This window comes from Schistocerca nitens, chromosome 9, assembly GCF_023898315.1.
Source record: "Schistocerca nitens isolate TAMUIC-IGC-003100 chromosome 9, iqSchNite1.1, whole genome shotgun sequence".
Taxonomy (NCBI): domain Eukaryota; kingdom Metazoa; phylum Arthropoda; class Insecta; order Orthoptera; family Acrididae; genus Schistocerca; species Schistocerca nitens.
Window position 1 is genome coordinate 455675529 of NC_064622.1, and position 72089 is coordinate 455747617.

Here is a 72089-nt window from a genome sequence, read left to right on the forward strand (position 1 = left end):
TTGAAGGTCCAAGGGATACAGTAACCCTGATGTGAAGGATCGGACAAATAATTGGTCTCACAGGAAAGGCTCAAAACATAGACAGTAAGAAGAGTCAGACTTCTTGTACTTAAGTCGGCACTGTGCCATTTGCTTTTAATTCCGATGCCATTTCTGTGTTTCATCGTGAATGTGAAGGTCCAAGGGATACAGTAAACCGGAAGTGAAGCATCGGAATCTAAAACTGGTCTCACTGGAAAGGCTCAAATCATTGACACTAAGGAGAGTAAGTCTTCTTATACTTAAGTCGGCACTGTGCCATTTGAATTTAATTCCGATGCTATTTCTGTGTTTCATCGTCAATGTGAAGGTGCAAGGGATACAGTAAACCTGATGTGAAGCATCGGAATCTAAAACTGGTCTAACAGGAAAGGATCGAAACATAGACAGGAAGAAGAGTCAGACTTCTTGTACTTAAGTCGGCACTGTGCCATTTGCATATAATGTCGATGCCATTTCTGTGTTTCATCGGGAATGTGAAGGTCCAAGGGATACAGTAAACCTGAAGTGAAGCATCGGAATCTAAAACTGGTCTCACAGGAAAGGCACAAATCATTGACACTAAGGAGAGTAAGTCTTCTTATACTGAAGTCGGCATTGTGCATTTTGAATTTCATTCCCATGCAATTTCTGTGTTTCATCGTCAATTTGAAGGTCCAAGGGATAAAGTAAACCTGATGTGAAGGATCGGACCTATAATTGGTCTCATAGGAAAGGCTCAAAACATAGATAGTAAGAAGAGTCAGACTTCTTGTACTTAAGTCGGCACAGTGCCATTTGCATTTAATTCCGATGCCATTTCTGTGTTTCATCGTGAATGTAAAGGTCCAAGGGATACAGTAAACGTGAAGTAAAGCATCGAAATCTAAAACTGGTCTCACAGGAAAGGCTCAAATCATTGACACTAAGGAGAGTAAGTCTTCTTTTATTTAAGTCGGCACTGTGCCATTTGCATTTAATTCCGATGCCATTTCTGTGTTTCATCGTGAATGTGAAGGTCCAAGGGATACAGTAAACCTGAAGTGAAGCATCGGAATCTAAAACTGGTGTCACAGGAAAGGCTCAATCATTGACACTAAGGAGAGTCAGACTTCTTGTACTTAAGTCGGCACTGTGCCATTTGCATTTAATTCCGATGCTATTTCTGTGTTTCATCGTCAATGTGAAGGTCCAAGGGATACAGTAAACCTGAAGTGAAGCATCGGAATCTAAAGCTGGTGTCACAGGAAAGGATCAAAACATAGACGGTAAGAAGAGTCAGACTTCTTGTACTTAAGTCTGCACTGTGCCATTTGCATTTAATTCCGATGCCATTTCTGTGTTTGATCGTGAATGTGAAGGTCCAAGGGATACAGTAAACCTGAAGTGAAGCATCGGAATCTAAAACTGGTCTCACAGGAAAGGCTCAAATCATTGACACTAAGGAGAGTAAGTCTTCTTATACTTAAGTCGGCACTGTGCCATTTGAATTTAATTCCGATGCTATTTCTGTGTTTCATCGTCAATGTGAAGGTGCAAGGGATACAGTAAACCTGATGTGAAGCATCGGAATCTAAAACTGGTCTCACAGGAAAGGATCAAAACATAGACAGTAAGAAGAGTCAGACTTCTTGTACTTAAGTCTGCACTGTGCCATTTGCATTTAATTCCGATGCCATTTCTGTGTTTCATCGTCAATGTGAAGGTCCAAGGGATACAGTAAACCTGAAGTGAAGCATCGGAATCTAAAACTGGTCTCACAGGAAAGGCTCAAATCATTGACACTAGCGAGAGTAAGTCTTCTTATACTTAAGTCGGCACTGTGCCATTTGCATTTAATTCCGATGCTATTTCTGTGTTTCAAAATCAATGTGAAGGTCCAAGGGATACAGTAAACCGGAAGTGAAGCATCGGAATCTAAAACTGGTCTAACAGGAAAAGATCAAACCATAGACAGTAAGAAGAGTCAGACTTCTTGTACTTAAGTCGGCACTGTGCCATTTGCGTTTAATTCCGATGCCATTTCTGTGTTTCATCGTGAATGTGAAGGTCCAAGGGATACAGTAAACCTGAAGATAAGCATCGGAATCTAAAACTGGTCTCACAGGAAAGGCTCAAATCATTGACACTAAGGAGAGTAAGTCTTCTTATACTTAAGTCGGCACTGTGCCATTTGCATTTAATTCCCATGCTATTTCTGTGTTTCATCGTCAATGTGAAGGTCCAAGAGATACAGTAAACCTGAAGTGAAGCATCGGAATCTAAAACTGGTCTCACAGGAAAGGATCAAAACATAGACAGTAAGAAGAGTCAGACTTCTTGTACTGAAGTCGGCACTGTGCCATTTGCATTTAATTCCGATGCGATTTCTGTGTTTCATCGTGAATGTGAAGGTCAAGGGATACAGTAAACCTGAAGTGAAGCATCGGAATCTAAAACTGGTGTCACAGGAAAGGATGAAAACATAGACAGTAAGAAGAGTCAGACTTCTTGTACTGAAGTCGGCACTGTGCCATTTGCATTTAATTCCGATGCCATTTCTGTGTTTCATCGTCAATGTGAAAGTCCAAGGAATACAGTAAACCTGAAGTGAAGTATCGGAATCTAAAACTGGTCTCACAGGAAAGGCTCAAATCATTGACACTAAGGAGAGTAAGTCTTCTTAAACTTAAGTCGGCACTGTGCCATTTGCATTTAATTCCGATGCTATTTCTGTGTTTCATCGTCAATGTGAAGGTCCAAGGGATACAGTAAACCTGAAGTGAAGCATCGGAATCTAAAACTGGTGACACAGGAAAAGGATCAAAACATAGACAGTAAGAAGAGTCAGACTTCTTGTACTTAAGTCGGCACTGTGCCATTTGCATTTAATTCCGATGCCATTTCTGTGTTTCATCGTGAATGTGAAGGTCCAAGGGATACAGTAAACCTGACGTGAAGCATCGGAATCTAAAACTGGTCTCACAGGAAAGGCTCAAATCATTGATACTAAGGAGAGTAAGTCTTCTTATACTTAAGTCGGCATTGTGCATTTTGAATTTCATTCCCATGCAATTTCTGTGTTTCATCGTCAATTTGAAGGTCCAAGGGATACAGTAACCCTGATGTGAAGGATCGGACCTATAATTGGTCTCACAGGAAAGGCTCAAAACATAAAGAGTAAGAAGAGTCAGACTTCTTGTACTTAAGTCGGCACTGTGCCATTTGCATTTAATTCCGATGCCATTTCTGTGTTTCATCGTCAATGTGAAAGTCCAAGGAATACAGTAAACCTGAAGTGAAGCATCGGAATCTAAAACTGGTGTCACAGGAAAGGATCAAAACATAGACAGTAAGAAGAGTCAGACTTCTTGTACTTAAGTCGGCACTGTGCCATTTGCATTTAATTCCGATGCCATTTCTGTGTTTCATCGTGAATGTGAAGGTCCAAGGGATACAGTAAACCTGAAGTGAAGCATCGGAATCTAAAACTGGTCTCACAGCAAAGGCTCAAATCATTGACAATAGCGAGAGTAAGTCTTCTTATACTTAAGTCGGCACTGTGCCATTTGCATTTAATTCCGATGCTGTTTCTGTGTTTCAAAGTCAGTGTGAAGGTCCAAGGGATACACTAAACCTGAAGTGAAGCATCGGAATATAAAACTGGTCTCACAGGAAAGGATCAAAACATAGACAGTAAGAAGAGTCAGACTTCTTGTACTTAAGTCGGCACAGTGCCATTTGCATTTAATTCCAATGCCATTTCTGTGTTTCATCGTGAATGTGAAGGTCCAAGGGATACAGTAAACCTGAAGTGAAGCATCGGAATCTAAAACTGGTGTCACAGGAAAGGCTCAAATCATTGACACTAAGGAGAGTAAGTCTTCTTAAACATAAGTCGGCACTGTGCCATTTGCATTTAATTCCGATGCTATATCTGTGTTTCATCGTGAATGTGAAGGTCCAAGGGATACAGTAAACCTGAAGTGAAGCATCGGAATCTAAAACTGGTGTCACAGGAAAGAATCAAAACATAGACAGTAAGAAGAGTCAGACTTCTTGTACTTAAGTCGGCACTGTGTCATTTGCATTTAATTCCGGTGCCATTTCTGTGTTTCATCGTGAATGTGAAGGTCCAAGGGATACAGTAAACCTGAAGTGAAGCATCGGAATCTGAAACTGGTCTCACAGGAAAGGCTCAAAACATTGACACTAAGGAGAGTAAGTCTTCTTATACTAAAGTCGGCACTGTGCCATTTGCATTTAATTCCGATGCTATTTCTGTGTTTCATCGTCAATGTGAAGGTCCAAGTGATACAGTAAACCTGAAGTGAAGCATGGGATTCTAAAACTGGTCTCACAGGAAAGGCTCAAATCATTGACACTAAGGAGAAAAGTCTTCTAATCCTTAAGTCGGCACTGTGCCATTTGCATTTAATTCCGATGCTATTTCTGTGTTTCATCGTCAATGTGAAGGTCCAAGTGATACAGTAAACCTGAAGTGAAGCATCGGAATCTAAAACTGGTCTCACAGGAAAGGCTCAAATCATTGACACTAAGGAGAGTAAGTCTTCTTATACTTAAGTCGGCACTGTGCCATTTGAATTTAATTCCGATGCTATTTCTGTGTTTCATCGTCAATGTGAAGGTGCAAGGGATACAGTAAACCTGATGTGAAGCATCGGAATCTAAAACTGGTCTCACAGGAAAGGATCAAAACATAGACAGTAAGAAGAGTCAGACTTCTTGTACTTAAGTCGGCACTGTGCTATTAGCATATAATGTCGATGCCATTTCTGTGTTTCATCGTGAATGTGAAGGTCAAGGGATACAGTAAACCTGAAGTGAAGCATCGCAATCTAAAACTGGTCTCACAGGAAAGGCTCAAATCATTGACAATAACGAGAGTAAGTCTTCTTATACTTAAGTCGGCACTGTGCCATTTGCATTTAATTCCGATGCTATTTCTGTGTTTCATCGTCAATGTGAAAGTCCAAGGAATACAGTAAACCTGAAGTGAAGTATCGGAATCTAAAACTGGTCTCACAGGAAAGGCTCAAATCATTGACACTAAGGAGAGTAAGTCTTCTTAAACTTAAGTCGGCACTGTGCCATTTGCATTTAATTCCGATGCTATTTCTGTGTTTCATCGTCAATGTGAAGGTCCAAGGGATACAGTAAACCTGAAGTGAAGCATCGGAATCTAAAACTGGTGACACAGGAAAAGGATCAAAACATAGACAGTAAGAAGAGTCAGACTTCTTGTACTTAAGTCGGCACTGTGCCATTTGCATTTAATTCCGATGCCATTTCTGTGTTTCATCGTGAATGTGAAGGTCCAAGGGATACAGTAAACCTGACGTGAAGCATCGGAATCTAAAACTGGTCTCACAGGAAAGGCTCAAATCATTGATACTAAGGAGAGTAAGTCTTCTTATACTTAAGTCGGCATTGTGCATTTTGAATTTCATTCCCATGCAATTTCTGTGTTTCATCGTCAATTTGAAGGTCCAAGGGATACAGTAACCCTGATGTGAAGGATCGGACCTATAATTGGTCTCACAGGAAAGGCTCAAAACATAAAGAGTAAGAAGAGTCAGACTTCTTGTACTTAAGTCGGCACTGTGCCATTTGCATTTAATTCCGATGCCATTTCTGTGTTTCATCGTCAATGTGAAAGTCCAAGGAATACAGTAAACCTGAAGTGAAGCATCGGAATCTAAAACTGGTGTCACAGGAAAGGATCAAAACATAGACAGTAAGAAGAGTCAGACTTCTTGTACTTAAGTCGGCACTGTGCCATTTGCATTTAATTCCGATGCCATTTCTGTGTTTCATCGTGAATGTGAAGGTCCAAGGGATACAGTAAACCTGAAGTGAAGCATCGGAATCTAAAACTGGTCTCACAGCAAAGGCTCAAATCATTGACAATAGCGAGAGTAAGTCTTCTTATACTTAAGTCGGCACTGTGCCATTTGCATTTAATTCCGATGCTGTTTCTGTGTTTCAAAGTCAGTGTGAAGGTCCAAGGGATACACTAAACCTGAAGTGAAGCATCGGAATATAAAACTGGTCTCACAGGAAAGGATCAAAACATAGACAGTAAGAAGAGTCAGACTTCTTGTACTTAAGTCGGCACAGTGCCATTTGCATTTAATTCCAATGCCATTTCTGTGTTTCATCGTGAATGTGAAGGTCCAAGGGATACAGTAAACCTGAAGTGAAGCATCGGAATCTAAAACTGGTGTCACAGGAAAGGCTCAAATCATTGACACTAAGGAGAGTAAGTCTTCTTAAACATAAGTCGGCACTGTGCCATTTGCATTTAATTCCGATGCTATATCTGTGTTTCATCGTGAATGTGAAGGTCCAAGGGATACAGTAAACCTGAAGTGAAGCATCGGAATCTAAAACTGGTGTCACAGGAAAGAATCAAAACATAGACAGTAAGAAGAGTCAGACTTCTTGTACTTAAGTCGGCACTGTGTCATTTGCATTTAATTCCGGTGCCATTTCTGTGTTTCATCGTGAATGTGAAGGTCCAAGGGATACAGTAAACCTGAAGTGAAGCATCGGAATCTGAAACTGGTCTCACAGGAAAGGCTCAAAACATTGACACTAAGGAGAGTAAGTCTTCTTATACTAAAGTCGGCACTGTGCCATTTGCATTTAATTCCGATGCTATTTCTGTGTTTCATCGTCAATGTGAAGGTCCAAGTGATACAGTAAACCTGAAGTGAAGCATGGGATTCTAAAACTGGTCTCACAGGAAAGGCTCAAATCATTGACACTAAGGAGAAAAGTCTTCTAATCCTTAAGTCGGCACTGTGCCATTTGCATTTAATTCCGATGCTATTTCTGTGTTTCATCGTCAATGTGAAGGTCCAAGTGATACAGTAAACCTGAAGTGAAGCATCGGAATCTAAAACTGGTCTCACAGGAAAGGCTCAAATCATTGACACTAAGGAGAGTAAGTCTTCTTATACTTAAGTCGGCACTGTGCCATTTGAATTTAATTCCGATGCTATTTCTGTGTTTCATCGTCAATGTGAAGGTGCAAGGGATACAGTAAACCTGATGTGAAGCATCGGAATCTAAAACTGGTCTCACAGGAAAGGATCAAAACATAGACAGTAAGAAGAGTCAGACTTCTTGTACTTAAGTCGGCACTGTGCTATTAGCATATAATGTCGATGCCATTTCTGTGTTTCATCGTGAATGTGAAGGTCAAGGGATACAGTAAACCTGAAGTGAAGCATCGCAATCTAAAACTGGTCTCACAGGAAAGGCTCAAATCATTGACAATAGCGAGAGTAAGTCTTCTTATACTTAAGTCGGCACTGTGCCATTTGCATTTAATTCCGATGCTATTTCTGTGTTTCAAAATCAATGTGAAGGTCGAAGGGATACAGTAAACCTGAAGTTAAGCATCGGAATATAAATCTGGTGTCACAGGAAAAGATCAAACCATAGACAGTAAGAAGAGTCAGACTTCTTGTACTTAAGTCGGCACTGTGCCATTTGCGTTTAATTCCGATGCCATTTCTGTGTTTCATCGTGAATGTGAAGGTCCAAGGGATACAGTAAACCCGAAGTGAAGCATCGGAATCTAAAACTGGTCTCACAGGAAAGGCTCAAATCATTGACACTAAGGAGAGTAAGTCTTCTTATACTTAAGTCGGCACTGTGCCATTTGCATTTAATTCCCATGCTATTTCTGTGTTTCATCGTCAATGTGAAGGTCCAAGAGATACAGTAAACCTGAAGTGAAGCATCGGAATCTAAAACTGGTCTCACAGGAAAGGATCAAAACATAGACAGTAAGAAGAGTCAGACGACTTGTACTGAAGTCGGCACTGTGCCATTTGCATTTAATTCCGATGCGATTTCTGTGTTTCATCGTGAATGTGAAGGTCAAGGGATACAGTAAACCTGAAGTGAAGCATCGGAATCTAAAACTGGTGTCACAGGAAAGGATCAAAACATAGACAGTAAGAAGAGTCAGACTTCTTGTACTGAAGTCGGCACTGTGCCATTTGCATTTAATTCCGATGCCATTTCTGTGTTTCATCGTGAATGTGAAGGTCAAGGGATACAGTAAACCTGAAGTGAAGTATCGGAATCTAAAACTGGTCTCACAGGAAAGGCTCAAATCATTGACACTAAGGAGAGTAAGTCTTCTTAAACTTAAGTCGGCACTGTGCCATTTGCATTTAATTCCGATTCTATTTCTGTGTTTCATCGTCAATGTGAAGGTCCAAGGGATACAGTAAACCTGAAGTGAAGCATCGGAATCTAAAACTGGTGACACAGGAAAAGGATCAAAACATAGACAGTAAGAAGAGTCAGACTTCTTGTACTTAAGTCGGCACTGTGCCATTTGCATTTAATTCCGATGCCATTTCTGTGTTTCATCGTGAATGTGAAGGTCCAAGGGATACAGTAAACCTGACGTGAAGCATCGGAATCTAAAACTGGTCTCACAGGAAAGGCTCAAATCATTGATACTAAGGAGAGTAAGTCTTCTTATACTTAAGTCGGCATTGTGCATTTTGAATTTCATTCCCATGCAATTTCTGTGTTTCATCGTCAATTTGAAGGTCCAAGGGATACAGTAACCCTGATGTGAAGGATCGGACCTATAATTGGTCTCACAGGAAAGGCTCAAAACATAGAGAGTAAGAAGAGTCAGACTTCTTGTACTTAAGTCGGCAGTGTGCCATTTGCATTTAATTCCGATGCCATTTCTGTGTTTCATCGTCAATGTGAAAGTCCAAGGAATACAGTAAACCTGAAGTGAAGCATCGGAATCTAAAACTGGTGTCACAGGAAAGGATCAAAACATAGACAGTAAGAAGAGGCAGACTTCTTGTACTTAAGTCGGCACTGTGCCATTTGCATTTAATTCCGATGCCATTTCTGTGTTTCATCGTGAATGTGAAGGTCCAAGGGATACAGTAAACCTGAAGTGAAGCATCGGAATCTAAAACTGGTCTCACAGCAAAGGCTCAAATCATTGACAATAGCGAGAGTAAGTCTTCTTATACTTAAGTCGGCACTGTGCCATTTGCATTTAATTCCGATGCTGTTTCTGTGTTTCAAAGTCAGTGTGAAGGTCCAAGGGATACACTAAACCTGAAGTGAAGCATCGGAATATAAAACTGGTCTCACAGGAAAGGATCAAAACATAGACAGTAAGAAGAGTCAGACTTCTTGTACTTAAGTCGGCACTGTGCCATTTGCGTTTAATTCCAATGCCATTTCTGTGTTTCATCGTGAATGTGAAGGTCCAAGGGATACAGTAAACCTGAAGTGAAGCATCGGAATCTAAAACTGGTGTCACAGGAAAGGCTCAAATCATTGACACTAAGGAGAGTAAGTCTTCTTAAACATAAGTCGGCACTGTGCCATTTGCATTTAATTCCAATGCTATATCTGTGTTTGATCGTGAATGTGAAGGTCCAAGGGATACAGTAAACCTGAAGTGAAGCATCGGAATCTAAAACTGGTGTCTCAGGAAAGAATCAAAACATAGACAGTAAGAAGAGTCAGACTTCTTGTACTTAAGTCGGCACTGTGTCATTTGCATTTAATTCCGGTGCCATTTCTGTGTTTCATCGTGAATGTGAAGGTCCAAGGGATACAGTAAACCTGAAGTGAAGCATCGGAATCTGAAACTGGTCTCACAGGAAAGGCTCAAAACATTGACACTAAGGAGAGTAAGTCTTCTTATACTAAAGTCTGCACTGTGCCATTTGCATTTAATTCCGATGCTATTTCTGTGTTTCATCGTCAATGTGAAGGTCCAAGTGATACAGTAAACCTGAAGTGAAGCATGGGATTCTAAAACTGGTCTCACAGGAAAGGATCAAAACATAGAGAGTAAGAAGAGTCAGACGTCTTGTACTTAGGTCGGCATTGTGCCATTTGCATTTAATTCCGATGCCATTTCTGTGTTTCATCGTGAATGTGAAGGTCCAAGGGATACAGTAAACCTGAAGTGAAGCATCGGAATCTAAAACAGGTGTCACAGGAAAGGCTCAAATCATTGACACTAAGGAGAGGAAATCTTCTTAAACTTAAGTCGGCACTGTGCCATTTGCATTTAATTCCGATGCTATTTCTGTGTTTCATCGTCAATGTGAAGGTCCAAGGGATACAGTAAACCTGAAGTGAAGCATCGGAATATAAAACTGGTGTCACAGGAAAGGATCAAACATAGACAGTAAGAAGAGTCAGACTTCTTGTACTTAAGTCGGCACTGTGCCATTTGCATTTAATTCCGATGCCATTTCTGTGTTTCATCGTGAATGTCAGGGTCCAAGGGATACAGTAAACCTGAAGTGAAGCATAGGAATCTAAAACTGGTCTCACAGGAAAGGCTCAAATCATTGACACTAAGGAGAGTAAGTCATCTAATCCTTAAGTCGGCACTGTGCCATTTGCATTTAATTCCGATGCTATTTCTGTGTTTCATCGTCAATGTGAAGGTCCAAGTGATACAGTAAACCTGAAGTGAAGCATCGGAATCTAAAACTGGTCTCACAGGAAAAGATCAAAACATAGAGAGTAAGAAGAGGCAGACGTCTTGTACTTAAGTCGGCACTGTGCTATCTGCATTTAATTCCGATGCCATTTCTGTGTTTCATCGTGAATGTGAAGGTCCAAGGGATACAGTAAACCTGAAGTGAAGCATCGGAATCTAAAACTGGTGTCACAGGAAAGGCTCAAATCACTGACACTAAGGAGAGTAAGTCTTCTTAAACTTAAGTCGGCACTGTGCCATTTGCATTTAATTCCGATGCCATTTCTGTGTTTGATCGTGAATGTGAAGGTCCAAGGGATACAGTAAACCTGAAGTGAAGCATCGGAATCTAAAACTGGTCTCACAGGAAAGGCTCAAATCATTGACACTAAGGAGAGTAAGTCTTCTTATACTTAAGTCGGCACTGTGCCACTTGCATTTAATTCCGATGCTATTTCTGTGTTTCATCGTCAATGTGAAGGTCCAAGTGATACAGTAAACCTGAAGTGAAGCATGGGAATCTAAAACTGGTCTCACTGGAAAGGATCAAAACATAGAGAGTAAGAAGAGTCAGACGTCTTGTACTTAAGTCGGGATTGTGCCATTTGTCATTTAATTCCGTTGCCATTTCTGTGTTTCATCGTGAATGTGAAGGTGCAAGGGATACAGTAAACCTGATGTGAAGCATCGGAATCTAAAACTGGTCTCACAGGAAAGGATCAAAACATAGACAGTAAGAAGAGTCAGACTTCTTGTACTTAAGTCGGCACTGTGCTATTTGCATATAATGTCGATGCTATTTCTGTGTTTCATCGTGAATGTGAAGGTCAAGGGATACAGTAAACCTGAAGTGAAGCATCGCAATCTAAAACTGGTCTCACAGGAAAGGCTCAAATCATTGACACTAGCGAGAGAAAGTCTTCTTATACTTAAGTCGGCACTGTGCCATTTGCATTTAATTCCGATGCTATTTCTGTGTTTCAAAATCAATGTGAAGGTCCAAGGGATACAGTAAACCTGAAGTGAAGCATCGGAATATAAATCTGGTGTCACAGGAAAAGATCAAAACATAGACAGTAAGAAGAGTCAGACTTCTTGTACTTAAGTCGGCACTGTGCCATTTGTGTTTAATTCCGATGCCATTTCTGTGTTTCATCGTGAATGTGAAGGTCCAAGGGATACAGTAAACCTGAAGTGAAGCATCGGAATCTAAAACTGGTCTCACAGGAAAGGCTCAAATCATTGACACTAAGGAGAGTAAGTCTTCTTATACTTAAGTCTGCACTGTGCCATTTGCATTTAATTCCCATGCTATTTCTGTGTTTCATCGTCAATGTGAAGGTCCAAGAGATACAGAAAACCTGAAGTGAAGCATCGGAATCTAAAACTGGTCTCACAGGAAAGGATCAAAACATAGACAGTAAGAAGAGTCAGACTTCTTGTACTGAAGTCGGCACTGTGCCATTTGCATTTAATTCCGATGCCATTTCGGTGTTTCATCGTGAATGTGAAGGTCAAGGGATACAGTAAACCTGAAGTGAAGTATCGGAATCTAAAACTGGTCTCACAGGAAAGGCTCAAATCATTGACACTAAGGAGAGTAAGTCTTCTTAAACTTAAGTCGGCACTGTGCCATTTGCATTTAATTCCGATGCTATTTCTGTGTTTCATCGTCAATGTGAAGGTCCAAGGGATACAGTAAACCTGAAGTGAAGCATCGGAATCTAAAACTGGTGACACAGGAAAAGGATCAAAACATAGACAGTAAGAAGAGTCAGACTTCTTGTACTTAAATCGGCACTGTGCCATTTGCATTTAATTCCGATGCCATTTCTGTGTTTCATCGTGAATGTGAAGGTCCAAGAGATACAGTAAACCTGACGTGAAGCATCGGAATCTAAAACTGGTCTCACAGGAAAGGCTCAAATCATTGACACTAAGGAGAGTAAGTCTTCTTATACTTAAGTCGGCATTGTGCATTTTGAATTTCATTCCCATGCAATTTCTGTGTTTCATCGTCAATTTGAAGGTCCAAGGGATACAGTAACCCTGATGTGAAGGATCGGACCTATAATTGGTCTCACAGGAAAGGCTCAAAACATAGAGAGTAAGAAGAGTCAGACTTCTTGTACTTAAGTCGGCACTGTGCCATTTGCATTTTATTCCGATGCCATTTCTGTGTTTCATCGACAATGTGAAAGTCCAAGGAATACAGTAAACCTGAAGTGAAGCATCGGAATCTAAAACTGGTGTCACAGGAAAGGATCAAAACATAGACAGTAAGAAGAGTCAGACTTCTTGTACTTAAGTCGGCACTGTGCCATTTGCATTTAATTCCGATGCCATTTCTGTGTTTCATCGTGAATGTGAAGGTCCAAGGGATACAGTAAACCTGAAGTGAAGCATCGGAATCTAAAACTGGTGTCACAGGAAAGGCTCAAATTATTGACACTAAGGAGAGTAAGTCTTCTTAAACATAAGTCGGCACTGTGCCATTTGCATTTAATTCCGATGCTATATCTGTGTTTCATCGTGAATGTGAAGGTCCAAGGGATACAGTAAACCTGAAGTGAAGCATCGGAATCTAAAACTGGTGTCACAGGAAAGAATCAAAACATAGACAGTAAGAAGAGTCAGACTTCTTGTACTTAAGTCGGCACTGTGTCATTTGCATTTAATTCCGATGCCATTTCTGTGTTTCATCGTGAATGTGAAGGTCCAAGGGATACAGTAAACCTGAAGTGAAGCATCGGAATCTGAAACTGGTCTCACAGGAAAGGCTCAAAACATTGACACTAAGGAGAGTAAGTCTTCTTATACTAAAGTCGGCAATGTGCCATTTGCATTTAATTCCGATGCCATTTCTGTGTTTCATCGTGAATGTCAGGGTCCAAGGGATACAGTAAACCTGAAGTGAAGCATGGGATTCTAAAACTGGTCTCACAGGAAAGGATCAAAACATAGAGAGTAAGAAGAGTCAGACGTCTTGCACTTAGGTCGGCATTGTGCCATTTGCATTTAATTCCGATGCCATTTCTGTGTTTCATCGTGAATGTGAAGGTCCAAGGGATACAGTAAACCTGAAGTGAAGCATCGGAATCTAAAACTGGTGTCACAGGAAAGGCTCAAATCATTGACACTAAGGAGAGGAAATCTTCTTAAACTTAAGTCGGCACTGTGCCATTTGCATTTAATTCCGATGCTATTTCTGTGTTTCATCGTCAATGTGAAGGTCCAAGGGATACAGTAAACCTGAAGTGAAGCATCGGAATATAAAACTGGTGTCACAGGAAAGGATCAAACATAGACAGTAAGAAGAGTCAGACTTCTTGTACTTAAGTCGGCACTGTGCCATTTGCATTTAATTCCGATGCCATTTCTGTGTTTCATCGTGAATGTCAGGGTCCAAGGGATACAGTAAACCTGAAGTGAAGCATAGGAATCTAAAACTGGTCTCACAGGAAAGGCTCAAATCATTGACACTAAGGAGAGTAAGTCTTCTTATCCTTAAGTCGGCACTGTGCCATTTGCATTTAATTCCGATGCTATTTCTGTGTTTCATCGTCAATGTGAAGGTCCAAGTGATACAGTAAACCTGAAGTGAAGCATCGGAATCTAAAACTGGTCTCACAGGAAAGGATCAAAACATAGAGAGTAAGAAGAGTCAGACGTCTTGTACTTAAGTCGGCACTGTGCTATCTGCATTTAATTCCGATGCCATTTCTGTGTTTGATCGTGAATGTGAAGGTCCAAGGGATACAGTAAACCTGAAGTGAAGCATCGGAATCTAAAACTGGTGTCACAGGAAAGGCTCAAATCATTGACACTAAGGAGAGTAAGTCTTCTTAAACTTAAGTCGGCACTGTGCCATTTGCATTTAATTCCGATGCTATTTCTGTGTTTCATCGTCAATGTGAAGGTCCAAGGGATACAGTAAACCTGAAGTGTAGCATCGGAATCTAAAGCTGGTGTCACAGGAAAGGATCAAAACATAGGCGGTAAGAAGAGTCAGACTTCTTGTACTTAAGTCTGCACTGTGCCATTTGCATTTAATTCCGATGCCATTTCTGTGTTTGATCGTGAATGTGAAGGTCCAAGGGATACAGTAAACCTGAAGTGAAGCATCGGAATCTAAAACTGGTCTCACAGGAAAGGCTCAAATCATTGACACTAAGGAGAGTAAGTCTTCTTATACTTAAGTCGGCACTGTGCCATTTGCATTTAATTCCGATGCTATTTCTGTGTTTCATCGTCAATGTGAAGGTCCAAGTGATACAGTAAACCTGAAGTGAAGCATCGGAATCTAAAACTGGTCTCACAGGAAAGGATCAAAACATAGAGAGTAAGAAGAGTCAGACGTCTTGTACTTAAGTCGGGATTGTGCCATTTGTCATTTAATTACGATGCCATTTCTGTGTTTCATCGTGAATGTGAAGGTGCAAGGGATACAGTAAACCTGATGTGAAGCATCGGAATCTAAATCTGGTCTCACAGGAAAGGATCAAAACATAGACAGTAAGAAGAGTCAGACTTCTTGTACTTAAGTCGGCACTGTGCTATTTGCATATAATGTCGATGCCATTTCTGTGTTTCATCGTGAATGTGAAGGTCAAGGGATACAGTAAACCTGAAGTGAAGCATCGCAATCTAAAACTGGTCTCACAGGAAAGGCTCAAATCATTGACACTAGCGAGAGTAAGTCTTCTTATACTTAAGTCGGCACTGTGCCATTTGCATTTAATTCCGATGCTATTTCTGTGTTTCAAAATCAATGTGAAGGTCCAAGGGATACAGTAAACCTGAAGTGAAGCATCGGAATCTAAATCTGGTGTCACAGGAAAAGATCAAAACATAGACAGTAAGAAGAGTCAGACTTCTTGTACTTAAGTCGGCACTGTGCCATTTGCGTTTAATTCCGATGCCATTTCTGTGTTTCATCGTGAATGTGAAGGTCCAAGGGATACAGTAAACCTGAAGTGAAGCATCGGAATCTAAAACTGGTCTCACAGGAAAGGCTCAAATCATTGACACTAAGGAGAGTAAGTCTTCTTATACTTAAGTCGGCACTGTGCCATTTGCATTTAATTCCCATGCTATTTCTGTGTTTCATCGTCAATGTGAAGGTCCAAGAGATACAGTAAACCTGAAGTGAAGCATCGGAATCTAAAACTGGTCTCACAGGAAAGGATCAAAACATAGACAGTAAGAAGAGTCAGACTTCTTGTACTGAAGTCGGCACTGTGCCATTTGCATTTAATTCCGATGCCATTTCTGTGTTTCATCGTGAATGTGAAGGTCAAGAGATACAGTAAACCTGAAGTGAAGTATCGGAATCTAAAACTGGTCTCACAGGAAAGGCTCAAATCATTGACACTAAGGAGAGTAAGTCTTCTTAAACTTAAGTCGGCACTGTGCCATTTGCATTTAATTCCGATGCTATTTCTGCGTTTCATCGTCAATGTGAAGGTCCAAGGGATACAGTAAACCTGAAGTGAAGCATCGGAATCTAAAACTGGTGACACAGGAAAAGGATCAAAACATAGACAGTAAGAAGAGTCAGACTTCTTGTACTAAAGTCGGCACTGTGCCATTTGCATTTAATTCCGATGCCATTTCTGTGTTTCATCGTGAATGTGAAGGTCCAAGGGATACAGTAAACCTGACGTGAAGCATCGGAATCTAAAACTGGTCTCACAGGAAAGGCTCAAATCATTGACACTAAGGAGAGTAAGTCTTCTTATACTTAAGTCGGCATTGTGCATTTTGAATTTCATTCCCATGCAATTTCTGTGTTTCATCGTCAATTTGAAGGTCCAAGGGATACAGTAACCCTGATGTGAAGGATCGGACCTATAATTGGTCTCACAGGAAAGGCTCAAAACATAGAGAGTAAGAAGAGTCAGACTTCTTGTACTTAAGTCGGCACTGTGCCATTTGCATTTAATTCCGATGCCATTTCTGTGTTTCATCGTCAATGTGAAAGTCCAAGGAATACAGTAAACCTGAAGTGAAGCATCGGAATCTAAAACTGGTGTCACAGGAAAGGATCAAAACATAGACAGTAAGAAGAGTCAGACTTCTTGTACTTAAGTCGGCACTGTGCCATTTGCATTTAATTCCGATGCCATTTCTGTGTTTCATCGTGAATGTGAAGGTCCAAGGGATACAGTAAACCTGAAGTGAAGCATCGGAATCTAAAACTGGTGTCACAGGAAAGGCTCAAATCATTGACACTAAGGAGAGTAAGTCTTCTTAAACATAAGTCGGCACTGTGCCATTTGCATTTAATTCCGATGCTATATCTGTGTTTCATCGTGAATGTGAAGGTCCAAGGGATACAGTAAACCTGAAGTGAAGCATCGGAATCTAAAACTGGTGTCACAGGAAAGAATCAAAACATAGACAGTAAGAAGAGTCAGACTTCTTGTACTTAAGTCGGCACTGTGTCATTTGCATTTAATTCCGATGCCATTTCTGTGTTTCATCGTGAATGTGAAGGTCCAAGGGATACAGTAAACCTGAAGTGAAGCATCGGAATCTGAAACTGGTCTCACAGGATAGGCTCAAAACATTGACACTAAGGAGAGTAAGTCTTCTTATACTAAAGTCTGCACTGTGCCATTTGCATTTAATTCCGATGCTATTTCTGTGTTTCATCGTCAATGTGAAGGTCCAAGTGATACAGTAAACCTGAAGTGAAGCATGGGATTCTAAAACTGGTCTCACAGGAAAGGTTCAAAACATAGAGAGTAAGAAGAGTCAGACGTCTTGTACTTAGGTCGGCATTGTGCCATTTGCATTTAATTCCGATGCCATTTCTGTGTTTCATCGTGAATGTGAAGGTCCAAGGGATACAGTAAACCTGAAGTGAAGCATCGGAATCTAAAACTAGTGTCACAGGAAAGGCTCAAATCATTGACACTAAGGAGAGGAAATCTTCTTAAACTTAAGTCGGCACTGTGCCATTTGCATTTAATTCCGATGCTATTTCTGTGTTTCATCGTCAATGTGAAGGTCCAAGGGATACAGTAAACCTGAAGTGAAGCATCGGAATATAAAACTGGTGTCACAGGAAAGGATCAAACATAGACAGTAAGAAGAGTCAGACTTTTTGTACTTAAGTCGGCACTGTGCCATTTGCATTTAATTCCGATGCCATTTCTGTGTTTCATCGTGAATGTCAGGGTCCAAGGGATACAGTAAACCTGAAGTGAAGCATCGGGATCTAAAACTGGTCTCACAGGAAAGGCTCAAATCACTGACACTAAGGAGAGTAAGTCTTCTTATCCTTAAGTCGGCACTGTGCCATTTGCATTTAATTCCGATGCTATTTCTGTGTTTCATCGTCAATGTGAAGGTCCAAGTGATACAGTAAACCTGAAGTGAAGCATCGGAATCTAAAACTGGTCTCACAGGAAAGGATCAAAACATAGAGAGTAAGAAGAGTCAGACGTCTTGTACTTAAGTCGGCACTGTGCTATCTGCATTTAATTCCGATGCCATTTCTGTGTTTCATCGTGAATGTGAAGGTCCAAGGGATACAGTAAACCTGAAGTGAAGCATCGGAATCTAAAACTGGTGTCACAGGAAAGGCTCAAATCATTGACACTAAGGAGAGTAAGTCTTCTTAAACTTAAGTCGGCACTGTGCCATTTGCATTTAATTCCGATGCTATTTCTGTGTTTCATCGTCAATGTGAAGGTCCAAGGGATACAGTAAACCTGAAGTGAAGCATCGGAATCTAAAGCTGGTGTCACAGGAAAGGATCAAAACATAGGCGGTAAGAAGAGTCAGACTTCTTGTACTTAAGTCTGCACTGTGCCATTTGCATTTAATTCCGATGCCATTTCTGTGTTTGATCGTGAATGTGAAGGTCCAAGGGATACAGTAAACCTGAAGTGAAGCATCGGAATCTAAAACTGGTCTCACAGGAAAGGCTCAAATCATTGACACTAAGGAGAGTAAGTCTTCTTATACTTAAGTCGGCACTGTGCCATTTGCATTTAATTCCGATGCTATTTCTGTGTTTCATCGTCAATGTGAAGGTCCAAGTGATACAGTAAACCCGAAGTGAAGCATGGGAATCTAAAACTGGTCTCACAGGAAAGGATCTAAACATAGAGAGTAAGAAGAGTCAGACGTCTTGTACTTAAGTCGGGATTGTGCCATTTGTCATTTAATTCCGATGCCATTTCTGTGTTTCATCGTGAATGTGAAGGTGCAAGGGATACAGTAAACCTGATGTGAAGCATCGGAATCTAAAACTGGTCTCACAGGAAAGGATCAAAACATAGACAGTAAGAAGAGTCAGACTTCTTGTACTTAAGTCGGCACTGTGCTATTTGCATATAATGTCGATGCCATTTCTGTTTCATCGTGAATGTGAAGGTCAAGGGATACAGTAAACCTGAAGTGAAGCATCGCAATCTAAAACTGGTCTCACAGGAAAGGCTCAAATCATTGACACTAGCGAGAGTAAGTCTTCTTATACTTAAGTTGGCACTGTGCCATTTGCATTTAATTCCGATGCTATTTCTGTGTTTCAAAATCAATGTGAAGGTCCAAGGGATACAGTAAACCTGAAGTGAAGCATCGGAATATAAATCTGGTGTCACAGGGAAAGATCAAAACATAGACAGTAAGAAGAGTCAGACTTCTTGTACTTAAGTCGGCACTGTGCCATTTGCGTTTAATTCCGATGCCATTTCTGTGTTTCATCGTGAATGTGAAGGTCCAAGGGATACAGTAAACCTGAAGTGAAGCATCGGAATCTAAAACTGGTCTCACAGGAAAGGCTCAAATCATTGACACTAAGGAGAGTAAGTCTTCTTATACTTAAGTCGGCACTGTGCCATTTGCATTTAATTCCCATGCTATTTCTGTGTTTCATCGTCAATGTGAAGGTCCAAGAGATACAGTAAACCTGAAGTGAAGCATCGGAATCTAAAACTGGTCTCACAGGAAAGGATCAAAACATAGACAGTAAGAAGAGTCAGACCTCTTGTACTGAAGTCGGCACTGTGCCATTTGCATTTAATTCCGATGCGATTTCTGTGTTTCATCGTGAATGTGAAGGTCAAGGGATACAGTAAACCTGAAGTGAAGCATCGGAATCTAAAACTGGTGTCACAGGAAAGGATCAAAACATAGACAGTAAGAAGAGTCAGACCTCTTGTACTGAAGTCGGCACTGTGCCATTTGCATTTAATTCCGATGCCATTTCTGTGTTTCATCGTGAATGTGAAGGTCAAGGGATACAGTAAACCTGGAGTGAAGTATCGGAATCTAAAACTGGTCTCACAGGAAAGGCTCAAATCATTGACACTAAGGAGAGTAAGTCTTCTTAAACTTAAGTCGGCACTGTGCCATTTGCATTTAATTCCGATGCTATTTCTGTGTTTCATCGTCAATTTGAAGGTCCAAGGGATACAGTAAACCTGAAGTGAAGCATCGGAATCTAAAACTGGTGACACAGGAAAAGGATCAAAACATAGACAGTAAGAAGAGTCAGACTTCTTGTACTTAAGTCGGCACTGTGCCATTTGCATTTAATTCCGATGCCATTTCTGTGTTTCATCGTGAATGTGAAGGTCCAAGGGATACAGTAAACCTGACGTGAAGCATCGGAATCTAAAACTGGTCTCACAGGAAAGGGTCAAATCATTGACACTAAGGAGAGTAAGTCTTCTTATACTGAAGTCGGCATTGTGCATTTTGAATTTCATTCCCATGCAATTTCTGTGTTTCATCGTCAATTTGAAGGTCCAAGGGATACAGTAACCCTGATGTGAAGGATCGGACCTATAATTGGTCTCACAGGAAAGGCTCAAAACATAGAGAGGAAGAAGAGTCAGACTTCTTGTACTTAAGTCGGCACTGTGCCATTTGCATTTAATTCCGATGCCATTTCTGTGTTTCATCGTCAATGTGAAAGTCCAAGGAATACAGTAAACCTGAAGTGAAGCATCGGAATCTAAAACTGGTGTCACAGGAAAGGATCAAAACATAGACAGTAAGAAGAGTCAGACTTCTTGTACTTAAGTCGGCACTGTGCCATTTGCATTTAATTCCGATGCCATTTCTGTGTTTCATCGTGAATGTGAAGGTCCAAGGGATACAGTAAACCTGAAGTGAAGCATCGGAATCTAAAACTGGTCTCACAGCAAAGGCTCAAATCATTGACAATAGCGAGAGTAAGTCTTCTTATACGTAAGTCGGCACTGTGCCATTTGCATTTAATTCCGATGCTGTTTCTGTGTTTCAAAGTCAGTGTGAAGGTCCAAGGGATACACTAAACCTGAAGTGAAGCATCGGAATATAAAACTGGTCTCACAGGAAAGGATCAAAACATAGACAGTAAGAAGAGTCAGACTTCTTGTACTTAAGTCGGCACAGTGCCATTTGCATTTAATTCCGATGCCATTTCTGTGTTTCATCGTGAATGTGAAGGTCCAAGGGATACAGTAAACCTGAAGTGAAGCATCGGAATCTAAAACTGGTTTCACAGGAAAGGCTCAAATCATTGACACTAAGGAGAGTAAGTCTTCTTATACTTAAGTCGGCATTGTGCATTTTGAATTTCATTCCCATGCAATTTCTGTGTTTCATCGTCAATTTGAAGGTCCAAGGGATACAGTAACCCTGATGTGAAGGATCGGACCTATAATTGGTCTCACAGGAAAGGCTCAAAACATAGACAGTAAGAAGAGTCAGACTTCTTGTACTTAAGTCGGCACTGTGCCATTTGCATTTAATTCCGATGCCATTTCTGTGTTTCATCGTCAATGTGAAAGTCCAAGGAATACAGTAAACCTGAAGTGAAGCATCGGAATCTAAAACTAGTCTCACAGGAAAGGCTCAAATCATTGACACTAGCGAGAGTAAGTCTTCTTATACTTAAGTCGGCACTGTGCCATTTGCATTTAATTCCGATGCCATTTCTGTGTTTCATCGTGAATGTGAAGGTCCAAGGGATACAGTAAACCGGAAGTGAAGCATCGGAATCTAAAACTGGTCTCACAGGAAAGGATCGAAACATAGACAGGACGAAGAGTCAGACTTCTTGTACTTAAGTCGGCACTGTGCCATTTGCATATAATGTCGATGCCATTTCTGTGTTTCATCGTGAATGTGAAGATCCAAGGGATACAGTAAACCTCAAGTGAAGCATCGGAATCTAAAACTGGTCTCACAGGAAAGGCTCAAATCATTGACACTAAGGAGAGTAAGTCTTCTTATACTTAAGTCGGCATTGTGCATTTTGAATTTCATTCCCATTCAATTTCTGTGTTTCTTCGTCAATTTGAAGGTCCAAGGGATACAGTAAACCTGATGTGAAGGATCGGACCTATAATTGGTCTCATTGGAAAGGCTCAAAACATAGACAGTAAGAAGAGTCAGACTCCTTGTACTTAAGTCGGCACTGTGCCATTTGCATTTAATTCCGATGCCATTTCTGTGTTTTATCGTGAATGTTAAGGTCCAAGGGATACAGTAAACCTGAAGTGAAGCACCGGAATCTAAAACTGGTCTCACAGGAAAGGCTCAAATCATTGACACTAAGGAGAGTAAGTCTTCCTATATTTAAGTCGGCACTGTGCCATTTGCATTTAATTCCGATGCCATTTCTGTGTTTCATCGTGAATGTGATGGTCCAAGGGATACAGTAAACCTGAAGTGAAGCATCGGAATCTAAAACTGGTCTCAAAGGAAAGGATCAAAACATAGACAGTAAGAAGTGTCAGACTTCTTGTACTTAAGTCGGCACTGTGCCATTCGCATTTAATTCCGATGCCATTTCTGTGTTTCATCGTGAATGTGAAGGTGCAAGGGATACAGTAAATCTGATGTGAAGCATCGGAATCCAAAACTGGTCTCACAGGAAAGCTCAAATCATTGACACTAAGGAGAGTAAGTCTTCTTATACTTAAGTCGGCACTGTGCCATTTGCATTTAATTCCGATGCTATTTCTGTGTTTCATCGTGAATGTGAAGGTCCAAGAGATACAGTAAACCTGAAGTGAAGCATCGGAATCTGAAACTGTTGTCACAGGAAAGGATCAAAACATAGACAGTAAGGAGAGTCAGACTTCTTGTACTTAAGTCGACCCTGTGCCAATTGCATTTAATTCCGATGCCATTTCTGTGTTTCATCGTGAATGTCAAGGTCCAAAGGATACAGTAAAGCTGAAGTGAAGCATCGGAATCTAAAACTGGTCTCACAGGAAAGGATCAAAACATAGACAGTAAGAAGAGTCAGACTTCTTGTACTTAAGTCGGCACTGTGCCATTTGCATTTAATTCCGATGCCATTTCTGTGATTCATCGTGAATGTGAAGGTCCAAGGGATACAGTAAACCTGAAGTGAAGCATCGGAATCTAAAACTGGTCTTAAAGGAAAGGCTCAAATCATTGACACTAAGGAGAGTAAGTCTTCTTATACTTAAGTCGGCACTGTGCCATTTGCATTTAATTCCGATGCCATTTCTGTGTTTCATCGTGAATGTGAAGGTCCAAGGGATACAGTAAACCTGAAGTGAAGCATCGGAATCTAAAACTGGTCTCACAGGAAAGGCTCAAATATTTGACACTAAGGAGAGTAAGTCTTCTTATACTTAAGTCGGCACTGTGCCATTTGCATTTAATTCCGATGCTATTTCTGTGTTTCATCGTGAATGTGATGGTCCAAGGGATACAGTAAACCTGAAGTGAAGCATCGGAATCTAAAACTGGTCTCAAAGGAAAGGATCAAAACATAGACAGTAAGAAGTGTCAGACTTCTTGTACTTAAGTCGGCACTGTGCCATTCGCATTTAATTCCGATGCCATTTCTGTGTTTCATCGTGAATGTGAAGGTGCAAGGGATACAGTAAATCTGATGTGAAGCATCGGAATCCAAAACTGGTCTCACAGGAAAGCTCAAATCATTGACACTAAGGAGAGTAAGTCTTCTTATACTTAAGTCGGCACTGTGCCATTTGCATTTAATTCCGATGCTATTTCTGTGTTTCATCGTGAATGTGAAGGTCCAAGAGATACAGTAAACCTGAAGTGAAGCATCGGAATCTGAAACTGTTGTCACAGGAAAGGATCAAAACATAGACAGTAAGGAGAGTCAGACTTCTTGTACTTAAGTCGACCCTGTGCCAATTGCATTTAATTCCGATGCCATTTCTGTGTTTCATCGTGAATGTCAAGGTCCAAAGGATACAGTAAAGCTGAAGTGAAGCATCGGAATCTAAAACTGGTCTCACAGGAAAGGATCAAAACATAGACAGTAAGAAGAGTCATACTTCTTGTACTTAAGTCGGCACTGTGCCATTTGCATTTAATTCCGATGCCATTTCTGTGATTCATCGTGAATGTGAAGGTCCAAGGGATACAGTAAACCTGAAGTGAAGCATCGGAATCTAAAACTGGTCTTAAAGGAAAGGCTCAAATCATTGACACTAAGGAGAGTAAGTCTTCTTATACTTAAGTCGGCACTGTGCCATTTGCATTTAATTCCGATGCCATTTCTGTGTTTCATCGTGAATGTGAAGGTCCAAGGGATACAGTAAACCTGAAGTGAAGCATCGGAATCTAAAACTGGTCTCACAGGAAAGGCTCAAATATTTGACACTAAGGAGAGTAAGTCTTCTTATACTTAAGTCGGCACTGTGCCATTTGCATTTAATTCCGATGCCATTTCTGTGTTTCATCGTGAATGTGAAGGTCCAAGGGATACAGTAAACCTGAAGTGAAGCATCGGAATCTAAAACTGGTCTCACAGCAAAGGCTCAAATCATTGACAATAGCGAGAGTAAGTCTTCTTATACGTAAGTCGGCACTGTGCCATTTGCATTTAATTCCGATGCTGTTTCTGTGTTTCAAAGTCAGTGTGAAGGTCCAAGGGATACACTAAACCTGAAGTGAAGCATCGGAATATAAAACTGGTCTCACAGGAAAGGATCAAAACATAGACAGTAAGAAGAGTCAGACTTCTTGTACTTAAGTCGGCACAGTGCCATTTGCATTTAATTCCGATGCCATTTCTGTGTTTCATCGTGAATGTGAAGGTCCAAGGGATACAGTAAACCTGAAGTGAAGCATCGGAATCTAAAACTGGTTTCACAGGAAAGGCTCAAATCATTGACACTAAGGAGAGTAAGTCTTCTTATACTTAAGTCGGCATTGTGCATTTTGAATTTCATTCCCATGCAATTTCTGTGTTTCATCGTCAATTTGAAGGTCCAAGGGATACAGTAACCCTGATGTGAAGGATCGGACCTATAATTGGTCTCACAGGAAAGGCTCAAAACATAGACAGTAAGAAGAGTCAGACTTCTTGTACTTAAGTCGGCACTGTGCCATTTGCATTTAATTCCGATGCCATTTCTGTGTTTCATCGTCAATGTGAAAGTCCAAGGAATACAGTAAACCTGAAGTGAAGCATCGGAATCTAAAACTAGTCTCACAGGAAAGGCTCAAATCATTGACACTAGCGAGAGTAAGTCTTCTTATACTTAAGTCGGCACTGTGCCATTTGCATTTAATTCCGATGCCATTTCTGTGTTTCATCGTGAATGTGAAGGTCCAAGGGATACAGTAAACCGGAAGTGAAGCATCGGAATCTAAAACTGGTCTCACAGGAAAGGATCGAAACATAGACAGGACGAAGAGTCAGACTTATTGTACTTAAGTCGGCACTGTGCCATTTGCATATAATGTCGATGCCATTTCTGTGTTTCATCGTGAATGTGAAGATCCAAGGGATACAGTAAACCTCAAGTGAAGCATCGGAATCTAAAACTGGTCTCACAGGAAAGGCTCAAATCATTGACACTAAGGAGAGTAAGTCTTCTTATACTTAAGTCGGCATTGTGCATTTTGAATTTCATTCCCATTCAATTTCTGTGTTTCTTCGTCAATTTGAAGGTCCAAGGGATACAGTAAACCTGATGTGAAGGATCGGACCTATAATTGGTCTCATTGGAAAGGCTCAAAACATAGACAGTAAGAAGAGTCAGACTCCTTGTACTTAAGTCGGCACTGTGCCATTTGCATTTAATTCCGATGCCATTTCTGTGTTTTATCGTGAATGTTAAGGTCCAAGGGATACAGTAAACCTGAAGTGACGCACCGGAATCTAAAACTGGTCTCACAGGAAAGGCTCAAATCATTGACACTAAGGAGAGTAAGTCTTCCTATATTTAAGTCGGCACTGTGCCATTTGCATTTAATTCCGATGCCATTTCTGTGTTTCATCGTGAATGTGATGGTCCAAGGGATACAGTAAACCTGAAGTGAAGCATCGGAATCTAAAACTGGTCTCAAAGGAAAGGATCAAAACATAGACAGTAAGAAGTGTCAGACTTCTTGTACTTAAGTCGGCACTGTGCCATTCGCATTTAATTCCGATGCCATTTCTGTGTTTCATCGTGAATGTGAAGGTGCAAGGGATACAGTAAATCTGATGTGAAGCATCGGAATCCAAAACTGGTCTCACAGGAAAGCTCAAATCATTGACACTAAGGAGAGTAAGTCTTCTTATACTTAAGTCGGCACTGTGCCATTTGCATTTAATTCCGATGCTATTTCTGTGTTTCATCGTGAATGTGAAGGTCCAAGAGATACAGTAAACCTGAAGTGAAGCATCGGAATCTGAAACTGTTGTCACAGGAAAGGATCAAAACATAGACAGTAAGGAGAGTCAGACTTCTTGTACTTAAGTCGACCCTGTGCCAATTGCATTTAATTCCGATGCCATTTCTGTGTTTCATCGTGAATGTCAAGGTCCAAAGGATACAGTAAAGCTGAAGTGAAGCATCGGAATCTAAAACTGGTCTCACAGGAAAGGATCAAAACATAGACAGTAAGAAGAGTCAGACTTCTTGTACTTAAGTCGGCACTGTGCCATTTGCATTTAATTCCGATGCCATTTCTGTGATTCATCGTGAATGTGAAGGTCCAAGGGATACAGTAAACCTGAAGTGAAGCATCGGAATCTAAAACTGGTCTTAAAGGAAAGGCTCAAATCATTGACACTAAGGAGAGTAAGTCTTCTTATACTTAAGTCGGCACTGTGCCATTTGCATTTAATTCCGATGCCATTTCTGTGTTTCATCGTGAATGTGAAGGTCCAAGGGATACAGTAAACCTGAAGTGAAGCATCGGAATCTAAAACTGGTCTCACAGGAAAGGCTCAAATATTTGACACTAAGGAGAGTAAGTCTTCTTATACTTAAGTCGGCACTGTGCCATTTGCATTTAATTCCGATGCTATTTCTGTGTTTCATCGTGAATGTGAAGGTCCAAGGGATACAGTAAACCTGAAGTGAAGCATCGGAATATATAACTGGTGTCACAGGAAAGGATCAAAACATAGACAGTAAGAAGAGTCAGACTTCTTGTACTTAAGTCGGCACTGTGCCATTTGCATTTAATTCCGATGCCATTTCTGTGTTTCATCGTGAATGTCAGGGCCCAAGGGATACAGTAAACCTGAAGTGAAGCATAGGAATCTAAAACTGGTCTCACAGGAAAGGCTTAAATCATTGACACTAAGGAGAGTAAGTCTTCTTATACTTAAGTCGGCACTGCGCCATTTGCATTTAATTCCGATGCTATTTCTGTGTTTCATCGTCAATGTGAAGGTCCAAGTGATACAGTAAACCTGAAGTGAAGCATCGGAATCTAAAACTGGTCTGACAGGAAAGGATCAAAACATAGAGAGTAAGAAGAGTCAGACTTCTTGTACTTAAGTCGGCACTGTGCCATTTGCATTTAATTCCGATGCCATTTCTGTGTTTCATCGTGAATGTGAAAGTCCAAGGGATACAGTAAACCGGAAGTGAAGCATCGGAATCTAAAACTGGTCTCACAGGAAAGGATCGAAACATAGACAGGACGAAGAGTCAGACTTCTTGTACTTAAGTCGGCACTGCGCCATTTGCATATAATGTCGATGCCATTTCTGTGCTTCATCGTGAATGTGAAGATCCAAGGGATACAGTAAACCTCAAGTGAAGCATCGGAATCTAAAACTGGTCTCACATAAAAGGCTCAAATCATTGACACTAAGGAGAGTAAGTCTTCTTATACTTAAGTCGGCGTTGTGCATTTTGAATTTCATTCCCATTCAATTTCTGTGTTTCTTCGTCAATTTGAAGGTCCAAGGGATACAGTAAACCTGATGTGAAGGATCGGACCTATAATTGGTCTCATTGGAAAGGCTCAAAACATAGACAGTATGAAGAGTCAGACTCCTTGTAATTAAGTCGGCACTGTGCCATTTGCATTTAATTCCGATGCCATTTCTGTGTTTCATCGTGAATGTTAAGGCCCAAGGGATACAGTAAACCTGAAGTGAAGCATCGGAATCTAAAACTGGTCTCACAGGAAAGGCTCAAATCATTGACACTAAGGAGAGTAAGTCTTCTTATATTTAAGTCGGCACTGTGCCATTTGCATTTAATTCCGATGCCATTTCGGTGTTTCATCGTGAATGTGAAGGTCCAAGGGATACAGTAAACCTGAAGTGAAGCATCGGAATCTAAAACTGGTCTCACAGGAAAGGATCAAAACATAGACAGTAAGAAGAGTCAGACTTCTTGTACTTAAGTCGGCACTGTGCCATTCGCATTTAATTCCGATGCCATTTCTGTGTTTCATCGTGAATGTGAAGGTGCAAGGGATACAGTAAATCTGATGTGAAGCATCGGAATCCAAAACTGGTCTCACAGGAAAGGCTCAAATCATTGACACTAAGGAGAGTGAGTCTTCTTATACTTAAGTCGGCACTGTGCCATTTGCATTTAATTCCGATGCTATTTCTGTGTTTCATCGTGAATGTGAAGGTCCAAGAGATACAGTAAACCTGAAGTGAAGCATCGGAATCTGAAACTGTTGTCACAGGAAAGGATCAAAACATAGACAGTAAGAAGAGTCAGACATCTTGTACTTAAGTCGACCCTGTGACAATTGCATTTAATTCCGATGCCATTTCTGTGTTTCATCGTGAATGTCAAGGTCCAAAGGATACAGTAAAGCTGAAGTGAAGCATCGGAATCTAAAACTGGTCTCACAGGAAAGGATCAAAACATAGACAGTAAGAAGAGTCAGACTTCTTGTACTTAAGTCGGCACTGTGCCATTTGCATTTAATTCCGATGCCATTTCTGTGATTCATCGTGAATGTGAAGGTCCAAGGGACACACTAACCTGAAGTGAAGCATCGGAATCTAAAACTGGTCTCAAAGGAAAGGCTCAAATCATTGACACTAAGGAGAGTAAGTCTTCTTATACTTAAGTCGGCACTGTGCCATTTGCATTTAATTCCGATGCCATTTCTGTGTTTCATCGTGAATGTGAAGGTCCAAGGGATACAGTAAACATGAAGTGAAGCATTGGAATCTAAAACTGGTCTCACAGGAAAGGCTCAAATCATTGACACTAAGGAGAGTAAGTCTTCTTATACTTAAGTCGGCACTGTGCCATTTGCATTTAATTCCGATGCTATTTCTGTGTTTCATCGTCAATGTGAAGGTCCAAGGGATACAGTAAACCTGAAGTGAAGCATCGGAATCTAAAACTGGTCTCACAGGAAAGGCTCAAATCATTGACACTAGCGAGAGTAAGTCTTCTTATACTTAAGTCGGCACTGTGCCATTTGCATTTAATTCCGGTGCTATTTCTGTGTTTCATCGTGAATGTGAAGGTCCAAGTGATACAGTAAACCTGAAGTGAAGCATCGGAATCTAAAACTGGTCTGACAGGAAAGGATCAAAACATAGAGAGTAAGAAGAGTCAGACGTCTTGTACTTAAGTCGGCACTGTGCTATCTGCATTTAATTCCGATGCCATTTCTGTGTTTCATCGTGAATGTGAAGGTCCAAGGGATACAGTAAACGTGAAGTGAAGCATCGGAATCTAAAACTGGTCTCACAGGAAAGGATCAAAACATAGACAGTAAGAAGAGTCAGACTTCCTGTACTTAAGTCGGCACAGTGCCATTTGCATTTAATTCCGATGCCATTTCTGTGTTTCATCGTGAATGTGAAGGTCCAAGGGATACAGTAAACCTGAAGTGAAGCATCGGAATCTAAAACTGGTTTCACAGGAAAGGCTCAAATCATTGACACTAAGGAGAGTAAGTCTTCTTATACTTAAGTCGGCATTGTGCATTTTGAATTTCATTCCCATGCAATTTCTGTGTTTCATCGTCAATTTGAAGGTCCAAGGGATACAGTAACCCTGATGTGAAGGATCGGACCTATAATTGGTCTCACAGGAAAGGCTCAAAACATAGACAGTAAGATGAGTCAGACTTCTTGTACTTAAGTCGGCACTGTGCCATTTGCATTTAATTCCGATGCCATTTCTGTGTTTCATCGTGAATGTGAAGGTCCAAGGGATACAGTAAACCGGAAGTGAAGCATCGGAATCTAAAACTGGTCTCACAGGAAAGGATCGAAACATAGACAGGACGAAGAGTCAGACTTCTTGTACTTAAGTCGGCACTGCGCCATTTGCATATAATGTCGATGCCATTTCTGTGCTTCATCGTGAATGTGAAGATCCAAGGGATACAGTAAACCTCAAGTGAAGCATCGGAATCTAAAACTGGTCTCACAGGAAAGGCTCAAATCATTGACACTAAGGAGAGTAAGTCTTCTTATACTTAAGTCGGCGTTGTGCATTTTGAATTTCATTCCCATTCAATTTCTGTGTTTCTTCGTCAATTTGAAGGTCCAAGGGATACAGTAAACCTGATGTGAAGGATCGGACCTATAATTGGTCTCATTGGAAAGGCTCAAAACATAGACAGTATGAAGAGTCAGACTCCTTGTACTTAAGTCGGCACTGTGCCATTTGCATTTAATTCCGATGCCATTTCTGTGTTTCATCGTGAATGTTAAGGTCCAAGGGATACAGTAAACCTGAAGTGAAGCATCGGAATCTAAAACTGGTCTCACAGGAAAGGCTCAAATCATTGACACTAAGGAGAGTAAGTCTTCTTATATTTAAGTCGGCACTGTGCCATTTGCATTTAATTCCGATGCCATTTCGGTGTTTCATCGTGAATGTGAAGGTCCAAGGGATACAGTAAACCTGAAGTGAAGCATCGGAATCTAAAACTGGTCTCACAGGAAAGGATCAAAACATAGACAGTAAGAAGTGTCAGACTTCTTGTACTTAAGTCGGCACTGTGCCATTCGCATTTAATTCCGATGCCATTTCTGTGTTTCATCGTGAATGTGAAGGTGCAAGGGATACAGTAAACCTGAAGTGAAGCATCGGAATCTAAAACTGGTCTCACAGGAAAGGATCAAAACATAGACAGTAAGAAGTGTCAGACTTCTTGTACTTAAGTCGGCACTGTGCCATTCGCATTTAATTCCGATGCCATTTCTGTGTTTCATCGTGAATGTGAAGGTGCAAGGGATACAGTAAATCTGATGTGAAGCATCGGAATCCAAAACTGGTCTCACAGGAAAGGCTCAAATCATTGACACTAAGGAGAGTAAGTCTTCTTATACTTAAGTCGGCACTGTGCCATTTGCATTTAATTCCGATGCTATTTCTGTGTTTCATCGTGAATGTGAAGGTCCAAGAGATACAGTAAACCTGAAGTGAAGCATCGGAATCTGAAACTGTTGTCACAGGAAAGGATCAAAACATAGACAGTAAGAAGAGTCAGACATCTTGTACTTAAGTCGACCCTGTGCCAATTGCATTTAATTCCGATGCCATTTCTGTGTTTCATCGTGAATGTCAAGGTCCAAAGGATACAGTAAAGCTGAAGTGAAGCATCGGAATCTAAAACTGGTCTCACAGGAAAGGATCAAAACATAGACAGTAAGAAGAGTCAGACTTCTTGTACGTAAGTCGGCACTGTGCCATTTGCATTTAATTCCGATGCCATTTCTGTGATTCATCGTGAATGTGAAGGTCCAAGGGACACACTAACCTGAAGTGAAGCATCGGAATCTAAAACTGGTCTCAAAGGAAAGGCTCAAATCATTGACACTAAGGAGAGTAAGTCTTCTTATACTTAAGTCGGCACTGTGCCATTTGCATTTAATTCCGATGCCATTTCTGTGTTTCATCGTGAATGTGAAGGTCCAAGGGATACAGTAAACATGAAGTGAAGCATTGGAATCTAAAACTGGTCTCACAGGAAAGGCTCAAATCATTGACACTAAGGAGAGTAAGTCTTCTTATACTTAAGTCGGCACTGTGCCATTTGCATTTAATTCCGATGCTATTTCTGTGTTTCATCGTGAATGTGAAGGTCCAAGGGATACAGTAAACCTGAAGTGAAGCATCGGAATCTAAAACTGGTCTCACAGGAAAGGCTCAAATCATTGACACTAGCGAGAGTAAGTCTTCTTATACTTAAGTCGGCACTGTGCCATTTGCATTTAATTCCGGTGCTATTTCTGTGTTTCATCGTCAATGTGAAGGTCCAAGAGACACAGTAAACCTGAAGTGAAGCATCGGAATCTAAAACTGGTCTCACAGGAAAGGATCAAAACATAGACAGTAAGAAGAGTCAGACTTCTTGTACTTAAGTCGGCACTGTGTCATTTGCATTTAATTCCGATGCCATTTCTGTGTTTCATCGTCAATTTGAAGGTCCAAGGGATACAGTAAACCTGAAGTGAAGCATCGGAATCTAAAACTGGTCTCACAGGAAAGGCTCAAATCATTGACACTAAGGAGAGTAAGTCTTCTTATACTTAAGTCGGCACTGTGCCATTTGCATTTAATTCCGATGCCATTTCTGTGTTTCATCGTGAATGTGAAGGTCCAAGGGATACAGTAAATCTGAAGTGAAACATCGGAATCTAAAACTGGTTTCACAGGAAAGGCTCAGATCATTGACACTAAGGAGAGTAAGTCTTCTTATACTTAAGTCGGCACTGTGCCATTTGCATTTAATTCCGATGCTATTTCTGTGTTTCATCGTGAATGTGAAGGTCCAAGAGATACAGTAAACTTGAAGTGAAGCATCGGAATCTAAAACTGGTCTCACAGGAAAGGATCAAAACATAGACAGTAAGAAGAGTCAGACTTCTTGTACTGAAGTCGGCCCTGTGCCAATTGCATTTAATTCCCATGCCATTTCTGTGTTTCATCGTGAATGTCAAGGTCCAAGGGAATAAGTAAAGCTGAAGTGAAGCATCGGAATCTAAAACTGGTCTCACAGGAAAGGATCGAAACATAGACAGTAAGAAGAGTCAGACTTCTTGTACTTAAGTCGGCACTGTGCCATTTGCATTTAATTCCGGTGCTATTTCTGTGTTTCATCGTCAATGTGAAGGTCCAAGGGATACAGTAAACATGAAGTGAAGCATCGGAATCTAAAACTGGTCTCACAGGAAAGGCTCAAATCATTGACACTAAGGAGAGTAAGTCTTCTTATACTTAAGTCGGCACTGTGCCATTTGCATTTAATTCCGATGCTATTTCTGTGTTTCATCGTCAATGTGAAGGTCCAAGGGATACAGTAAACCTGAAGTGAAGCATCGGAATCTAAAACTGGTCTCACAGGAAAGGCTCAAATCATTGACACTAGCGAGAGTAAGTCTTCTTATACTTAAGTCGGCACTGTGCCATTTGCATTTAATTCCGGTGCTATTTCTGTGTTTCATCGTCAATGTGAAGGTCCAAGAGATACAGTAAACCTGAAGTGAAGCATCGGAATCTAAAACTGGTCTCACAGGAAAGGATCAAAACATAGACAGTAAGAAGAGTCAGACTTCTTGTACTTAAGTCGGCACTGTGTCATTTGCATTTAATTCCGATGCCATTTCTGTGATTCATCGTGAATGTGAAGGTCCAAGGGACACACTAACCTGAAGTGAAGCATCGGAATCTAAAACTGGTCTCACAGGAAAGGCTCAAATCATTGACACTAAGGAGAGTAAGTCTTCTTATACTTAAGTCGGCACTGTGCCATTTGCATTTAATTCCGATGCCATGTCTGTGTTTCATCGTGAATGTGAAGGTCCAAGGGATACAGTAAACCTGAAGTGAAGCATCGGAATCTAAAACTGGTCTCACAGGAAAGGCTCAAATCATTGACACTAAGGAGAGTAAGTCTTCTTATACTTAAGTCGGCACTGTGCCATTTGCATTTAATTCCGATGCTATTTCTGTGTTTCATCGTCAATGTGAAGGTCCAAGGGATACAGTAAACCTGAAGTGAAGCATCGGAATCTAAAACTGGTCTCACAGGAAAGGATCAAAACATAGACAGTAAGAAGTGTCAGACTTCTTGTACTTAAGTCGGCACTGTGCCATTTGCATTTAATTCCGATGCCATTTCTGTGTTTCATCGTGAATGTGAAGGTCCAAGGGATACAGTAAACCTGAAGTGAAGCATCGGAATCTAAAACTGGTCTCACAGGAAAGGCTCAAATCATTGACACTAGCGAGAGTAAGTCTTCTTATACTTAAGTCGGCACTGTGCCATTTGCATTTAATTCCGATGCTATTTCTGTGTTTCATCGTCAATGTGAAGGTCCAAGAGATACAGTAAACCTGAAGAGAAGCATCGGAATCGAAAACTAGTATCACAGGAAAGGATCAAAACATAGACAGTAAGAAGAGTCAGACTTCTTGTACTTAAGTCGGCACTGTGTCATTTGCATTTAATTCCGATGCCATTTCTGTGTTTCATCGTCAATTTGAAGGTCCAAGGGATACAGTAAACCTGAAGTGAAGCATCGGAATCTAAAACTGGTCTCACAGGAAAGGCTCAAATCATTGACACTAAGGAGAGTAAGTCTTCTTATACTTAAGTCGGCACTGTGCCATTTGCATTTAATTCCGATGCTATTTCTGTGTTTCATCGTCAATGTGAAGGTCCAAGGAATACAGTAAACCTGAAGTGAAGCATCGGAATCTAAAACTGGTCTCACAGGAAAGGATCAAAACATAGACAGTAAGAAGTGTCAGACTTCTTGTACTTAAGTCGGCACTGTGCCATTTGCATTTAATTCCGATGCCATTTCTGTGTTTCATCGTGCATGTGAAGGTCCAAGGGATACAGTAAATCTGAAGTGAAGCATCGGAAACTAAAACTGGTTTCACAGGAAAGGCTCAAATCATTGACATTAAGGAGAGTAGGTCTTCTTATACTTAAGTCGGCACTGTGCCATTTGCATTTCATTCCGATGCTATTTCTGTGTTTCATCGTGAATGTGAAGGTCCAAGAGATACAGTAAACTTGAAGTGAAGCATCGGAATCTAAAACTGGTCTCACAGGAAAGGATCAAAACATAGACAGTAAGAAGAGTCAGACTTCTTGTACTTAAGTCGGCCCTGTGCCAATTGCATTTAATTCCGATGCCATTTCTGTGTTTCATCGTGAATGTCAAGGTCCAAGGGAATAAGTAAAGCTGAAGTGAAGCATCGGAATCTAATACTGGTCTCACAGGAAAGGATCAAAACATAGACAGTAAGAAGAGTCAGACTTCTTGTACTTATGTCGGCACTGTGCCATTTGCATTTAATTCCGATGCCATTTCTGTGATTCATCGTGAATGTGAAGGTCCAAGGGACACACTAACCTGAAGTGAAGCATCGGAATCTAAAACTGGTCTCAAAGGAAAGGCTCAAATCATTGACACTAAGCAGAGTAAGTCTTGTTATACTTAAGTCGGCACTGTGCCATTTGCATTTAATTCCGATGCCATTTCTGTGTTTCATCGTGAATGTGAAGGTCCAAGGGATACAGTAAACCTGAAGTGAAGCATCGGAATCTAAAACTGGTCTCACAGGAAAGGCTCAAATCATTGACACTAGCAAGAGTAAGTCTTCTTATACTTAAGTCGGCACTGTGCCATTTGCATTTAATTCCGATGCTATTTCTGTGTTTCATCGTCAATGTGAAGGTCCAAGAGATACAGTTAACCTGAAGTGAAGCATCGGAATCTAAAACTGGTCTCACAGGAAAGGCTCAAATCATTGACACTAAGGAGAGTAAGTCTTCTTATACTTAAGTCGGCACTGTGCCATTTGCATTTAATTCCGATGCCATTTCTGTGTTTCATCGTGAATGTGAAGGTGAAGGGATACAGTAAACCTGAAGTGAAGCATCGGAATCTAAAACTGGTCTCACAGGAAATGCTCAAATCATTGACACTAAGGAGAGTAAGTCTTCTTATACTTAAGTCGGCATTGTGCATTTTGAATTTCATTCCCATGAAATTTCTGTGTTTCATCGTCAATTTGAAGGTCCAAGGGATACAGTAAACCTGATGTGAAGGATCGGATCTATAATTGGTCTCATAAGAAAGGCTCAAAACATGGACAGAAAGAAGAGTCAGACTTCTTGTTCTTAAGTCGGCACTGTGCCATTTGCATTTAATTCCGATGCCATTTCTGTGTTTCATCGTCAATGTGAAGGTCCAAGGGATACAGTAAACCTGAAGTGAAGCATCGGAATCTAAAACTGGTCTCACAGGAAAGGCTCAAATCATTGACTCTAAGGAGAGTAAGTCTTCTTATATTTAAGTCGGCACTGTGCCATTTGCATTTAATTCCGATTCCATTTCTGTGTTTCATCGTGAATGTGAAGGTCCATGGGATACAGTAAACCTGAAGTGAAGCATCGGAATCTAAAACTGGTCTCACAGGAAAGGCTCAAATCATTGACTCTGAGGAGAGTAAGTCTTCTTATACTTAAGTGTGCACTGTGCCATTTGCATTTAATTCCGATGCTAATTCTGTGTTTCATCGTCAATGTGAAGGTCCAAGGGATACAGTAAACCTGAAGTGAAGCATCGGAATCTAAAACTTGTCTCACGGGAAAGGATCAAAACATAGACAGTAAGAAGAGTCAGACTTCTTGTACTTAAGTCGGCACTGTGCCATTTGCATCTAATTCCGATGCCTTTTCTGTGTTTCATTGTGAATGTGAAGGTCCAAGGGATACAGTAAACCTGAAGTGAAGCATCGGAATCTATAACTGTTCTCACAGGAAAGGCTCAAATCATTGACACTAAGGAGAGTAAGTCTTCTTATACTTAAGTCGGCACTGTGCCATTTGCGTTTAGTTCCGATGCTATTTCTGTGTTTCATCGTCAATGTGAAGGTCCAAGGGATACAGTAAACCTGAAGTGAAGCATCGGAATCTAGAACTGGTGTCACAGGATAGGATCAAAATATAGACAGTAAGAGGAGTCAGACTTATTGTACTTAAGTCGGCACTGTGCCAATTGCATTTAATTCCGATGCCATTTCTGTGTTTCATCGTGAATGTCAAGGTCCAAGGGAATCAGTAAAGCTGAAGTGAAGCATCGGAATCTAAAACTGGTCTCACAGGAAAGGATCAAAACATAGACAGTAAGAAGAGTCAGACTTGTTGTACTTAAGTCGGCACTGTGCCATTTGCATTTAATTCCGATGCCATTTCTGTGATTCATCGTGAATGTGAAGGTCCAAGGGATACAGTAAACCTGAAGTGAAGCATCGGAATCTAAAACTGGTCTCAAAGGAAAGGCTCAAATCATTGACACTAAGGAGAGTAAGTCTTCTTATACTTAAGTCGGCACTGTGCCATTTGCATTTAATTCCGATGCCATTTCTGTGTTTCATCGTGAATGTGAAGGTCCAAGGGATACAGTAAACCTGCAGTGAAGCATCGGAATCTAAAACTGGTCTCACAGGAAAGGCTCAAATCATTGACACTAGCGAGAGTAAGTCTTCTTATACTTAAGTCGGCACTGTGCCATTTGCATTTAATTCCGATGCTATTTCTGTGTTTCATCGTCAATGTGAAGGTCCAAGAGATACAGTAAACCTGAAGTGAAGCATCGGAATCTAAAACTGGTCTCACAGGAAAGGATCAAAACATAGACAATAAGAAGAGTCAGACTTCTTGTACTTATGTCGGCACTGTGCCATTTGCATATAATCTCGATGCCATTTCGGTGTTTCATCGTGAATGTGAAGGTCCAAGGGATACAGTAAACCTGAAGTGAAGCATCGGAATCTAAAACTGGTCTCACAGGAAATGTTCAAATCATTGACACTAAGGAGAGTAAGTCTTCTTATACTTATGTCGGCACTGTGCCATTTGCATTTAATTCCGATGCCATTTCTGTGATTCATCGTGAATGTGAAGGTCAAAGAGATACAGTAAACCTGAAGTGAAGCATCGGAATCTGAAACTGTTGTCACAGAAAAGGATCAAAACATAGACAGTAAGAAGAGTCAGACTTCTTGTACTTAAGTCGACCCTGTGCCAATTGCATTTAATTCCGATGCCATTTCTGTGTTTCATCGTGAATGTCAAGGTCCAAGGGATACAGTAAAGCTGAAGTGAAGCATCGGAATCTAAAACTGGTCTCAAAGGAAAGGCTCAAATCATTGACACTAAGGAGAGTAAGTCTTCTTATACTTAAGTGGGCACTGTGCCATTTGCATTTAATTCCGATGCTATTTCTGTGTTTCATCGTGAATGTGAAGGTCCAAGAGATACAGTAAACTTGAAGTGAAGCATCGGAATCTAAAACTGGTCTCACAGGAAAGGATCAAAACATAGACAGTAAGAAGAGTCAGACTTCTTGTACTTAAGTCGGCCCTGTGCCAATTGCATTTAAGTCCGATGCCATTGCTGTGTTTCATCGTGAATGTCAAGGTCCAAGGGAATCAGTAAAGCTGAAGTGAAGCATTGGAATCTAAAACTGGTCTCACAGGAAAGGATCAAAACATAGACAGTAAGAAGAGTCAGACTTCTTGTACTTAAGTCGGCACTGTGCCATTTGCATTTAATTCCGATGCCATTTCTGTGATTCATCGTGAATGTGAAGGTCCAAGGGACACACTAACCTGAAGTGAAGCATCGGAATCTAAAACTGGTCTCAAAGGAAAGGCTCAAATCATTGACACTAAGGAGAGTAAGTCTTCTTATACTTAAGTCGGCACTGTGCCATTTGAATTTAATTCCGATGCCATTTCTGTGTTTCATCGTGAATGTGAAGGTCCAAGGGATACAGTAAACCTGAAGTGAAGCATCGGAATCTAAAACTGGTCTCACAGGAAATGCTCAAATCATTGACACTAAGGAGAGTAAGTCTTCTTATACTTAAGTCGGCATTGTGCATTTTGAATTTCATTCCCATGAAATTTCTGTGTTTCATCGTCAATTTGAAGGTCCAAGGGATACAGTAAACCTGATGTGAAGGATCGGATCTATAATTGGTCTCATAGGAAAGGCTCAAAACATGGACAGAAAGAAGAGTCAGACTTCTTGTACTTAAGTCGGCACTGTGCCATTTGCATTTAACTCCGATGCCATTTCTGTGTTTCATCGTCAATGTGAAGGTCCAAGGGATACAGTAAACCTGAAGTGAAGCATCGGAATCTAAAACTGGTCTCACAGGAAAGGCTCAAATCATTGACTCTGAGGAGAGTAAGTCTTCTTATACTTAAGTGTGCACTGTGCCATTTGCATTTAATTCCGATGCTAATTCTGTGTTTCATCGTCAATGTGAAGGTCCAAGGGATACAGTAAACCTGAAGTGAAGCATCGGAATCTAAAACTTGTCTCACAGGAAAGGATCAAAACATAGACAGTAAGAAGAGTCAGACTTCTTGTACTTAAGTCGGCACTGTGCCATTTGCATCTAATTCCGATGCCATTTCTGTGTTTCATTGTGAATGTGAAGGTCCAAGGGATACAGTAAACCTGAAGTGAAGCATCGGAATCTAAAACTGTTCTCACAGGAAAGGCTCAAATCATTGACACTAAGGAGAGTAAGTCTTCTTATACTTAAGTCGGCACTGTGCCATTTGCGTTTAGTTCCGATGCTATTTCTGTATTTCATCGTCAATGTGAAGGTCCAAGGGATACAGTAAACCTGAAGTGAATCATCGGAATCTAAAACTGGTGTCACAGGAAAGGCTCAAATCATTGACACTAAGGAGAGTATGTCTTCTTATACTTAAGTCGGCACTGTGCCATTTGCATTTAATTCCGATGCCATTTCTGTGTTTCATCGTCAATGTGAAAGTCCAAGGGATACAGTAAACCTAAAGTGAAGCATCGGAATCTAAAACTGGTCTCACAGGAAAGAATCAAAACATAGACAGTAAGAAGAGTCAGACTTCTTGTACTTAAGTCGGCACTGTGTCATTTGCATTTAATTCCGATGCCATTTCTGTGTTTCATCGTCAATGTGAAGGTCCAAGGGATACAGTAAACCTGAAGTGAAGCATCGGAATCTAAAACTGGTCTCACAGGAAAGGCTTAAATCATTGACACAAAGGACAGTAAGTCTTCTTATATTTAAGTCGGCACTGTGCCATTTGCATTTAATTCCGATGCCATTTCTGTGTTTCATCGTGAATGTGAAGGTCCAACGGATACAGTAAAGCTGAAGTGAAGCATCGGAATCTAAAACTGATCTCACAGGAAAGGCTGAAATCATTGACACTAGCGAGAGTAAGTCTTCTTATACTTAAGTCGGCACTGTGCCATTTGCATTTAATTCCGATGCTATTTCTGTGTTTCATCGTCAATGTGAAGGTCCAAGGGATACAGTAAACCTGAAGTGAAGCATCGGAATCTAAAACTGGTGTCACAGGAAAGGCTCAAATCATTGACACTAAGGAGAGTAAGTCTTCTTATACTTAAGTCGGCACTGGGCCATTTGCATTTAATTGCGATGCTATTTCTGTGTTTCATCGTCAATGTGAAGGTCCAAGGGATACAGTAAACCTGAAGTGAAGCATCGGAATCTAAAACTGGTGTCACAGGAAAGGATCAAAACAGAGACAGTAAGAAGAGTCAGACTTGTTGTACTTAAGTCGGCACTGTGCCATTTGCATTTAATTCCGATGCCATTTCTGTGTTTCATCGTGAATGTGAAGGTCCAAGGGATACAGTAAACCTGAAGTGAAGCATCGGAATCTAAAACTGGTCTCACAGGAAAGGCTCAAATCATTGACACTAAGGAGAGTAAGTCTTCTTACACTTAAGTCGGCATTGTGCATTTTGAATTTCATTCCCATGCAATTTCTGTGTTTCATCGTCAATTTGAAGGTCTAAGGGATACAGTAAACCTGACGTGATGGATCGGATCTATAATTGGTCTCACAGGAAAGGCTCAAAACATAGACAGTAAGAAGAGTCAGACTTCTTGTACTGAAGTCGGCACTGTGCCATTTGCATCTAATTCCGATGCCATTTCTGTGTTTCATTGTGAATGTGAAGGTCCAAGGGATACAGTAAACCTGAAGTGAAGCATCGGAATCTAAAACTGGTCTCACAGGAAAGGCTCAAATCATTGACACTAAGGAGAGTAAGTCTTCTTATACTTAAGTCGGCACTGGGCCATTTGCATTTAATTGCGATGCTATTTCTGTGTTTCATCGTCAATGTGATGGTCCAAGGGATACAGTAAACCTGAAGTGAAGCATCGGAATCTAAAACTGGTGTCACAGGAAAGGATCAAAACAGAGACAGTAAGAAGAGTCAGACTTGTTGTACTTAAGTCGGCACTGTGCCATTTGCATTTAATTCCGATGCCATTTCTGTGTTTCATCGTGAATGTGAAGGTCCAAGGGATACAGTAAACCTGAAGTGAAGCATCCGAATCTAAAACTGGTCTCACAGGAAAGGCTCAAATCATTGACACTAAGGAGAGTAAGTCTTCTTACACTTAAGTCGGCATTGTGCATTTTGAATTTCATTCCCATGCAATTTCTGTGTTTCATCGTCAATTTGAAGGTCTAAGGGATACAGTAAACCTGACGTGATGGATCGGATCTATAATTGGTCTCACAGGAAAGGCTCAAAACATAGACAGTAAGAAGAGTCAGACTTCTTGTTCTTAAGTCGGCACTGTGCCATTTGCATTTAATTCCGATGCCATTTCTGTGTTTCATCGTCAATGTGAAAGTCCAAGGGATACAGTAAACCTAAAGTGAAGCATCGGAATCTAAAACTGGTCTCACAGGAAAGGATCAAAACATAGACAGTAAGAAGTGTCAGACTTCCTGTACTTAAGTCGGCACTGTGCCATTTGCATTTAATTCCGATGCCATTTCTGTGTTTCATCGTGAATGTGAAGGTCCAAGGGATACAGTTAATCTGAAGTGAAGCATCGGAATCTAAAACTGGTCTCACAGGAAAGGCTCAAATCATTGACACTAGGGAGAGTAAGTCTTCTTATACTTAAGTCGGCACTGTGCCATTTGCATTTAATTCCGATGCTATTTCTGTGTTTCATCGTGAATGTGAAGGTCCAAGAGATACAGTAAACTTGAAGTGAAGCATCGGATCTAAAACTGGTCTCACAGGAAAGGATCAAAACATAGACAGTAAGAAGAGTCAGACTTCTTGTACTTAAGTCGGCCCTGTGCCATTTGCATTTAATTCCGATGCCATTTCTGTGTTTCATCGTGAATGTCAAGGTCCAAGGGAATCAGTAAAGCTGAAGTGAAGCATGGGAATCTAAAACTGGTCTCACAGGAAAGGATCAAAACATAGACAGTAAGAAGAGTCAGACTTCTTGTACTTAAGTCGGCACTGTGCCATTTGCATTTAATTCATATGCCATTTCTGTGATTCATCGTGAATGTGAAGGTCCAAGGGACACACTAACCTGAAGTGAAGCATCGGAATCTAAAACTGGTCTCAAAGGAAAGGCTCAAATCATTGACTCTGAGGAGAGTAAGTCTTCTTATACTTAAGTGTGCACTGTGCCATTTGCATTTAATTCCGATGCTAATTCTGTGTTTCATCGTCAATGTGAAGGTCCAAGGGATACAGTAAACCTGAAGTGAAGCATCGGAATCTAAAACTGGTCTCACAGGAAATGCTCAAATCATTGACGCTAGCGAGAGTAAGTCTTCTTATACTTAAGTCGGCACTGTGCCATTTGCATTTAATTCCGATGCTATTTCTGTGTTTCATCGTGAATGTGAAGGTCCAAGAGATACAGTAAACTTGAAGTGAAGCATCGGAATCTAAAACTGGTCTCACAGGAAAGGATCAAACCATAGACAGTAAGAAGAGTCAGGCTTCTTGTACTTAAGTCGGCCCTGTGCCAATTGCATTTAATTCCGATGCCATTTCTGTGTTTCATCGTGAATGTCAAGGTCCAAGGGAATCAGTAAAGCTGAAGTGAAGCATCGGAATCTAAAACTGGTCTCACAGGAAAGGATCAAATCATAGACAGTAAGAAGAGTCAGACTTCTTGTACTTAAGTCGGCACTGTGCCATTTGCATTTAATTCCGATACCATTTCTGTGATTCATCGTGAATGTGAAGGTCCAAGGGACACACTAACCTGAAGTGAAGCATCGGAATCTAAAACTGGTCTCAAAGGAAAGGCTCAAATTATTGACACTAAGGAGAGTAAGTCTTCTTATACTTAAGTCGGCACTGTGCCATTTGCATTTAATTCCGATGCCATTTCTGTGTTTCATCGTGAATGTGAGGGTCCAAGGGATACAGTAAACCTGAAGTGAAGCATCGGAATCTAAAACTGTTCTCACAGGAAAGGCTCAAATCATTGACACTAAGGAGAGTAAGTCTTCTTATACTTAAGTCGGCACTGTGCCATTTGCGTTTAGATCCGATGCTATTTCTGTATTTCATCGTCAATGTGAAGGTCCAAGGGATACAGTAAACCTGAAGTGAAGCATCGGAATCTAAAACTGGTGTCACAGGAAAGGCTCAAATCATTGACACTAAGGAGAGTAAGTCTTCTTATACTTAAGTCGGCACTGTGCCATTTGCATTTAATTCCGATGCCATTTCTGTGTTTCATCGTCAATGTGAAAGTCCAAGGGATACAGTAAACCTAAAGTTAAGCATCGGAATCTAAAACTGGTCTCACAGGAAAGGATCAAAACATAGACAGTAAGAAGAGTCAGACTTCTTGTACTTAAGTCGGCACTGTGTCATTTGCATTTAATTCCGATGCCATTTCTGTGTTTCATCGTCAATGTTAAGGTCCAAGGGATACAGTAAACCTGAAGTGAAGCATCGGAATCTAAAACTGGTCTCACAGGAAAGGCTTAAATCATTGACACAAAGGACAGTAAGTCTTCTTATATTTAAGTCGGCACTGTGCCATTTGCATTTAATTCCGATGCTATTTCTGTGTCTCATCGTGAATGTGAAGGTCCAAGAGATACAGTAAACTTGAAGTGAAGCATCGGAATCTAAAACTGGTCTCACAGGAAAGGATCAAACCATAGACAGTAAGAAGAGTCAGGCTTCTTGTACTTAAGTCGGCCCTGTGCCAATTGCATTTAATTCCGATGCCATTTCTGTGTTTCATCGTGAATGTCAAGGTCCAAGGGAATCAGTAAAGCTGAAGTGAAGCATCGGAATCTAAAACTGGTCTCACAGGAAAGGATCAAAACATAGACAGTAAGAAGAGTCAGACTTCTTGTACTTAAGTCGGCACTGTGCCATTTGCATTTAATTCCGATGCCATTTCTGTGATTCATCGTGAATGTGAAGGTCCAAGGGACACACTAACCTGAAGTGAAGCATCGGAATCTAAAACTGGTCTCAAAGGAAAGGCTCAAATTATTGACACTAAGGAGAGTAAGTCTTCTTATACTTAAGTCGGCACTGTGCCATTTGCATTTAATTCCGATGCCATTTCTGTGTTTCATCGTGAATGTGAAGGTCCAAGGGATACAGTAAACCTGAAGTGAAGCATCGGAATCTAAAACTGTTCTCACAGGAAAGGCTCAAATCATTGACACTAAGGAGAGTAAGTCTTCTTATACTTAAGTCGGCACTGTGCCATTTGCGTTTAGTTCCGATGCTATTTCTGTATTTCATCGTCAATGTGAAGGTCCAAGGGATACAGTAAACCTGAAGTGAAGCATCGGAATCTAAAACTGGTGTCACAGGAAAGGCTCAAATCATTGACACTAAGGAGAGTAAGTCTTCTTATACTTAAGTCGGCACTGTGCCATTTGCATTTAATTCCGATGCCATTTCTGTGTTTCATCGTCAATGTGAAAGTCCAAGGGATACAGTAAACCTAAAGTTAAGCATCGGAATCTAAAACTGGTCTCATAGGAAAGGATCAAAACATAGACAGTAAGAAGAGTCAGACTTCTTGTACTTAAGTCGGCACTGTGTCATTTGCATTTAATTCCGATGCCATTTCTGTGTTTCATCGTCAATGTTAAGGTCCAAGGGATACAGTAAACCTGAAGTGAAGCATCGGAATCTAAAACTGGTCTCACAGGAAAGGCTTAAATCATTGACACAAAGGACAGTAAGTCTTCTTATATTTAAGTCGGCACTGTGCCATTTGCATTTAATTCCGATGCCATTTCTGTGTTTCATCGTGAATGTGAAGGTCCAACGGATACAGTAAACCTGAAGTGAAGCATCGGAATCTAAAACTGGTCTCACAGGAAAGGCTCATTTCATTGACACTAGCGAGAGTAAGTCTTCTTGTACTTAAGTCGGCACTGTGCCATTTGCATATATTGCCTATGCCATTTCTGTGTTTCATCGTGAATGTGAAGGTCAAGGGATACAGTAAACCTGAAGTGAAGCATCGGAATCTAAAACTGATCTCACAGGAAAGGCTGAAATCATTGACACTAGCGAGAGTAAGTCTTCTTATACTTAAGTCGGCACTGTGCCATTTGCATTTAATTCCGATGCTATTTCTGTGTTTCATCGTCAATGTGAAGGTCCAAGGGATACAGTAAACCTGAAGTGAAGCATCGGAATCTAAAACTGGTGTCACAGGAAAGGATCAAAACAGAGACAGTAAGAAGAGTCAGACTTGTTGTACTTAAGTCGGCACTGTGCCATTTGCATTTAATTCCGATGCCATTTCTGTGTTTCATCGTCAATGTGAAAGTCCAAGGGATACAGTAAACCTAAAGTGAAGCATCGGAATCTAAAACTGGTCTCACAGGAAAGGTTCAAAACATAGACAGTAAGAAGTGTCAGACTTCTTGTACTTAAGTCGGCACTGTGCCATTTGCATTTAATTCCGATGCCATTTCTGTGTTTCATCGTCAATGTGAAAGTCCAAGGGATACAGTAAACCTAAAGTTAAGCATCGGAATCTAAAACTGGTCTCATAGGAAAGGATCAAAACATAGACAGTAAGAAGAGTCAGACTTCTTGTACTTAAGTCGGCACTGTGTCATTTGCATTTAATTCCGATGCCATTTCTGTGTTTCATCGTCAATGTTAAGGTCCAAGGGATACAGTAAACCTGAAGTGAAGCATCGGAATCTAAAACTGGTCTCACAGGAAAGGCTTAAATCATTGACACAAAGGACAGTAAGTCTTCTTATATTTAAGTCGGCACTGTGCCATTTGCATTTAATTCCGATGCCATTTCTGTGTTTCATCGTGAATGTGAAGGTCCAACGGATACAGTAAACCTGAAGTGAAGCATCGGAATCTAAAACTGGTCTCACAGGAAAGGCTCATTTCATTGACACTAGCGAGAGTAAGTCTTCTTGTACTTAAGTCGGCACTGTGCCATTTGCATATATTGCCTATGCCATTTCTGTGTTTCATCGTGAATGTGAAGGTCAAGGGATACAGTAAACCTGAAGTGAAGCATCGGAATCTAAAACTGATCTCACAGGAAAGGCTGAAATCATTGACACTAGCGAGAGTAAGTCTTCTTATACTTAAGTCGGCACTGTGCCATTTGCATTTAATTCCGATGCTATTTCTGTGTTTCATCGTCAATGTGAAGGTCCAAGGGATACAGTAAACCTGAAGTGAAGCATCGGAATCTAAAACTGGTGTCACAGGAAAGGATCAAAACAGAGACAGTAAGAAGAGTCAGACTTGTTGTACTTAAGTCGGCACTGTGCCATTTGCATTTAATTCCGATGCCATTTCTGTGTTTCATCGTCAATGTGAAAGTCCAAGGGATACAGTAAACCTAAAGTGAAGCATCGGAATCTAAAACTGGTCTCACAGGAAAGGTTCAAAACATAGACAGTAAGAAGTGTCAGACTTCTTGTACTTAAGTCGGCACTGTGCCATTTGCGTATAATGCCGATGCCATTTCTGTGTTTCATCGTCAATGTGAAGGTCCAAGGGATACAGTAAACCTGAAGTGAAGCATCGGAATCTAAAACTGGTCTCACAGGAAATGCTCAAATCATTGACGCTAGCGAGAGTAAGTCTTCTTATACTTAAGTCGGCACTGTGCCATTTGCATTTAATTCCGATGCTATTTCTGTGTTTCATCGTGAATGTGAAGGTCCAAGAGATACAGTAAACTTGAAGTGAAGCATCGGAATCTAAAACTGGTCTCACAGGAAAGGTTCAAAACATAGACAGTAAGAAGAGTCAGGCTTCTTGTACTTAAGTCGGCCCTGTGCCAATTGCATTTAATTCCGATGCCATTTCTGTGTTTCATCGTGAATGTCAAGGTCCAAGGGAATCAGTAAAGCTGAAGTGAAGCATCGGAATCTAAAACTGGTCTCACAGGAAAGGATCAAAACATAGACAGTAAGAAGAGTCAGACTTCTTGTACTTAAGTCGGCACTGTGCCATTTGCATTTAATTCCGATGCCATTTCAGTGATTCATCGTGAATGTGAAGGTCCAAGGGACACACTAACCTGAAGTGAAGCATCGGAATCTAAAACTGGTCTCAAAGGAAAGGCTCAAATCATTGACACTAAGGAGAGTAAGTCTTCTTATACTTAAGTCGGCACTGTGCCATTTGCATTTAATTCCGATGCCATTTCTGTGTTTCATCGTGAATGTGAAGGTCCAAGGGATACAGTAAACCTGAAGTGAAGCATCGGAATCTAAAACTGGTCTCACAGGAAAGGCTTAAATCATTGACACAAAGGACAGTAAGTCTTCTTATATTTAAGTCGGCACTGTGCCATTTGCATTTAATTCCGAAGCCATTTCTGTGTTTCATCGTGAATGTGAAGGTCCAACGGATACAGTAAACCTGAAGTGAAGCATCGGAATCTAAAACTGGACTCACAGGAAAGGCTCAAATCATTGACACTAGCGAGAGTAAGTCTTCTTGTACTTAAGTCGGCACTGTGCCATTTGCATATATTGCCTATGCCATTTCTGTGTTTCATCGTGAATGTGAAGGTCAAGGGATACAGTAAACCTGAAGTGAAGCATCGGAATCTATAACTGATCTCACAGGAAAGGCTGAAATCATTGACACTAGCGAGAGTAAGTCTTCTTATACTTAAGTCGGCACTGTGCCATTTGCATTTAATTCCGATGCTATTTCTGTGTTTCATCGTCAATGTGAAGGTCCAAGGGATACAGTAAACCTGAAGTGAAGCATCGGAATCTAAAACTGGTGTCACAGGAAAGGATCAAAACATAGACAGTAAGAAGAGTCAGACTTCTTGTACTTAAGTCGGCACTGTGCCATTAGCATCTAATTCCGATGCCATTTCTGTGTTTCATTGTGAATGTGAAGGTCCAAGGGATACAGTAAACCTGAAGTGAAGCATCGGAATCTAAAACTGGTCTCACAGGAAAGGCTCAAATCATTGACACTAAGGAGAGTAAGTCTTCTTATACTTAAGTCGGCACTGTGTCATTTGCATTTAATTGCGATGCTATTTCTGTGTTTCATCGTCAATGTGAAGGTCCAAGGGATACAGTAAACCTGAAGTGAAGCATCGGAATCTAAAACTGGTGTCACAGGAAAGGATCAAAACAGAGACAGTAAGAAGAGTCAGACTTGTTGTACTTAAGTCGGCACTGTGCCATTTGCATTTAATTCCGATGCCATTTCTGTGTTTCATCGTGAATGTGAAGGTCCAAGGGATACAGTAAACCTGAAGAGAAGCATCGGAATCTAAAACTGGTCTCACAGGAAAGGCTCAAATCATTGACACTAAGGAGAGTAAGTCTTCTTACACTTAAGTCGGCATTGTGCATTTTGAATTTCATTCCCATGCAATTTCTGTGTTTCATCGTCAATTTGAAGGTCTAAGGGATACAGTAAACCTGACGTGAAGGATCGGATCTATAATTGGTCTCACAGGAAAGGCTCAAAACATAGACAGAAAGAAGAGTCAGACTTCTTGTACTTAAGTCGGCACTGTGCCATTTGCATTTAATTCCGATGCCATTTCTGTGTTTCATCGTCAATGTGAAAGTCCAAGGGATACAGTAAACCTAAAGTGAAGCATCGGAATCTAAAACTGGTCTCACAGGAAAGGATCAAAACATAGACAGTAAGAAGTGTCAGACTTCTTGTACTTAAGTCGGCACTGTGCCATTTGCATTTAATTCCGATGCTATTTCTGTGTTTCAAAATCAATGTGAAGGTCCAAGGGATACAGTAAACCTGAAGTGAAGCATCGGAATCTAAATCTGGTGTCACAGGAAAAGATCAAAACATAGACAGTAAGAAGAGTCAGACTTCTTGTACTTAAGTCGGCACTGTGCCATTTGCATTTAATTCCGATGCTATTTCTGTGTTTCATCGTGAATGTGAAGGTCCAAGAGATACAGTAAACTTGAAGTGAAGCATCGGATCTAAAACTGGTCTCACAGGAAAGGATCAAAACATAGACAGTAAGAAGAGTCTGACTTCTTGTACTTAAGTCGGCCCTGTGCCATTTGCATTTAATTCCGATGCCATTTCTGTGTTTCATCGTGAATGTCAAGGTCCAAGGGAATCAGTAAAGCTGAAGTGAAGCATCGGAATCCAAAACTGGTCTCACAGGAAAGGATCAAAACATAGACAGTAAGAAGAGTCAGACTTCTTGTACTTAAGTCGGCACTGTGCCATTTGCATTTAATTCAGATGCCATTTCTGTGATTCATCGTGAATGTGAAGGTCCAAGGGACACACTAACCTGAAGTGAAGCATCGGAATCTAAAACTGGTCTCAAAGGAAAGGCTCAAATCATTGACTCTGAGGAGAGTAAGTCTTCTTATACTTAAGTGTGCACTGTGCCATTTGCATTTAATTCCGATGCTAATTCTGTGTTTCATCGTCAATGTGAAGGTCCAAGGGATACAGTAAACCTGAAGTGAAGCATCGGAATCTAAAACTGGTCTCACAGGAAAGGCTCAGATCATTGACACTAAGGAGAGTAAGTCTTCTTATACTTAAGTGTGCACTGTGCCATTTGCATTTAATTCCGATGCTAATTCTGTGTTTCATCGTCAATGTGAAGGTCCAAGGGATACAGTAAACCTGAAGTGAAGCATCGGAATCTAAAACTTGTCTCACAGGAAAGGATCAAAACATAGACAGTAAGAAGAGTCAGACTTCTTGTACTTAAGTCGGCACTGTGCCATTTGCATCTAATTCCGATGCCATTTCTGTGTTTCATTGTGAATGTGAAGGTCCAAGGGATACAGTAAACCTGAAGTGAAGCATCGGAATCTATAACTGTTCTCACAGGAAAGGCTCAAATCATTGACACTATGGAGAGTAAGTCTTCTTATACTTAAGTCGGCACTGTGCCATTTGCGTTTAGTTCCGATGCTATTTCTGTGTTTCATCGTCAATGTGAAGGTCCAAGGGATACAGTAAACCTGAAGTGAAGCATCGGAATCTAAAACTGGTGTCACAGGATAGGATCAAAACATGGACAGTAAGAAGAGTCAGACTTATTGTACTTAAGTCGGCACTGTGCCAATTGCATTTAATTCCGATGCCATTTCTGTGTTTCATCGTGAATATCAAGGGCCAAGGGAATCAGTAAAGCTGAAGTGAAGCATGGGAATCTAAAACTGGTCTCACAGGAAAGGACCAAAACATAGACAGTAAGAAGAGTCAGACTTGTTGTACTTAAGTCGGCATTGTGCCATTTGCATTTAATTCCGATGCCATTTCTGTGATTCATCGTGAATGTGAAGGTCCAAGGGATACAGTAAACCTGAAGTGAAGCATCGGAATCTAAAACTGGTCTCAAAGGAAAGGCTCAGATCATTGACACTAAGGAGAGTAAGTCTTCTTATACTTAAGTCGGCACTGTGCCATTTGCATTTAATTCCGATGCCATTTCTGTGTTTCATCGTGAATGTGAAGGTGAAAGGGATACAGTAAACCTGAAGTGAAGCATCGGAATCTAAAACTGGTCTCACAGGAAAGGCTCAAATCATTGACACTAAGGAGAGTAAGTCTTCTTATACTTAAGTTGGCATTGTGCAATTTGAACTTCATTCCCATGCAATTTCCATGTTTCATCGTCAATTTGAAGGTCCAAGGGATACAGTAAACCTGATGTGAAGGATCGGATCTATAATTGGTCTCACAGGAAAGGCTAAAACATAGACAGTAAGAAGAGTCAGACTTCTTGTACTTAAGTCGGCACTGTGCCATTTGCATTTAATTCCGATGCCATTTCTGTGTTTCATCGTCAATGTGAAAGTCCAAGGGATACAGTAAACCTAAAGTGAAGCATCGGAATCTAAAACTGGTCTCACAGGAAAGGATCAAAACATAGACAGTAAGAAGAGTCAGACTTCTTGTACTTAAGTCGGCACTGTGTCATTTGCATTTAATTCCGTTGCCATTTCTGTGTTTCATCGTCAATGTGAAGGTCCAAGGGATACAGTAAACCTGAAGTGAAGCATCGGAATCTAAAACTGGTCTCACAGGAAAGGCTCAAATCATTGACACTAAGGAGAGTAAGTCTTCTTATACTTAAGTCGGCACTGTGCCATTTGCGTATAATGCCGATGCCATTTCTGTGTTTCATCGTGAATGTGAAGGTCAAGGGATACAGTAAACCTGAAGTGAAGCATCGGAATCTAAAACTGATCTCACAGGAAAGGCTGAAATCATTGACACTAGCGAGAGTAAGTCTTCTTATACTTAAGTCGGCACTGTGCCATTTGCATTTAATTCCGATGCTATTTCTGTGTTTCATCGTCAATGTGAAGGTCCAAGGGATACAGTAAACCTGAAGTGAAGCATCGGAATCTAAAACTGGTGTCACAGGAAAGGATCAAAACATAGACAGTAAGAAGAGTCAGACTTCTTGTACTTAAGTCGGCACTGTGCCATTTGCATCTAATTCCGATGCCATTTCTGTGTTTCATTGTGAATGTGAAGGTCCAAGGGATACAGTAAACCTGAAGTGAAGCATCGGAATCTAAAACTGGTCTCACAGGAAAGGCTCAAATCATTGACACTAAGGAGAGTAAGTCTTCTTATACTTAAGTCGGCACTGTGTCATTTGCATTTAATTGCGATGCTATTTCTGTGTTTCATCGTCAATGTGAAGGTCCAAGGGATACAGTAAACCTGAAGTGAAGCATGGGAATCTAAAACTGGTGTCACAGGAAAGGATCAAAACAGAGACAGTAAGAAGAGTCAGACTTGTTGTACTTAAGTCGGCACTGTGCCATTAGCATTTAATTCCGATGCCATTTCTGTGTTTCATCGTGAATGTGAAGGTCCAAGGGATACAGTAAACCTGAAGAGAAGCATCGGAATCTAAAACTGGTCTCACAGGAAAGGCTCAAATCATTGACACTAAGGAGAGTAAGTCTTCTTACACTTAAGTCGGCATTGTGCATTTTGAATTTCATTCCCATGCAATTTCTGTGTTTCATCGTCAATTTGAAGGTCTAAGGGATACAGTAAACCTGACGTGAAGGATCGGATCTATAATTGGTCTCACAGGAAAGGCTCAAAACATAGACAGAAAGAAGAGTCAGACTTCTTGTACTTAAGTCGGCACTGTGCCATTTGCATTTAATTCCGATGCCATTTCTGTGTTTCATCGTCAATGTGAAAGTCCAAGGGATACAGTAAACCTAAAGTGAAGCATCGGAATCTGAAACTGGTCTCACAGGAAAGGATCAAAACATAGACAGTAAGAAGTGTCAGACTTCTTGTACTTAAGTCGGCACTGTGCCATTTGCATTTAATTCCGATGCCATTTCTGTGTTTCATCGTCAATGTGAAAGTCCAAGGGATACAGTAAACCTAAAGTGAAGCATCGGAATCTAAAACTGGTCTCACAGGAAAGGATCAAAACATAGACAGTAAGAAGTGTCAGACTTCTTGTACTTAAGTCGGCACTGTGCCATTTGCATTTAATTCCGATGCTATTTCTGTGTTTCAAAATCAATGTGAAGGTCCAAGGGATACAGTAAACCTGAAGTGAAGCATCGGAATCTAAATCTGGTGTCACAGGAAAGGATCAAAACATAGACAGTAAGAAGAGTCAGACTTCTTGTACTTAAGTCGGCACTGTGCCATTTGCATCTAATTCCGATGCCATTTCTGTGTTTCATTGTGAATGTGAAGGTCCAAGGGATACAGTAAACCTGAAGTGAAGCATCGGAATCTAAAACTGGTCTCACAGGAAAGGCTCAAATCATTGACACTAAGGAGAGTAAGTCTTCTTATACTTAAGTCGGCACTGTGTCATTTGCATTTAATTGCGATGCTATTTCTGTGTTTCATCGTCAATGTGAAGGTCCAAGGGATACAGTAAACCTGAAGTGAAGCATGGGAATCTAAAACTGGTGTCACAGGAAAGGATCAAAACAGAGACAGTAAGAAGAGTCAGACTTGTTGTACTTAAGTCGGCACTGTGCCATTAGCATTTAATTCCGATGCCATTTCTGTGTTTCATCGTGAATGTGAAGGTCCAAGGGATACAGTAAACCTGAAGAGAAGCATCGGAATCTAAAACTGGTCTCACAGGAAAGGCTCAAATCATTGACACTAAGGAGAGTAAGTCTTCTTACACTTAAGTCGGCATTGTGCATTTTGAATTTCATTCCCATGCAATTTCTGTGTTTCATCGTCAATTTGAAGGTCTAAGGGATACAGTAAACCTGACGTGAAGGATCGGATCTATAATTGGTCTCACAGGAAAGGCTCAAAACATAGAGAGTAAGAAGAGTCAGACTTCTTGTACTTAAGTCGGCCCTGTGCCATTTGCATTTAATTCCGATGCCATTTCTGTGTTTCATCGTGAATGTCAAGGTCCAAGGGAATCAGTAAAGCTGAAGTGAAGCATCGGAATCCAAAACTGGTCTCACAGGAAAGGATCAAAACATAGACAGTAAGAAGAGTCAGACTTCTTGTACTTAAGTCGGCACTGTGCCATTTGCATTTAATTCCGATGCCATTTCTGTGATTCATCGTGAATGTGAAGGTCCAAGGGACACACTAACCTGAAGTGAAGCATCGGAATCTAAAACTGGTCTCAAAGGAAAGGCTCAAATCATTGACTCTGAGGAGAGTAAGTCTTCTTATACTTAAGTGTGCACTGTGCCATTTGCATTTAATTCCGATGCTAATTCTGTGTTTCATCGTCAATGTGAAGGTCCAAGGGATACAGTAAACCTGAAGTGAAGCATCGGAATCTAAAACTGGTCTCACAGGAAAGGCTCAGATCATTGACACTAAGGAGAGTAAGTCTTCTTATACTTAAGTGTGCACTGTGCCATTTGCATTTAATTCCGATGCTAATTCTGTGTTTCATCGTCAATGTGAAGGTCCAAGGGATACAGTAAACCTGAAGTGAAGCATCGGAATCTAAAACTTGTCTCACAGGAAAGGATCAAAACATAGACAGTAAGAAGAGTCAGACTTCTTGTACTTAAGTCGGCACTGTGCCATTTGCATCTAATTCCGATGCCATTTCTGTGTTTCATTGTGAATGTGAAGGTCCAAGGGATACAGTAAACCTGAAGTGAAGCATCGGAATCTATAACTGTTCTCACAGGAAAGGCTCAAATCATTGACACTAAGGAGAGTAAGTCTTCTTATACTTAAGTCGGCACTGTGCCATTTGCGTTTAGTTCCGATGCTATTTCTGTGTTTCATCGTCAATGTGAAGGTCCAAGGGATACAGTAAACCTGAAGTGAAGCATCGGAATCTAAAACTGGTGTCACAGGATAGGATCAAAACATGGACAGTAAGAAGAGTCAGACTTATTGTACTTAAGTCGGCACTGTGCCAATTGCATTTAATTCCGATGCCATTTCTGTGTTTCATCGTGAATATCAAGGTCCAAGGGAATCAGTAAAGCTGAAGTGAAGCATCGGAATCTAAAACTGGTCTCACAGGAAAGGACCAAAACATAGACAGTAAGAAGAGTCAGACTTGTTGTACTTAAGTCGGCATTGTGCCATTTGCATTTAATTCCGATGCCATTTCTGTGATTCATCGTGAATGTGAAGGTCCAAGGGATACAGTAAACCTGAAGTGAAGCATCGGAATCTAAAACTGGTCTCAAAGGAAAGGCTCAGATCATTGACACTAAGGAGAGTAAGTCTTCTTATACTTAAGTCGGCACTGTGCCATTTGGATTTAATTCCGATGCCATTTCTGTGTTTCATCGTGAATGTGAAGGTGAAAGGGATACAGTAAACCTGAAGTGAAGCATCGGAATCTAAAACTGGTCTCACAGGAAAGGCTCAAATCATTGACACTAAGGAGAGTAAGTCTTCTTATACTTAAGTTGGCATTGTGCAATTTGAATTTCATTCCCATGCAATTTCCATGTTTCATCGTCAATTTGAAGGTCCAAGGGATACAGTAAACCTGATGTGAAGGATCGGATCTATAATTGGTCTCACAGGAAAGGCTCAAAACATAGACAGTAAGAAGAGTCAGACTTCTTGTACTTAAGTCGGCACTGTGCCATTTGCATTTAATTCCGATGCCATTTCTGTGTTTCATCGTCAATGTGAAAGTCCAAGGGATACAGTAAACCTAAAGTGAAGCATCGGAATCTAAAACTGGTCTCACAGGAAAGGATCAAAACATAGACAGTAAGAAGAGTCAGACTTCTTGTACTTAAGTCGGCACTGTGTCATTTGCATTTAATTCCGTTGCCATTTCTGTGTTTCATCGTCAATGTGAAGGTCCAAGGGATACAGTAAACCTGAAGTGAAGCATCGGAATCTAAAACTGGTCTCACAGGAAAGGCTCAAATCATTGACACTAAGGAGAGTAAGTCTTCTTATACTTAAGTCGGCACTGTGCCATTTGCGTATAATGCCGATGCCATTTCTGTGTTTCATCGTGAATGTGAAGGTCCAAGGGATACAGTAAACCTGAAGTGAAGCATCGGAATCTAAAACTGGTCTCACAGGAAAGGCTCAAATCATTGACACTAAGGAGAGTAAGTCTTCTTATACTTAAGTTGGCATTGTGCAATTTGAATTTCATTTCCATGCAATTTCTATGTTTCATCGTCAATTTGAAGGTCCAAGGGATACAGTAAACCTGATGTGAAGGATCGGATCTATAATTGGTCTCACAGGAAAGGCTCAAAACATAGACAGTAAGAAGAGTCAGACTTCTTGTACTTAAGTCGGCACTGTGCCATTTGCATCTAATTCCGATGCCATTTCTGTGTTTCATTGTGAATGTGAAGGTCCAAGGGATACAGTAAACCTGAAGTGAAGCATCGGGATCTAAAACTGGTCTCACAGGATAGGCTCAAATCATTGACACTAAGGAGAGTAAGTCTTCTTATACTTAAGTCGGCACTGTGCCATTTGCATTTAATTGCGATGCTATTTCTGTGTTTCATCGTCAATGTGAAGGTCCAAGGGATACAGTAAACCTGAAGTGAAGCATCGGAATCTAAAACTGGTGTCACAGGAAAGGATCAAAACAGAGACAGTAAGAAGAGTCAGACTTGTTGTACTTAAGTCGACACTGTGCCATTTGCATTTAATTCCGATGCCATTTCTGTGTTTCATCGTGAATGTGAATGTCCAAGGGATACAGTAAACCTGAAGTGAAGCATTGGAATCTAAAACTGGTCTCACAGGAAAGGCTCAAATCATTGACACTAAGGAGAGTAAGTCTTCTTATACTTAAGTCGGCACTGTGCCATTTGCATTTAATTCCGATGCTATTTCTGTGTTTCATCGTGAATATGAAGGTCCAAGAGATACAGTAAACCTGAAGTGAAGCATCGGAATCTAAAACTGGTGTCACAGGAAAGGATCGAAACATAGACATTAAGAAGAGTCAGACTTCTTGTACTTAAGTCGGCACTGTGCCAATTGAATTTAATTCCGATGCCATTTCTGTGTTTCATCGTCAATGTGAAGGTCCAAGGGATACAGTAAACCTGAAGTGAAGCATCGGAATCTAAAACTGGTGTCACAGGAAAGGATCTAAACATAGACAGTAAGAAGAGTCAGACTTCTTGTACTTAAGTCGGCACTGTGCCATTTGCATCTAATTCCGATGCCATTTCTGTGTTTCATTGTGAATGTGAAGGTCCAAGGGATACAGTAAACCTGAAAAGAAGCATCGGGATCTAAAACTGGTCTCACAGGAAAGGATCAAAACATAGACATTAAGAAGAGTCAGACTTCTTGTACTTAAGTCGGCACTGTGCCAATTGAATTTAATTCCGATGCCATTTCTGTGTTTCATCGTCAATGTGAAGGTCCAAGGGATACAGTAAACCTGAAGTGAAGCATCGGAATCTAAAACTGGTGTCACAGGAAAGGATCTAAACATAGACAGTAAGAAGAGTCAGACTTCTTGTACTTAAGTCGGCACTGTGCCATTTGCATCTAATTCCGATGCCATTTCTGTGTTTCATTGAGAATGTGAATGTCCAAGGGATACAGTAAACCTGAAGTGAAGCATCGGAATCTAAAACTTGTCTCACAGGAAAGGCTCAAATCATTGACACTAAGGAGAGTAAGTCTTCTTACACTTAAGTCGGCATTGTGCATTTTGAATTTCATTCCCATGCAATTTCTGTGTTTCATCGTCAATTTGAAGGTCTAAGGGATACAGTAAACCTGACGTGAAGGATCGGATCTATAATTGGTCTCACAGGAAAGGCTCAAAACATAGACAGTAAGAAGTGTCAGACTTCTTGTACTTAAGTCGGCACTGTGCCATTTGCATTTAATTCCGATGCCATTTCTGTGTTTCATCGTCAATGTGAAAGTCCAAGGGATACAGTAAAACTAAATTGAAGCATCGGAATCTAAAACTGGTCTCACAGGAAAGGATCAAAACATAGACAGTAAGAAGTGTCAGACTTCTTGTACTTAAGTCGGCACTGTGCCATTTGCATTTAATTCCGATGCCATTTCTGTGTTTCATCGTGAATGTCAGGGTCCAAGGGATACAGTAAACCTGAAGTGAAAAATCACAATCTAAAACAGGTCTCACAGGAAAGGATCAAAGCATAGACAGTAAGGAGAGTCTGACTTCTTTTACTTAAGTCGGCACTGTGCCATTTGCATTTAATTCCGATGCCATTTCTGTGATTCATCGTGAATGCGAAGGTCCAAGGGACACACTAACCTGAAGTGAAGCATCGGAATCTAAAACTGGTCTCAAAGGAAAGGCTCAAATCATTGTCACTAAGGAGAGTATGTCTTCTAATACTTATGTCGGCACTGTGCCATTTGCATTTAATTCCGATGCCATTTCTGTGTTTCATCGTGAATGTGAAGGTCCAAGGGATACAGTAAACCTGAAGTGAAGCATCGGAATCTAAAACTGGTCTCACAGGAAATTCTCAAATCATTGACACTAGCGAGAGTAAGTCTTCGTATACTTAAGTCGGCACTGTGCCATTTGCATTAAATTCCTATGCTATTTCTGTGTTTCATCGTCAATGTGAAGGTCCAAGGGATACAGTAAACCTGAAGTGAAGCATCGGAATCTAAAACTGGTCTCACAGGAAATGCTCAAATCATTGACACTAAGGAGTGTAAGTCTTCTTATACTTAAGTCGGCATTGTGCATTTTGAATTTCATTCCCATGAAATTTCTGTGTTTCATCGTCAATTTGAAGGTCCAAGGGATACAGTAAACCTGATGTGAAGGATCGGATCTATAATTGGACTCATAGGAAAGGCTCAAAACATAGACAGAAAGAAGAGTCAGACTTCTTGTACTTAAGTCGGCACTGTGCCATTTGCATTTAATTCCGATGCCATTTCTGTGTTTCATCGTCAATGTGAAGGTCCAAGGGCTACAGTAAACCTGAAGTGAAGCATCGGAATCTAAAACTGGTCTCACAGGAAAGGCTCAAATCATTGACTCTGAGGAGATTAAGTCTTCTTATATTTAAGTCGGCACTGTGCCATTTGCATTTAATTCCGATTCCATTTCTGTGCTTCATCGTGAATGTGAAGGTCCAAGGGATACAGTAAATCTGAAGTGAAGCATCGGAATCTAAAACTGGTCTCACAGGAAAGGTTCAAATCATTGATACTAGCGAGAGTAAGTCTTCTTATACTTAAGTGTGCACTGTGCCATTTGCATTTAATTCCGATGCTAATTCTGTGTTTCATCGTCAATGTGAAGGTCCAAGTGATACAGTAAACCTGAAGTGAAGCATCAGAATCTAAAACTTGTCTCACAGGATCGGATCAAAACATAGACAGTAAGAAGAGTCAGACTTCTTGTACTGAAGTCGGCACTGTGCCATTTGCATCTAATTCCGATGCCATTTCTGTGTTTCATTGTGAATGTGAAGGTCCAAGGGATACAGTAAACCTGAAGTGAAGCATCGGAATCTATAAGTGGTCTCACAGGAAAGGCTCAAATCATTGACACTAAGGAGAGTAAGTCTTCTTATACTTAAGTCGGCACTGTGCCATTTGCGTTTAATTCCGATGCTATTTCTGTGTTTCATCGTCAATGTGAAGGTCCACGGGATACAGTAAACCTGAAGTGAAGCATCGGAATCTAAAACTGGTCTCACAGGAAAGGCTCAAATCATTGACACAAAGGACAGTAAGTCTTCTTATATTTAAGTCGGCACTGTGCCATTTGCATTTAATTCCGATGCCATTTCTGTGTTTCATCGTGAATGTGAAGGTCCAAGGGATACAGTAAAGCTGAAGTGAAGCATCGGAATCTAAAACTGGTCTCACAGGAAAGGATCAAAACATAGACAGTAAGAAGACTCAGACTTCTTGTACTTAAGTCGGCACTGTGACATTTGCATTTAATTCCGATGCCATTTCTGTGATTCATCGTGAATGTGAAGGTCCAAGGGATACAGTAAACCTGAAGTGAAGCATCGGCATCTAAAACTGGTCTCAAAGGAAAGGCTCAAATCATTGACACTAAGGAGACTAAGTCTTCTTATACTTAAGTCGGCACTGTGCCATTTGCATTTAATTCCGATGCCATTTCTGTGTTTCATCGTGAATGTGAAGGTCCAAGGGATACAGTAAACCTGAAGTGAAGCATCGGAATCTAAAACTGGTCTCACAGGAAAGGCTCAAATCATTGACACAAAGGACAGTAAGTCTTCTTATATTTAAGTCGGCACTGTGCCATTTGTATTTAATTCCGATGCCATTTCTGTGTTTCATCGTGAATGTGAAGGTCCAAGGGATACAGTAAACCTGAAGTGAAGCATCGGAATCTGAAACTGGTCTCACAGGAAATGCTCAAATCATTGACACAAAGGACAGTAAGTCTTCTTATATTTAAGTCGGCACTGTGCCATTTGCATTTAATTCCGATGCTATTTCTGTGTTTCATCGTCAATTTGAAGGTCCAAGGGATAGAGTAAACCTGAAGTGAAGCATTGGAATCTAAAACTTGTCTCACAGGAAAGGATCAAAACATAGACAGTAAGAAGAGTCAGACTCCTTATACTTAAGTCGGCACTGTGGCATTTGCATCTAATTCCGATGCCATTTCTGTGTTTCATTGTGAATGTGAAGGTCCAAGGGATACAGTAAACCTGAAGTGAAGCATCGGAATCTAAAACTGGTCTCACAGGAAAGGCTCAAATCATTGACACTAGCGAGAGTAAGTCTTCTTATACTTAAGTCGGCACTGTGCCATTTGCATTTAATTCCCATGCTATTTCTGTGTTTCATCGTGAGTATGAAGGTCCAAGAGATACAGTAAACCTGAAGTGAAGCATCGGAATCTAAAACTGATCTCACAGGAAAGGCTCAAATCATTGACACTAGCGAGAGTAAGTCTTCTTATACTTAAGTGTGCACTGTGCCCTTTGCATTTAATTCCGATGCTCTTTCTGTGTTTCATCGTCAATGTGAAGGTCCAAGGGATAGAGTAAACCTGAAGTGAAACATCGGAATCTAAAACTTGTCTCACAGGAAAGGATCAAAACATAGACAGTAAGAAGACTCAGACTTCTTGTACTTAAGTCGGCACTGTGCCATTTGCATTTAATTCCGATGCCATTTCTGTGTTTCATCGTCAATGTGTAAGTTCAATGGATACAGTAAACCTAAAGTGAAGCATCGGAATCTAAAACTGGTGTCACAGGAAAGGATCAAAACATAGACAGTAAGAAGAGTCAGACTTCTTGTACTTAAGTCGGCACTGTGCCAATTGCATTTAATTCCGATGCCATTTATGTGTTTCATCGTGAATGTCAGGGTCCAAGGGATACAGTAAACCTGAAGTGAAACATCGCAATCTAAAACTGGTCTCATAGGAAAGGATCAAAACATAGACAGTAAGAAGAGTCAGACTTCTTGTACTTAAGTCGGCACTGTGCCATTTGCATTTAATTCCGATGCCATTTCTGTGTTTCATCGTGAATGTGAAGGTCCAAGGGATACAGTAAACCTGAAGTGAAACATCGCAATCTAAAACTGGTCTCACAGGAAAGGCTCAAATCATTGACACTAAGGAGAGTAAGTCTTCTTATACTTAAGTCGGCACTGTGCCATTTGCGTTTAATTCCGATGCTATTTCTGTGTTTCATCGTCAATGTGAAGGTCCAAGGGATACAGTAAACCTGAAGTGAAGCATCGGAATCTAAAACTGGTGGCACAGGATAGGATCAAAACATAGACAGTAAGAAGAGTCAGACTTGTTGTACTTAAGTCGGCACTGTGCCAATTGCATTTAATTCCGATGCCATTTCTGTGTTTCATCGTGTATGTCAAGGTCCAAGGGATACAGTAAAGCTGAAGTGAAGCATCGGAATCTAAAACTGGTGTCACAGGAAAGGATCAAAACATAGACAGTAAGAAGAGTAAGACTTCTTGTACTTAAGTCGGCACTGTGCCATTTGCATATAATTCCGATGCCATTTCTGTGTTTCATCGTGAATTTGAAGGTCCAAGGGATACAGTAAACCTGAAGTGAAGCATCGGAATCTAAAACTGGTCTCACAGGAAAGGCTCAAATCATTGACACTACGGAGAGTAAGTCTTCTTATACTTAAGTCGGCAGTGTGCCATTTGCATTTAATTCCGATGCTATTTCTGTGTTTCATCGTCAATGTGAAGGTCCAAGGGATACAGTAAACCTGAAGTGAAACATCGGAATCTAAAACTGGTCTCACAGGAAAGGATCAAAACATAGACAGTAAGAAGAGTCAGACTTCTTGTACTTAAGTCGGCACTGTGCCATTTGCATTTAATTCCGATGCCATTTCTGTGTTTCATCGTGAATGTGAAGGTCCAAGGGATACAGTAAACCTGAAGTGAAGCATCGGAATCTAAAACTGGTCACACAGGTTGGGCTCAAATCATTGACACTAAGGAGAGTAAGAATTCTTATACTTAACTCGGCATTGTGCATTTTGAATTTCATTCCCATGCAATTTCTGTGTTTCATCGTCAATTTGAAGGTCCAATGGATACAGTAAACCTGATGTGAATGATCGGATCTATAATTGGTGTCACAGGAAAGGCTCAAAACATAGTAAGAAGAGTCAGACTTCTTGTACTTAAGTCGGCACTGTGCCATTTGCATTTAATTCCGATGCTATTTCTGTTTTTCCTCGTCAATGTGAAGGTCCAAGGGATACAGTAAACCTGAAGTGAAGCATCAGAATCTAAAACTGGTGTCACAGGAAGGGATGAAACATAGACAGTAAGAAGAGACAGACTTCTTGTACTTAAGTCGGCACTGTGCCATTTGCATTTAATTCCGATGCCATTTCTGTGTTTCATCGTGAATGTGAAGGTCCAAGGGATACAGTAAACCTGAAGTGAAGCATCGGAATCTAAAACTGGTCTCACAGGAAAGGCTCAAATCATTGACACTAAGGAGAGTAAGTCTTCTTATACTTAAGTTGGCACTGTGCCATTTGCGTTTAATTCCGATGCTATTTCTGTGTTTCATCGTCAATGTGAAGGTCCAAGGGATACAGTAAACCTGAAGTGAAGCATCGGAATCTAAAACTGGTCTCAAAGGAAAGGATCAAAACATAGACAGTAAGAATAGTCCGACTTCTTGTACTTAAGTCGGCACTGTGCCATTTGCATTTAATTCCGATGCCATTTCTGTGTTTCATCGTGAATGTGAAGGTCCAAGGGATACAGTAAACCTGAAGTGAAGCATCGGAATCTAAAACTGGTCCCACAGGAAAGGCTCGAATCATTGACACTAAGGAGAGTAAGTCTTCTTATACTTAAGTCGGCACTGTGCCTTTTGCATTTAATTCCGATGCTATTTCTGTGTTTCATCGTCAATGTGAAGGTCCAAGGTATACAGTAAACCTGAAGTGAAGCATCGGAATCTAAAACTGGTCTCACAGGAAACGATGAAAACATAGACAGTAAGAAGAGTCAGACTTCTTGTACTAAAGTCGGCACTGTGCCATAAGCATTTAATTCCGATGCCATTTCTGTGTTTCATCGTGAATGTGAAGGTCCAAGGGATACAGTAAACCTGAAGTGAAGCATCGGAATGTAAAACTGGCGTCACAGGAAAGGATCAAAACATATACAGTAAGAAGAGTCAGACGTCTTGTACTTAGGTCGGCACTGTGCCATTTGCAATTAATTCCGATGCCATTTCTGTGTTTCATCGTGAATGCGGAGGTCCAAGGGATACAGTAAACCTGAAGTGAAGCATCGGAATCTAAAACTGGTGTCACAGGAAAGGATCAAAACATAGACAGTAAGAAGAGCAAGACTTCTTGTACTTAAGTCGGCACTGTGCCATTTGCATATAATTCCGATGCCATTTCTGTATTTCATCGTGAATGTGAAGGTCCAAGGGATACAGTAAACCTGAAGTGAAGCATCGGAATCTAAAACTGGTCTCACAGGATAGGCTCAAATCATTGACACTAAGGAGAGTAAGTCTTCTTATACTTAACTCGGCATTGTGCATTTTGAATTTCATTCCCATGCAATTTCTGTGTTTCATCGTCAATTTGAAGGTCCAAGGGATACAGTAAACCTGATGTGAAGGATCGGATCTATAATTGGTCTCACAGGAAAGGCTCAAAACATAGACAGTAAGAAGAGTCAGACTTCTTGTACTTAAGTCGGCACTGTGCCATTTGCATTTAATTCCGATGCCATTTCTGTGTTTCATCGTGAATGTGAAGGTCCAAGGGATACAGTAAACCTGAAGTGAAGCATCGGAATCTAAAACTGGTCTCACAGGAAAGGCTCAACTCATTGACACTAAGGAGAGTAAGTCTTCTTATACTTAAGTCGGCACTGTGCCATTTGCATTTAATTCCGATGCTATTTCTGTGTTTCATCGTCAATGTGAGGGCCCAAGAGATACAGTAAACCTGAAGTGAAGCATCGGAATCTAAAACTGGTGTCACAGGAAAGGATCAAAACATAGACAGTAAGAAAAGTCAGACTTCTTGTACTTAAGTCGGCACTGTGCCATTTGCATTTAATTCCGATGCCATTTCTGTGTTTCATCGTGAATGTGAAGGTCCAAGGGATACAGTAAACCTGAAGTGAAGCATCGGAATCTAAAACTGGTCCTACAGGAAAGGCTCAAATCATTGACACTAAGGAGAGTAAGACTTCTTATACTTAAGTCGGCACTGTGCCATTTGCATTTAATACCGATGCTATTTCTGTGTTTCCTCGTCAATGTGAAGGTCCAAGGGATACAGTAAACCTGATGTGAAGGATCGGATCTATAATTGGTCTCACAGGAAAGGCTCAAAACATAGACAGTAAGAAGAATCAGACTTCTTGTACTTAAGTCGGCACTGTGCCATTTGCATTTAATTCCGATGCCATATCTGTGTTTCATCGTCAATGTGAAGGTCCAAGGGGTACAGTAAACCTGAAGTGAAGCATCGGAATCTAAAACTGGTCTCACAGGAAAGGCTCAACTCATTGACACTAAGGAGAGTAAGTCTTCTTATACTTAAGTCGGCACTGTGCCATTTGCATTTAATTCCGATGCTATTTCTGTGTTTCATCGTCAATGTGAAGGTCCAAGGGATATAGTAAATCTGAAGTGAAGCATCTAATCTAAAACTGGTGTCACAGGAATGGAGCAAAACATAGACAGTAAGAAGAGTCAGACTTCTTGTACTTATGTCGGCACTGTGCCATTTGCATTTAATTCCGATGCCATTTCTGGGTTTCATCGTGAATGTGAAGGTCCAAGGGATACAGTAAACCTGATGTGAAGGATGGGATCTATAATTGGTCTCACAGGAAAGGCTCAAATGATTGCCACTTAGGAGAGTAAGTCTTCTTATACTTAACTCGGCATTGTGCATTTTGAATTTCATTCCCATGCAATTTCTGTGTTTCATCGTCAATTTGAAGGTCGAATGGATACAGTAAACCTGATGTGAAGGATCGGATCTATAATTGGTCTCACAGGAAAGGCTCAAAACATAGACAGTAAGAAGAGTCAAACTTCTTGTACTTAAGTCGGCACTGTGCCATTTGCATTTAATTCCGATGATATTTCTGTGTTTCATCGTCAATGTGAAGGTCGTAGGGATACAGTAAACCTGAAGTGAAGCATCGGAATCTAAAACTGGTCTCACAGGAAAGGATCAAAACATAGACAGTAAGAAGAGTCAGACTTCTTGTACTTAAGTCGGCACTGTGCCATTTGCATTTAATTCCGATGCCATTTCTGTGTTTCATCGTCAATGTGAAGGTCCAAGGGGTACAGTAAACCTGAAGTGAAGCATCGGAATCTAAAACTGGTCTCACAGGAAAGGCTCAACTCATTGACACTAAGGAGAGTAAGTCTTGTTATACTTAAGTCGGCACGGTGCCATTTGCATTTAATTCCGATGCTATTTCTGTGTTTCATCGTCAATGTGAAGGTCCAAGGGATATAGTAAATCTGAAGTGAAGCATCTAATCTAAAACTGGTGTCACAGGAATGGATCAAAACATAGACAGTAAGAAGAGTCAGACTTCTTGTACTTATGTCGGCACTGTGCCATTTGCATTTAATTCCGATGCCATTTCTGGGTTTCATCGTGAATGTGAAGGTCCAAGGGATACAGTAAACCTGAAGTGAAGCATCGGAATCAAAAACTGGTCTCACAGGAAAGGATCAAAACATAGACAGCAAGAAGAGTCAGACTTCTTGTACTTAAGTCGGCACTGTGCCATTTGCATTTAATTCCGATGCCATTTCTGTGTTTCATCGTGAATGTGAAGGTCCAAGGGATACAGTAAACCTGAAGTGAAGCATCGGAATCTAAAACTGGTCTCACAGGAAAGGCTCAAATCATTGACACTAAGGAGAGTAAGTCTTCTTATAATTAAGTCGGCACTGTGCCATTTGCGTTTAATTCCGATGCTATTACTGTGTTTCATCGTCAATGTGACGGTCCAAGGGATACAGTAAACCTGAAGTGAAGCATCGGAATCTAAAACTGGTGTCACAGGAAAGGATCAAAACATAGACAGTAAGAAGAGTAAGACTTCTTGTACTTAAGTCGGCACTGTGCCATTTGCATTTAATTCCGATGCCATTTCTGTGTTTCATCGTGAATGTGAAGGTCCAAGGGATACAGTAAACCTGAAGTGAAGCATCGGAATCTAAAACTGGTCTCACAGGAAAGGCTCAAATCATTGACACTAGGGAGAGTAAGTCTTCTTATACTTAAGTCGGCACTGTGCCATTTGCATTTAATTCCGATGCTATTTCTGTGTTTCATCGTCAATGTGAAGGTCCAAGGGATACAGTAAACCTGAAGTGAAGCATCGGAATCTAATACTGGTCTCATAGGAAATGATCAAAACATAGAAAATAAGAAGAGTCAGACTTCTTGTACTTAACTCGGCACTGTGCCATTTGCATTTAATTCCGATGCCATTTCTGTGTTTCATCGTGAATGTGAAGGTCCAAGGGATACAGTAAGCCTGAAGTGAAGCATCGGAATCTAAAACTGGTCACACAGGAAAGGCTCAAATCATTGACACTAAGGAGAGTAAGACTTCTTATACTTAACTCGGCATTGTGCATTTTGAATTTCATTCCCATGCAATTTCTGTGTTTCATCGTCAATTTGAAGGTTCAATGGATACAGTAAACCTGATGTGAAGGATCGGATCTATAATTGGTCTCACAGGAAAGGCTCAAATGATTGACACTAAGGAGAGTAAGTCTTCTTATACTTAAGTCGGCACTGTGCCATTTTCATTTAATACCGATGCTATTTCTGTGTTTCCTCGTCAATGTGAAGGTCCAAGGGATACAGTAAACCTGAAGTGAAGCATCGGAATCTAAAACTGGTGTCACAGGAAAGGCTCAAATCATTGACACTAAGGAGAGTAAGTCTTCTTATACTTAAGTCGGCACTGTGCCATTTGCATTTAATTCCGATGCTATTTCTGTGTTTCATCGTCAATGTGAAGGTCCAAGGGATACAGTAAATTTGAAGTGAAGCATCGGAATCTAAAACTGGTCTCACAGGAAAGGATCAATTCATAGACAGTAAGAAGAGTCAGACTTCTTGTACTTAAGTCGGCACTGTGCCATTTACATTTAATTCCGATGCCATTTCCGTGTTTCATCGTGAATGTGAAGGTCCAAGGGATATAGTAAACCTGAAGTGAAGCATCGGAATCTAAAACTGGTCTCACAGGAAAGGCTCAGATCATTGACACTAAGGAGAGTAAGTCTTCTTATACTTACATCGGCACTGTGCCATTTGCATTTAATACCGATGCTATTTCTGTGTTTCATCGTGAATGTGATGGTCCAAGGGATACAGTAAACCTGAAGTGAAGCATCGGAATCTAAAACTGGTGTCACAGGAAAGGATCAAAACATAGACAGTAAGAAGAGTCAGACCTCTTGTACTTAGGTCGGCACTGTGCCATTTGCATTTAATTCCGATGCCATTTCTGTGTTTCATCGTGAATGCGAAGGTCCAAGGGATACAGTAAACCTGAAGTGAAGCATCGGAATCTAAAACTGGTGTCACAGGAAAGGATCAAAACTTAGACAGTAAGAAGTTCAGACTTCTTGTACTTAAGTCGGCACCGTGCCATTTGCATTTAATTCCGATGCCATTTCTGTATTTCATCGTGAATGTGAAGGTCCAAGGGATACAGTAAACCTGAAGTGAAGCAACGGAATCTAAAACTGGTCTCACAGGAAAGGATCAAAACATAGACAGTAAGAAGAATCAGACTTCTTGTACTTAAGTCGGCACTGTGCCATTTGCATTTAATTCCGATGCCATTTCTGTGTTTCATCGTGAATGTGAAGGTCCAAGGGATACAGTAAATCTGAAGTGAAGCATCGGATTCTAAAACTGGTCTCACAGGAAAGGCTCAAATGATTGACACTTAAGAGAGTAAGTCTTCTTATACATAAGTCGGCACTGTGCCATTTGCATTTAATTCCGATGCTATTTCTGTGTTTCATCGTCAATGAGAAGGTCCAAGGGATACAGTAAACCTGAAGTGAAGAATCGGAATCTAAAACTGGTCTCACAGGAAAGGATCAAAACATAGACAGTAAGAAGAGTCAGACTTCTTGTACTTAAGTCGGCACTGTGCCATTTGCATTTCATTCCGATGCCATTTCTGTGTTTCATCGTGAATGTGAAGGTCCAAGGGATACAGTAAACCTGAAGTGAAGCAACGGAATCTAAAACTGGTCTCACAGGAAAGGCTCAAATCATTGACACTTAGGAGAGTAGGTCTCCTTATACTTACATCGGCAGTGTGCCATTTGCATTTAATACCGATGCTATTTCTGTGTTTCATCGTGAATGTGAAGGTCCAAGGGATACAGTAAACCTGAAGTGAAGCGTCGGAATCTAAAACTGGCGTCACAGGAAAGGCTCAAAACGTAGACAGTAAGAAGAGTGAGACTTCTTGTACTTAAGTCGGCACTGAGCCATTTGCATTTAATTCCGATGCCATTTCTGTGTTTCCTCGTCAATGTGAAGGTCCAAGGGATACAGTAAACCTGAAGTGAAGCATCGGAATCTAAAACTGGTGTCACAGGAAAGGCTCAAATCATTGACACTTAGGAGAGTAAGTCTTCTTATACATAAGTCGGCACTGTGCCATTTGCATTTAATTCCGATGTTATTTCTGTGTTTCATCGTCAATGTGAAGGTCCAAGGGATACAGTAAATTTGAAGTGAAGCATCGGAATCTAAAACTGGTCTCACAGGAAAGGGTCAAAACATAGACAGTAAGAAGAGTCAGACTTCTTGTACTTAAGTCGGCACTGTGCCATTTACATTTAATTCCGATGCCATTTCTGTGTTTCATCGTGAATGTGAAGGTCCAAGGGATATAGTGAACCTGAAGTGAAGCATCGGAATCTAAAACTGGTCTCACAGGAAAGGCTCAAATCATTGACACTAAGGAGAGTAAGTCTTCTTATACTTACATCGCACTGTGCCATTTGCATTTAATACCGATGCTATTTCTGTGTTTCATCGTGAATGTGAAGGTCCAAGGGATACAGTAAACCTGAAGTGAAGCATCGGAATTTAAAACTGGTGTCACAGGAAAGGATCAAAACGTAGACAGTAAGAAGAGTCAGACTTCTTGTACTTAAGTCGGCACTTTGCCTTTTGCATTTAATTCCGATGCCATTTCTGTGTTTCATCGTGAATGCGACGGTCCAAGGGATACAGTAAACCTGAAGTGAAGCATCGGAATCTAAAACTGGTCTCACAGGAAAGGCTCAAATGATTGACACTTAGGAGAGTAAGTCTTCTTATACATAAGTCGGCACTGTGCCATTTGCATTTAATTCCGATGCTATTTCTCTGTTTCATCGTCAATGAGAAGGTCCAAGGGATACAGTAAACCTGAAGTGAAGAATCGGAATCTAAAACTGGTCTCACAGGAAAGGATGATAACATAGACAGTAAGAAGAGTCAGACTTCTTGTACTTAAATCGGCACTGTGCCATTTGCATTTAATTCCGATGCCATTTCGGTGTTTCATCGTGAATGCGACGGTCCAAGGGATACAGTAAACCTGAAGTGAAGCATCGGAATCTAAAACTGGTCTCACAGGAAAGGCTCAAATGATTGACACTTAGGAGAGTAAGTCTTCTTATACATAAGTCGGCACTGTGCCATTTGCATTTAATTCCGATACTATTTCTGTGTTTCATCGTCAATGAGAAGGTCCAAGGGATACAGTAAACCTGAAGTGAAGCATCGGAATCTAAAACTGGTCTCACAGGAAAGGATCAAAACATAGACAATAAGAAGAGTCAGACTTCTAGTACTTAAGTCGGCACTGTGCCATTTGCATTTAATTCCGATGCCATTTCTGTGTTTCATCGTGCATGTGAAGGTCCAAGGGATACAGTACACCTGAAGTGAAGCAACGGAATCTAAAACTGGTCTCACAGGAAAGGCTCAAATCATTGACGCTAAGGAGAGTAAGACTTCTTATACTTATCTCGGCATTGTGCATTTTGAATTTCATTCCCATGCAATTTCTGTGTTTCATCGTCAATTTGAAGGTCCAATGGATACAGTAAACCTGATGTGAAGGATCGGATCTATAATTGGTCTCACAGGAAAGGCTCAAAACATAGACAGTAAGAAGAGTCAGACTTCTTGTACTGAAGTCGGCACTGTGCCATTTGCATTTAATTCCGATGCCATTTCTGTGCTTCCTCGTCAATGTGAAGGTCCAAGGGATACAGTAAACCTGAAGTGAAGCATCGGAATCTAAAACTGGTCTCACAGGAAAGGCTCAAATCATTGACACTAAGGAGAGTAAGTCTTCTTATACTTAAGTCGGCACTGTGCCATTTGCATTTAATACCGATGCTATTTCTGTGTTTCATCGTGTATGTGAAGGTCCAAGGGATACAGTAAACCTGAAGTGAAGCATCGGAATCTAAAACTGGTGTCACTGGAAAGGAACAAAACGTAGACAGTAAGAAGAGTCAGACTTCTTGTACTTAAGTCGGCACTGTGCCATTTGCATTTAATTCCGATGCCATTTCTGTGTTTCATCGTGAATGCGAAGGTTCAAGGGATACAGTAAACCTGAAGTGAAGCATCGGAATCTAAAACTGGTCTCACAGGAAAGGCTCAAATGATTGACACTTAGGAGAGTAAGTCTTCTTATACATAAGTCGGCACTGTGCCATTTGCATTTAATTCCGATGCTATTTCTGTGTTTCATCGTCAATGTGAAGGTCCAAGGGATACAGTAAACCTGAAGTGAAGAATCGGAATCTAAATCTGGTCTCACAGGAAAGGATCAAAACATAGACAGTAAGAAGAGTCAGACTTCTTGTACTTAAGTCGGCACTGTGCCATTTGCGTTTAATTCCGATGCCATTTCTGTGTTTCATCGTGAATGTGAAGGTCCAAGGGATACAGTAAACCTGAAGTGAAGCATCGGAAACTAAAACTGGTCTCACAGGAAAGGATCAAATCATAGACAGTAAGAAGAGTCAGACTTCTTGTACTTAAGTCGGCACTGTGCCATTTGCATTTAATTCCGATGCCATTTCTGTGTTTCATCGTGAATGTGAAGGTCCAAGGGATACAGTAAACCTGATGTGAAGGATCGGATCTATAATTGGTCTCACAGGAAAGGCCTAAAACAAAGACAGTAAGAAGAGTCAGATTTCTTGTACTTATGTCGGCACTGTGCCATTTGCAATTAATTCCGATGCCATTTCTGTGTTTCATCGTCAATGGGAAATTCCAAGGGATACAGTAAAACTGAAGTGAAGCATCGGAATCTAAAACTGGTCTCACAGGAAAGGATCAAAACATAGTCAGTAAGAAGAGTCAGACTTCTTGTACTTAAGTCGGCACTGTGCCATTTGCATTTAATTCCGATGCTATTTCTGTGTTTCATCGTCAATGTGAAGGTCCTAGGGATACAGTAAACCTGATGTGAAGCATCGGAATCTAAAACTGGTCTCACAGGAAAGGATCAAAACATAGACAGTAAGAAGAGTCAGACTTCTTGTACTTAAGTCGGCACTGTGCCATTTGCATTTAATTCCGATGCCATTTCTGTGTTTCATCGTCAATGTGAAGGTCCAAGGGATAAGGTAAACCTGAAGTGAAGCATCGGAATCTAAAACTGGTGTCACAGGAATGGATCAAAACATAGACAGTAAGAAGAGTCAGACTTCTTGTACTTAAGTCAGCACTGTGCCATTTGCATTTAATTCCGATGCCATTTCTGTGTTTCATCGTGAATGTGAAGGTCCAAGGGATACAGTAAACCTGAAGTGAAGCATCGGAATCTAAAACTGGTCTCACAAGAAAGGCTCAAATGATTGCCACTTACGAGAGTAAGTCTTCTTGTACTTAAGTCGGCACTGTGCTATTTGCATTTAATTCCGATGCCATTTCTGTGTTTCATCGTGAATGTGAAGGCCCAAGGGGTACAGTAAACCTGAAGTGAAGCATCGGAATCTAAAACTGTCCTCACAAGAAAGGCTCAAATGATTGCCACTTAGGAGAGTAAG